The 72089-nt window shown below is 42.6% G+C and overlaps 2 protein-coding genes and 1 long non-coding RNA gene across 6 annotated transcripts in view; 1 reads left to right on the forward strand and 2 right to left on the reverse strand.

Moving 5' to 3' along the window:
- Positions 1–1654: 1654 nt before the first annotated feature.
- LOC132473932 (uncharacterized) lies at positions 1655–3590 on the reverse strand. Its single transcript, XR_009529502.1, has 3 exons — positions 3111–3590; positions 2498–2581; positions 1655–1799 (listed from the first exon to the last, which is right to left on the reverse strand). It is a non-coding gene; the product is annotated as an uncharacterized LOC132473932 (long non-coding RNA).
- A 1046-nt stretch (positions 3591–4636) lies between these two features.
- On the forward strand, positions 4637–28888 carry sacs (sacsin molecular chaperone). 3 transcript variants are annotated; one of them, XM_060074292.1, is made up of 12 exons: positions 4637–4742; positions 4862–4976; positions 6129–6241; positions 7190–7340; positions 10961–11051; positions 11141–11226; positions 11588–11699; positions 11792–11938; positions 12175–13657; positions 14006–14097; positions 14669–14695; positions 15977–28888. In XM_060074292.1, exons 3-12 carry the CDS (start codon positions 6219–6221, stop codon positions 27517–27519), a joined length of 13755 nt encoding a protein of 4584 aa, XP_059930275.1. In that variant the 5' UTR covers positions 4637–4742; positions 4862–4976; positions 6129–6218; the 3' UTR covers positions 27520–28888. The 3 variants fall into 3 exon arrangements, with proteins under 3 accessions (XP_059930275.1, XP_059930277.1, XP_059930276.1); XM_060074294.1 differs by lacking the exon at positions 14669–14695; XM_060074293.1 differs by lacking the exons at positions 4637–4742; positions 4862–4976 and having other exon boundaries at positions 5630–6241.
- A 13603-nt stretch (positions 28889–42491) lies between these two features.
- The window catches only part of lsamp (limbic system associated membrane protein), a 394190-nt gene continuing 364592 nt past the window's right edge, over positions 42492–72089 (reverse strand). For both annotated transcript variants that reach the window (XM_060074330.1, XM_060074329.1), the window contains 4 exons: positions 57373–57504; positions 55891–56011; positions 48947–49095; positions 42492–46892 (listed from right to left, as the gene is read on the reverse strand). In XM_060074330.1, coding sequence (XP_059930313.1) covers positions 46798–46892; positions 48947–49095; positions 55891–56011; positions 57373–57504 — 497 coding nt within the window. In that variant the 3' untranslated portion in view covers positions 42492–46797. The remainder of the gene's footprint in view (positions 46893–48946; positions 49096–55890; positions 56012–57372; positions 57505–72089) is intronic.

Here is a 72089-nt window from a genome sequence, read left to right on the forward strand (position 1 = left end):
ATGTGAAAGCTGATAATCAAAAATGGTTGAGCATTGTTTGTGTGCTTGCGTGTGTATTTTAATTAACACAAAATCCTCAGAAAAATGGAAGTCAAAAATGTATGTTTGTCCGGCCGCCTTGAAGAGGGAGACAGACGGCTAACTTCCAGTACAAACTGGGCCCCATTCCACCCGGATCTCTATGGTAGCGGCCACACACACACACACACACACACACACACACACACACACACACACACACACACACACACACACACACACACACACACACACACACACACACACACACACACACACACCTATACACACACACACACACACACACACACACACACACACACACACACACACACACACACACACACACACACACACACCTATACACACACACACACACACACACACACACACACACACACACACACACACACACACACACACACACACACACACACACACACACACACACACACAGTAAACCACTCACTGCCCTGTTGCCTACGAGGCCCTCTCGGAATAGAACCACCGCTCTGAGATCCAAGATCTCTCGTCCACATTCACGCTCACAGCCGACGGAGAGTTCTCTTCACCCGCCGAGCGTTTGAACTCCCCGGCGGGGGGGGGGGGGGGGGTCTCGGGTTCCTCGCGCGGCTCACCATCTCGATACCTTCAGAGAACAAATCCGGCAGCAGCCAATGATTTACTAGGACCCCTGGGCGTCGGGCAGCATACAGCATGCCTGCTGAGCTGGCAGGGACCCGTGAAGGGGTACTGGAGCGTGTTACCCACAGCAGCAGAGAACCTGTCTGTGTGTACCCGGATTAAAGGAGAGCAGCCTTTAAACACATGTTTGCAACAGATGTACCACTTGATAAAAGGCCCTCTTTCAAAACCATACTTACCTTTATGTGTGTGTGTGTGTGTGTGTGTGTGTGCATTTGGTGTGCGTGTGTGTGTGTGTGTTTGTGTGTGTGTGTGTGGCGGTTAAATAAATTACAACTCCAGAGAAAAGACTAGTATGCGTCCCGCATGCTGGGCCTACTGATCTGTGTGTGTTGCGCACTCGCGAACGCACACACACACACACTTCTCACACAGTGAGAAAAAAGAAAGAAAAAAACGGTGTGACTCCTCAGCGTTCTGTGATCAGCAAGCTTAGGCATGGCTTGCTTCAGACGGAGCAGACAATACGGTTGGAAGGGGTGCATGAGGGCGGGGGGGGGGTCGGAAAAACAATGGCTTCCATTCAGCTCCACAAGGTCAGAAGTGTGGGTGTGACTGATTAAAGACGGATCGGTGTTTGACAAAAGCTAATAATGTTTTGGCTGCTCCCACAGTGAAAGAGAGGAAGTAATAAATAATAATGTACACTGTGTGTGCTTTTCACAAAGCTCCTCTTTCTTCTCCCCAACGGGACATTTGCTTTTCTCAGCAAAGGAAAGAGGGAGTGATTTATCCAAAGGAAGTGGCGCACGTTACCATCGTACTTGAGGATTGCAGGTCACTCCTTCTCTTCCATGACAGGAAGACCAACAACCTCTTGGTACATCATACAAAACTTTCAAACGATTATTTTCCACACCATACCTGCTTCTGGAACTCCCCCTCCCCCTCCCCCCCCCTCTCCCGCCTCCTGGCCTAAAGTGTGAGATGCAATGCGCTATCAATCAATCTGGAAGTCCCACCTTTGATAGCTCCTGTCCTGCATCGCACTGCTGGCAGGCTTTGCAGGTTCCAAACAGGTCCCTGTACTCCTGCTCCCTGCAGCCTCTGCTCTCCTCCGATACTCCCACGGGAACCTGCGAGAGGGAGGGAGGGAGGGGGAGAGGGGGAGAGAGGGAGGGAGGGAGGGAGGGAGGGAGGGAGGGAGGGGGGGAGGGGGGGGAGAGGGGGAGAGAGGGAGGGAGGGGGAGAGGGGAAGGGAGGGAGGGAGGGAGGGAGGGAGGGAGGGAGGGAGGGAGGGAGAGAGGGAGGGAGGGGGGGAGGGGGGGAGGGGGGGAGGGAGGGGAGGGAGGGAGGGAGGGAGAGAGGGGGAGAGAGGGAGGGAGGGAGGGGGGGAGGGAGGGGGGGGAGGGAGGGGGAGAGGGGGAGAGAGGGAGGGAGGGGGAGAGGGGAAGGGAGGGAGGGAGGGAGGGGAAAAGGGAAGGGTGAGAGTAGTTCTGGCGAAGGGCTGTTAAGGATTCCTGCGTTTCATCGCCACTTTCATCAGTACCAGATAATACATGCTGGCCCGGGCCGGGCCGAGTAATGATCCCTCAACAATAGTTTCAGTGTGTCTCAGCAGCCCCGGCCTCTGACTCGTCTTGGATACAAAGTTTGATAATGTGGCTGTCACTTCATAAGGGATATGGCACCCCCAATATTATACCCCATGTTAAAAAAAGTAATTTATGATGTCAAATAAAAGTATCTTAAACGCTTTCTACTGATTTGCAATGAATTAATAACTGTGGCAAAAACCGGCAAAAAAAGAGATAAGGATAATATATGCACTCACCAGGAGTAAGAATATGATTTGAACTGTCAATATAAATAAGGAGATGTGTCGTAGCATCCGGGCCATTGTAATGATGTACAGCAGCTATAAAACAATAAAAAAATACAGAAATGAATATAAAAAAAGAATGTCATCGATATGTAGGCCTAATACACAAATACAACTGAGTAAACAAAAAGTTGATCAAAAGTAAAAAATAAACAATGAGTAAATAATGAGTGGAAATATAAAAATATAAAGTGATGTATTGACTTAAGTATTGGAAATTTTTATAAAGTTCTTGACGGAAATAAAATGATTTCTCCTGACAGATTATATGTAAGAGGTCCGTTTACAGTTAAACATCTTTAAAATGTTATTGAATGCTTCAGAAATCAACGAACATGAAAAAAGAAGGCTACTTCAAATCCATCGGATCCCTAACTATTCACATTTTCCTATTTATTCTATCACAATGATGTTTTCATCTCAGCATGCGGTGCACAATCAAATCAAATCGAGACATTCGTGACCCAGAACAGACTGAAGCAGACAACTATCGGTTCAAGCTGACAGAATTAAACAATGACACTGAGGAATAGTTAATAAGCAAACCTAAAGTGTTGCCTCTTACCTGTTAGAATGCTGACCACCAAGTTTGTTAAAACAAAGTTCAAAGGCTCTTCTACACCAGCGAGAGCCCTTGTAGTATTCTCTGCACCCGTCTCAGCAACATTTCACAGTCCGGCGTACTGTATGTCCCATTCCAAAATAACCACCAGATTGGGGGGGGGGGAAAACAGCGCAGAGATCAAAGGCAGGGAAGGGTTATGATCTCAAATATGTAATCTGACCGATGATCAGCGAGCAAGACACATCAAAGCTGCGCCAATTCAACAGGCACTAACGTTGCGAACTAAATATTGTGATCATAACTTTGGGCACGCAACAAAAACGCGATGCAAAAATCAAACACATATAAAGTCTTCATATTATATATAGTCTCTCTCTCTCTCTTCCTGTGCGCCGCTCGCTCGGTTCGCTGAAAGCTGCTGTACGGCAGCGGGACTCGGGACGCGGTTTTGAAGTTGAGCACAGCCCCTCGCGATCCCTTTCATCTCATTGAGCTGCACATGCAATGACGTCACTCCACTGTTCTGGGATTGGTTGGGATCACAATCTTCTTTCTTAGTGAAACAGAGAATGTAACGGGTTCGGATCCTTCACCCCTGATATTAAAGAGGTACATCCCCTTCGGTATAATAAGATAATATAAGGACATACGGAGTACTGATTCCTATTTATTTATTTTTATATAAATATTTGATTGTGATATTTATTAAGTGTGCGTGTTTCTGTATGTCTACGTGCGGCGTGTACGAGTATGTTTGAGTGTTGAGCGCAGCGTATACCTCTACCAGGCGAAAATAGTACAGGAGTTCAAGCCAATTAGTGAACATGTCTGGGCATGCAGGAGAAATCAATTCCAGGGGAAAGGCTGTGTGTGATAATGATTTCGCAAATGTTTTGTCATTTTTCTATAAAGGAATGGATTCGATCATCAAATGATGCTTTGTCTTATTTCAGCAAGTCAATCTGCGGTCTTGTGATACAATTATACATTTGCACTTTCATTTATTTTTATTTTTTAAGTAGGCCTAACACAGTCTATGTGAACAAATGGCAGACCGCTCGTTCACGGACCTTAGTTGAATGTAGACCTACCTACTAGTCCACATTCCCATAAAAAAATACACCTTCTGTGATTAACCATATTAATCAAGTTGTCTTGGAGGTAGTCTGCGTGTAATCGCTTTAAAAACAACATATATTTGAATGGCTTTGTCTCCATCTAGTGGTGAAACGGTGTCAGTTGTTCAGGCTTTTTATTTGCGTTTACCATGTTTTTTTTTTTTAATGTTGTGACATTAAACCAGACGTCCTCTGTTACAGGCCTTTAGGTCTGTACGGTACCTTTGGTTGAACTGTCTACAATCCTGAGTAAAATAGGTATTTGGAATACAGTTTGTGCGCATCGTTTAAAGGCCAAGGCACCCGTAAAGCAACACCTTATCCTCCACTGGTCTCTGAATATTACAATATGAGCTGCAGCAGATCCCACACTGCCGCTGTGTTCTCTATCCCGCATCCGCCGTTACTACTGTTGCTTTAAGAGCCGTGAACCTCAACCTGCTGAAACTGCAGCAGACACACACACCGAGTTGGAGAGCGTTAAGGGACCAACCGTGGACAATTCATTTGTGGGGTGCGTTTCATGAATAGATAATCAAGTATGATTCATAATGATGATGATGATGATAATAATGGTGATGATGATATCGACTGTGTTTACGGTCATGTGAGGACAGTGCTTTCTGCTGACAGGGTGCAATTGAAGCTACGCACTTGGTGGTGGGTGTGAGAGGGTCTCTCCGGGATGAGGACAGAACAGAGATGCCGCACTGTGCGTGAGCGAGGATGCTGACGGCGGTCCCCCCCTGTAAGTAGACTTCTCTGATCACTGCGGCATCTTTGTCTGTGGCGAATTTGCACGCCCTGCGATGCTTTGACTTTGTTATATTGTGTATGACCCTTGATATCGTGTCTCATCATCAGCAATGTTGATGCGAAGCTCAGTGTATTGCAGTCTGCCGATTTGTCCTCAGCTGACGGTCTTATGAAAAGTAATTGGTTTAGTAAGCGTTAGAGGACTTGTGACTTGATTGTGCTGTTGTATGATGTGCATTGCTAAAAGTCCTTGACTTTAACATGATGATGTCATTCTACTTGGTAGTGTAAAGTTGGCCTATCTGGATCAGATGAGTGCGCACACATAGGCTCATGTTACATAGGCCCATATAGAGAACACAATGAAACATACAATAACATGGCAATGGAAACCTATTGAACGGCATGGCTTAATATTCAACATACACTTTTTTTGTGACAATTACATTTGATAACAAAGAAAACCATCCCTCAGTAAAGTTCACACAATTCATCTTTCTTCAATACAGGTTAAAAGGGCTAGAGCTGCAGATAACTGCTGGAAAAAAAACCTGCATTAGCCTTTTGAGTATACGGCTAAAATATTAGTTTTGCTGCGATATTTCTAGAAATGTTGTAGATTTTGAAGGACGAAGCTGATTTGCGCAATGGGTTGCCTATGAGACTTCTCAACATGCGTCCAATCGTATTATGGGTTCTAGGACTACAAGTCCCAGAGTTCATAGCCTCGCATCGTCCACCCAACCAGTGAGCGAGGAGCCCCTCTCTCTATCTCGCAGTGTAGTTCATAGTGACATAGACCGTTGCCTTATCGAATTAATACAATAAGCCAATAAAGTCACTCTTTCTCTCAAAAACGTGAACGACCACAATAATAGCGAGGCTAATCTAATACGCTCAACGTGTAGGAGGACCGTGGTGGTGTGCCGGGTCGGCTATCTGCTGGATACAAGGGATAACACTCTTAAAGAGGCTGAACAAAACAAGAGGAATGAAGCCAAGTAGCGTATTAACGCAGTAGTTATGGATCGACCGGTGCTGCGCAGTAGACACTCCAACGCTTGTTGTTTACCCTTTTCATCCATTCCCAAGACAGCACCAGCAGTGTTTGAATGAAACGTGACGACTCTTTGATTCGCCACAGTGGTTCTCTGGGTGGAGTTGGCCTGCGCTCGGTGCAGGACAGAAGCGGTCCAATGACGCGGTACCCGGGGACATAGAGAAGAGTTAAGACATGGCCTGCTGTCCGGACCCCTGGTGAGTTAGGACTTGTGATCCACGGTGACTCAACGGAAGCATCATAAGCAAAGTAAACGCTTGGTCGGTCTAACCGTGAACGGTAAACAGTTCTCCATCCATCCGGACACCTGCTGTATGCGGGTAATGCTATTGCAATGTTGATGCTAGTAGGCTAGGTCGTGGAAAAAAAAGTTTAATAAGGCTATATTTCTATAGCATGTCTATAATATGTCTATAGCATGCCAGCACAACAGTTTTCCGTTTTGCGAACTGTATGTAGGCCACTATGTCACTATGTAGGCCTATATGGTTCTTCGTAGATCCACACCTACCATGCCAGTGGTGGAGCCTTCTGGGGCGGTGGACTGCCTAAAGTTATTACTCTTCAACTCTAATGGTCTTGACAAAGTATCTGAGACATAAAGGGTGTTCCTGGAAGTAGAAGCAGATACAGCCATTGAAAGAGATGGATACTATGGCAATCAATTGTTGTGTTGGAGGTAGATGCTTAATTAAAAAACTAAAATATATAGCCCAATACATAAACATGTATTGGGCTATATACATGGTTATATAGCCTATATAGGCAACTAATGTGCCTAAGGTGCGTTCTTAAAACTGCATCCAAAACTAACCCAAAATATATAATGTAAGCAATACTGGTGATGTACTTCTTTTGACTGTTCATTTATAAAAATCAAGGTAAGTGGTATCAGCAATATTCATTCATTACTATGTGATCTAGCTTTTTTTCTTATATTTGATCTAGTGTATCATTTTGCAGACATTTTCATCCAAAGCGACCTGCTGTGAATTGAGATACAAGTCTTTAAGCTTGCTAGGTATTTGCTCAATAATCCCTCCAGATATGTCATGGACATAGGGGATAGAACCCAGTAGCTTTAGATCCCATTTACCTCAAAATTCTTAAGGGAGGTTTTTTTGCGCGTGTGTGTGTGTTCCCAGGTGGCCCAGGGTGACAGTGCGTCATGAGTACATGGGATGCAGGTCCTACTGCCTGTCCCACTCCACATCTGTGGGAGATGTGAAGCAACGCCTTTATGAGGAGACCGACCTGCCTGTCACAGAGCAGCGGCTTGTTCACAATGGAAGAGCGGTAAGAAGTAGGACTTGGGTGTACTAAAGTGTCATTTAACCCCCCTATCAGCTTGAAGTAAAACTACATTTAAAAAAGGTGTTTTGGGCCGGGAGATCTTACGACGCAAGGCAACCCTGTGATACTTTAGTTTTTTTAGCTAGAGCTGTCATTGTGTATGAGCGTTATAATGAGCGATATAAGATACGGTGTGGCCTATAAATGTGCCACACCGTTATAGGTGTTATAGGATACTCCTAAGTGTGTGAGAAGCTTAACCCTCTCGGACACGGACATCAAAATCCACAGCTGCCCGGACGGAGCTCCACACGTTTACACACACCTTGCGACCGGTGTCCCTAGTACATTGTAAAGTCGAAGTGTCTTTTCAGAGACTCTTTGCACAAAAAAGGACACAGCTTAAGTTCAGAGCAGAGGACAACATTAACAAACTTGTCGTCAGATACAAGTTTGTTACTAAAATCTTTAATACATTTTTTTATTTATTGTTGGTCTTTTGTTTTGGTATTTTACTAACAAAATTGTATCTATTACTTTGTTGAAGATCATATAAGACATATTACCCCGTCCAAAACACACACAAAAAAGATTTTGGCTCTGCCCCTTCAAATAAAAACATAACCGTCTCCCCTTGCAATGCATTTCATTGAAATGTATAAAGCATCATTGTAATACCTGTCTTTGGGACAAATCAGATTCCAACTTCTTGGGGGAAAAAATCATTCCTACTGAGTTTATTAGCGTCTATTTTTAGACAGTTTAAGTTCCTAGTTTCCATAGTTTTTGTCTTCTACTATTATCCTCCATAATGTGCTCTTTGGTTCATCGTTTGGTCACATGTATGTATTGGGATAGCTTAACTTGGCTAAACTCTATACTGCACTGACGTCATGCCATAGCTCCATTTCTCCACCGCAATTTCTAGGTTTTAGAATTCAATAGTGTAGACTGAAGGAATTGTATCCCAAGCTAAATGCCGCATTATGGGTTGTTGTTTTCATTTTGTGGCAAGATATTTAAATGGATCTCATGACACGGATTGTTGAATATCTTTAGTGTCCCATTCCACTCCCTTCGTTACGGTTAATTCAATATTGAAGGAAATGTTGGGAACAAGACACCATGTTTGACTCTTTATCGGTCTGTGGGTATATGCTGTCTATGTCTACTTAACTATCGATCGAAAAAAGATTTCCACTGTATGTTTTACTGTCTAGCTGTTCAGGAAAGCAAACAATGTCTGTTTATTGTCACAATTTAATCTGCTGACCAAGGCAAAAAACAGACCTTAATTATGTATTAAGAACTTATAATGAGGAACTTCCAAAGAGGAATAATGCTACATGAACGATACTTGTTGAAAAATGACATGTTTGGTTTTCTATTTTGGGCTATAATGGCAACACAAGTATTATACAATTAAATCCAGCCTTTGCTTCATCTGCTTGACTGTGCTTAAACTTGTTCTCAAGTCTTTTCTCCGTCAGAGCTATAGAGTGGATCTGTGGTTGCCGAGGCTGTCTATTTTGTGGTTGTTTATGTTATGGCCCTGATAGGACATGGACTGATCTCCGTGTCTCTGGGCTAGGCTGAAGGAGAGGAACAGGTGGCCCCTGCGGGCCGTAAGCCCTTCGTAACTCATGTTTGTAAAATTAGCAGCACACCACGCCTACACATTGCTTCTGAATGATCCTCTAAGCTCACAGGAACATAGCAGCAGACCTAGACCCCGGGGGGAAAAATACCCACTACAACAGCCAGCCTTGTGATTCACCCGCTTAAAAAAGACCAGGACACAAGGACAGCCCAGCACTGTGCTGTCCTTTTTTCGAAATACAGGGAGAGAATCATGTTTTAGATGAACCACAAACCACCGCATTGATGTCTGTGTTGCAGTGAATCCCATAGAAATGTTATTTAAGAATGGAAGTGCACTTCAAATGCAGGGTGGCAGCGTGCCACCCTCTGTACTTAGCCCCGCAACGTGATGCTTTAGTGGACTCTGGACTGCAGTAACGAGCTGATCTGTTCCCCTTGTGTTTCAAACACATTCCTCACTGTACAGAACAACATCTGAGTCGCAGCATGCTCTTAAGATATCTTAAATGCTTAATATCTTAATGGGGAAAAGGTCATATTGATTTATCACTGACAGATTGCATAACGCAAATCTTTTACAAATTACAAATGCTCACCTCACAATCAGTATACATTTGATCGCAGACGTAACCCAAAACACAAAAGATGTAAAGTGTCAAACATGTGTATAACATATGGGATCTGCATATGTCAATCAGTTCTGCAGATAGGCGAATGCATATCAAGTTCCACTGATAGTTAAACTAATGTTCAATCGAATCAAATTAAAATTATAAAATCTGTTTTGCCCAAATTATTGAATGCCATGTGGGCATCCATTTGAAAAGCATGACAATCATTATGATGATGAGAGGAACTTTTGTGCATGGGCCATTCTGCCAGCCAGCATGTTCACTTGGCAGAAGTGCTGAGCGCAGAGGGTGACAGTGCAGATGAGAGGCTTTAATTTCTGAGAGCCAAAAACAACAACAGCAGCAGCAGCAAGGGCTGGTGCTGGTGCAGTCTAATGATGCTACTGTATCGACCCTATAAGAGAAACTTAACGTTATGTATCATTGTGTCTTCATTTTATGTTAGTTCGGTTTGCTTGGATTGGTGTGTGTGTGTGTTTGTGCGAATTATGATGTGTTATATTTATTATTAGGGTCAATCCACTTTGGCAGCATATAAACAGTGATCTTATAGGTCAGTAAGAGGCCGGTACAGCTTCTGCTTGCACCATGAATCAACCAGATGTAGCCTCCTTTGGCGTTGCATCCATCGCCACCTCTTTGTTCTCCTCAGACTCAATTAACGTTTGGAGTCCAGTTAGATAAGTTGGTCCTAATGGACCAGATTTGTAGGGGAGGAGCCATTGGCCACTACCAAATTGATGAGGGGTTGGAAGAGGCTATTTGACTAACTTCCTCAAAGCTTACATCCAGAAAGTGTCCAGAAAAATGTAGAAGGCATTGTTTTTGTCTCTATGTTCCTCCTGTTCAGAGTCCATTAGAGCCTGATACAGTGGATCGTCCACTGAGAGCATGGGCTCCCTTATATTCTGATCCTCCAGAGTTGGTGCTGCATTATCCACGAAACTAGATATGTCAGTGGAGTACTTAGAGTCAAACAGAAAGCTTTAACATAGGTGGAGAGATATGTAGATATTTCATAACTTCAGCAAAAAAAGCTTATCTTCTGAAATGTAATGTGTTGGATACTTCAATATGCCAATCTGCTAAAAATGTCATGCAATATTTCTGTTGCAAATATAGGACAAATTTTAATTTCAGCAAAAAACAAAAAGGCAAGCCTTCTCCAAGTCAGGTGACTGAAAGGTGAGGGCTCCCCCTCCTTAAAAATAAATCAGGAAATAGATATAGGACGTTATGTTAGCAAACTCTATTCATAAAACATCCAATCCCTAAGTATGTAATTGTATATATGATGTGATAAAAGATGCCATCTGTAAACAGGTTTACCCCTCTCCCTCTCCCTTTCCCTCTCCTTCTCCTCTTTTTTGGTCTCATCTCTTGTTATAGTTGGATGATGGTATCCAGATTGGGACCCTTCTGCTACCTGGGAGTCCAGAAGTTTCCGTCACGCTAGAAGGAATGGGTCTGAAGGGAGGAGGTCCGTACCACACTCGGAACGTCGTCCTGCTCAGAAAGATGACTTGCTGCAGAGCGATGCCTAACCTGCTAAGCTTGCTCTCTCTACAGGGAGGTTTGGCCAGACAACACCCCCACTGGTGGAATTCTTGAAAGACATCCTGAGAAGGTATCCAGAAGGTGGACAGATTCTTAAAGTGAGTATGAAGCACTAAATCATGTTTGAGTCAATCGTTTTGGAAATTATGTAGATTAACCAATTATTATATTGTTGTTCTTTTTCTAAACACTAAGTCAATTGAAGCCTTAAACAACAAGCACATGGTGTTCAACTCTGACCAGCTGTTTTGGTTGGAATTAATTTTCCTAGAGCAAAGGTCTATTTGTTCACATCTTGCATACAATGGTTTGTTTACACGTATAATTATAACAATATCCTTACCTACCAGATTACCAGAGCCTACCACAGAAGACACATCATCAGTTCACCAAATGCATTGCTACCATTTCAGCATGGTATGAACTGCCTGGTGTGAAGCTGTTCTTTGAATTCCTTAGGAATTGATTCAGAATGCAGAGGATGCTGGAGCAACAGAGGTCAAGTTCATGTTTGATGAGACAGAGTATGGAGTGGAATCACTGTGGTCACCTGATATGGCTCAATATCAAGGTATGCTATCAGTGTCATATAATCACAAATGCATTTAAAAAATATGTATTTTCAGAATGTGGCTTGTACTTACACTTTTATATTAATTGCAGGCCCAGCTTTGTATGTGTACAACGATGCAGTGTTTACGGGAGAAGATTGGAACGGAATTCAGGAGATTGCCAGAAGCAGGAAGAGAGAAGATCCATTGAAAGTAGGCCGATTTGGCATTGGCTTCAACTCCGTCTACCATATTACAGGTGAGAGTTGTACAGTCATGTAAATGTATGATCCAATGTTCATTCATATGCCTTCTTCTCAGTTAGTTTCCAATATCAACCTGTAGCAACTGAAGATTAACCAATGTCATACCTGGCATTGGTTATGATTAGATTATGCCATATTAATTAATACAGACAATAATTCAGATGGAAAACGACGGAAGGTCATGGTATGGTACTATGGTATTGTTTTATATCTTCTCTCAATCTTTCAGATGTTCCCAGTATCTTCAGTAGTGAACAGATCGGCATGTTGGACCCACACCAGACCCTGTTCGGAGTGCATGAGTCAGGCCAGTGCTGGAATCTAAAGACAGACATTAAAGAGGTGACCGAACTCGCTGACCAGTTTGCACCTTACTTTGGAATATTCGGGAGCTCTGAGAAAGCCATCAAGGACGGCAGCTTTCCCGGAACACTCTTCCGCTTCCCACTTCGCATGAAACCCTCGCAGCTCAGCAGTAACATCTACAACAAAGAGAAGATCCTTGAGCTCTTTGATTCCTTCAAAGCCGACGCAGACACCGTGCTGCTCTTCCTCAAGAGTGTCCAGAAGGTGTCTCTACACATCCGCGAGTCAGACGGCACGGAGCGAATGCTATTTCAGGTCACCGCCATGGAGAATGCGGATGATAAGTCAGAGAAGCCAAACTCCTTGAAGACGCTGGGCCAGGCCATAGACTGCTACAGCAATGGGGTGCCCAGCTCCACCATCACGTGTGCCACGTACCAACTGAACATTGAAACGCAGGACGAGATGGTCAAGGAGACCCAGAGGACCACCTGGCTGGTCTGTAACGGGGTCGGGGGACGAGGGATGTCCACGGAGCTGGACTCTCTGGCAGAAGACCTGAAGTTCATCCCTGCCGTCGGCATCGCGCTGCCTCTGACCGTAATCAAGGAAGAGGAAGGGGCCTCCTCCGGTTTCGAAGGGCGAGCCTTCTGCTTCCTCCCTCTGCCCCCCGGGGAGGAGAGCGTGACCGGCCTGCCGGTGCACGTCAGCGGCTTCTTCGGCCTCACGGACAACCGTCGGAGCATCAAGTGGCGCGAGGTGGACCAGTGGAGGGACCCGGCAGCCCTGTGGAACGAGCTGCTCATCGTGAACATCATTCCCAGGGCTTACTTCACGCTCATCATGGAAGTCATTAGAAGGGTACAGATAAAGAAAGACCAAGACTTTCCCCTCTCCCCTAAAGAGACGTACCTAGCCTGGCCGGATCCCCACCGAGTCAAGGCCCGCTGGAAGCCCATCCTCCAGCCTTTGCTCCAGGAGCTGCTGCAGCAGCAGGTCATCTACTCCCTGAGTCAGAGCTGGATACGGGCAGACGAGGCTGTCTTCTCGGAGCTGGACTCAGGAAACAACGTCTCGGACACGGTGATCAGCTACCTTCAGAGCACGGGAATGCAGGTGGCCGCGGTGCCCGCTGCCATCGATGCAGTGTTGGCTACACATGTGTCTCGTCCCAGCGAGGTGAGGAAGGTGAGCCCTCACTTGGTGAGGCAGGTGATCCGGAAGTCCAAACACAAAGGCCCAGCCCAGGAGAAGCTACTGCTTCTGGAGTTTGTGCTGAGTGACAGTTGCTACGGGGACCTCATTGGGCTGGAGCTACTCCCACTACAAGATGAGACGTTTGTGATGTTTTCCTCCTCCATCAGTGAAAAGGATGCAATTTATGTTGCATCTGATGACTACCCCAGGTACACAAGTTATTACATGTTGTCAATGAATAATGTCAAATTAATTGAATAAAAAATTATCTACATTTAGGGATACATTCTTGGTTAATATATTCTGTACCAGACTGAATTTATGTAATTTAAACAAAAGAAAATATATCGCCTCAAATAGGAAATTAAATGGTCAAGAAAAACAAACAGATCCTTTCTGTTCTTGATATCATCTGATAGGGCTAAAACTGTATTTTGAGAATAGCATTGTTTAAGAAATGTTATTGTTTGTATGTTAGGTACATAACATATAATATATTTGGTTATGTAATTTATATCTTAAAATTATTGCATATGTTTTTTGTTCTTTATTTTCAGAGCTCTGTTTCCAGGACTGGACAACCGATTTATCTTGGCGAGCATTAGTCCCTCAGTAATGGACAGTCTGAAGAACGCAGCCAAAAGTAGAGGTAATGTTAAATATATCGCATCTCTATCATAATAACATAGGTCTCCTCGATAATGTGGATCCAAAGGGACTTCAGACCAAACAAAAAAACTAAAAAATCCTCTAAAACCCTTCATTTTTAAAACCACACTCCACTTGACTCTCCTGCAGTGAGCCAAAACAAGTTAAATCTCTCTGTAAAAGTAAATAAGGCACACGGTAGATCAGCTGGCAAATCATGGGCCCATTCAGGCCCTCACTCATCTGTAATAATGCCAAAGAGGCTATACTGCCAGAGCCAAAGGGACAAAATATGCGGAAATTAAACATCTATCTGGAGGTTTTGAGCTGCACCTAGTGTGTATGAGTGGAAACCTACGCCTTTTTTTTATTCCATCGACTTACTTAATAATATAAAGATGGAACATTAATAATATACTCTGTTAGTTAAAGTATACTCGACATATTCACTGATAGCATACGTAAATCATTACCAATTCTTCATTCAGATAATTAAATTTGGTTAATTTATAGTTATATTATCTTTATTAATAAAGTGCCTAAATACTAAAATAATGTTATTTGAATTACAGTGTCACAATATCTTTGGGGGTGTACTGGTAGGTATTCCAAGGTGTAAAGTGTCTAAAGAAAAAACAATGCAGTGGTTTAAAAATGGACACAATGGCAATCACATAATGAACAAAACAAACTGATTGGAGAAGCAAAGAAAATCTATTCTTAATTTTAACTTTTACTTACGACAGTAGTTTGACATGAAAAGAAAACTGCATTGTTTTTTTGGTCTAAATGTCCTGTTTTCATGTTTGTTTTCATACGTAAAAGAAAACCTTGGATTTTTAAACCTGGACCCTATTTTCTGATCTTTTTGGGTTGAAGCGACAAATGAGGACCAATTTTTTTGGAAATTGGTGAAGTATTGAGCGAGAATACTGCAAAAGTAATCTGAGAAAATGGGCAGCAATATCGTCCTATGGGCAGTAGTGCCTGTCAATGTTCATCCTCTAAAATCGATTGTTTTTGCCACTGACAGACTCAGATTATTTTCTATCATTATGGAAAGGATCCTGACAAAGAAATACACGTATTCCTTAACCTTGATCTTGATCATGGTTTGTTTGTTATTGTGTCCCACCGTGTCTCACAAATTGAGTTGCTGCACTACGGAAAGCATGGTTTAGTTTTTTGTAAAAGATTTGTGTGAAGGAGAGTTTAAATTGTATTGACAATAGGGAAATACCCTGCAACAACAAGGTTTCAGAGTGAGACCACTTGAGCGAGATTTGTTTGGACACATAAGAAACAGACTGGGTTCAAGCAAAAGTTCAAGAAAAATATAATTTCTCTATAGGGATCCTCACATAATGATATAATATAATCTTTCAGTGACAAAAACAAGCACTTTTAAAAGACGTAGAGATTTCGAGGCATATCGTTTTCGAGTAAAATGCCTGCAGGGTTGTCGCTCAGACCAATCTCAAAAGAAATGTGTCCCTTGGACCCAAAATGATCGGAAAATAGGCTCCAGGTTGAAGAGTCTTAAGTTTTCATTTGATGTTCTTTAATAGCATTAGCATTAAAACAAAAATTACACTAACTTTTCAATAAATCTTTGAGTCAAATCAGTGTTGTTCTCAATGTCAAAGCATCCAAGCTAACACCAGGTTTTCTCTAACATCCAGGCAACCTTCTAACATAGGTCTTCACCAAATAGATGGAGTGTTAACAGCCCCAGTGTGACAATATTAACAACAAGCCTAACAGCATTCGTATAAGACGTGTATAATAACTGTTTTGTGTGTGCTATAATAATAGAGTTAAGAATCTGGCTGAGAGAGATTGTATTATTTAAAAAAAACTTTTGTTTTATTTTTTAACAGGAAGGGCCTGCACTCAGGTAGCAGTGCTGACTCCTGAAAGATCGGCTCGACTCCTTAAGGAGATCCTGTCAAGAACATGGCCGACCAGAGACTTTGCGGTTAACTGGGAACCAGCTAACCCAGAGAAGAAGCATCCTTCGTTTTCTTGGCTAAAACTGGTTTGGAAGCATCTGTACATTCATTTTTCCGATGACCTAAGCATGTTTGAAGACATGCCTTTGATTCCAAATGTGCCACTGGAGGAAAGCAATGATAATGTGGAGCTCCTGCGACTGAAAATCCCATCCCCCATTATCCTCACAGATGAGGAGGGGGCCCTGCATTCTGAAAGCCTTCTTGAAATCATGAAAAAGCTTGGGGCAGTTGTGGTAAAAAAGATGGACCCATGCTTGCAACACCCCCTCCTAAAGAATTACATCCATCCATCAAAACCCAGTTACCTGCTTCAAATTATGGATAGATCTTCAATGAAGCGAGTGGCAAACCAAGTTTCTTCCTTCTCAGTCAAGGAAAAGGTTGCGCTTAGAGAATTTCTGGCAGGGCTTGCTGACATCACTGAGAAGGAAAGGTGCATGCTTATTGAACTGAGCATTTTTGAGAAGGTTGGGCCCTGCTCAGATAAAGGCACCCCGACATTTACATCACTGAGAGGAGCCAGGGCTTTACACCACACCGCCAAGTACCCACCAGATGTGAAGCTATCACTAAATGTTGTGAGCTGCAATGACGAGGCATCCATGCGCCTTGTCAAGATGGCCAAAATAGAGCAAGTGAAAACAAGTGATTTCTTCAGACTTGTTATTCAAGATATCGAGAAGGGAGTCTACTCTAAGGATGAAATTACTAAAATCATGCTCTGGGCACTTAAACATCTTTCCTTTCTTAAAAATGAAAACTCCTCTGTGATTGGATGGCTCTCAAATCTAAAATTCATGCATTCTTCTCTGGGAAAACCTATCTCGGCCACAGACCTCTTTGATCCTGAATTAGAGATTCTACAGAATCTGTTCTACATGGAGGAAAAAAGCAGGTTTCCCACAAGTACCTTCACAACCTCACCTGATATCCTCCATTCACTCCGACAGCTGGGACTGAAAAATGAAGTGCAGCTTACTGAAAAAGATGTTGTCCAAGTGGCAAAGAAGATAGAGGAGCTACAGGGAGGCAAAGAACCTGAGTGGGACTCTGTTGTGAAAAAAGCCCAAACCCTTCTGCAAATACTTAATAGACAAACTAAGTTAGTTAAGTCTACAGAAGCACAGACTACATTGCTGAAGCTAAAATGGGTTCCGGTCTGCAAAGAAAGACCACTGAATTACCCCAAATCTCTTGCTTGGATGGGAGACACAAGTCATATTGGACGTCTATCTGAAATGTGTGACATATCACATGCAGTTCTTGTGGGATCTTCAGTAGCACATGTTGAGCGCACATCTGCAGGTATGAAGAAAGCACTGAAGCTATGCATAGAACCTCAGGTCGACCAAGTCCTACAACATCTACAAGCTGTGAATGACTGGCATCAATCGCAAGCGTTCACAACAGAGGATTGGTATCAGTTCCAACAGATCCTGTTTGAGATCTACGGCTTCATGCAAGCTCACCTTGAGGATGCGAGAGAAGCAATGAAATCATTGCCTTTTGATTGGGTGTGGACAGGAAAAACCTTCTCATCACCTGGCCATACAGTCCTAAAGCCAATCCCTGACCTGGATTTGCAGCCTTACCTGTACTCGTTACCAAAGACCATAAGGAAGTTTCACAAACTCTTCAAGTTCTGTGGCTCAGTTGAAGAGGTTGTGCCAAGCAATGTGTTTGAGGTCATCCGCACGGTCCAACAAAGGTGCCAAGAAGAGATGACCAAAGGAGAAAGCAAACATGATCTTTTGCTTTTAATAAACATTTTGAGGTGGCTGTACAGCAATCAGATACCGGTCAGCATCGACATGCATGTGCCAATTCTTTGTTACAAGGACCCAAGTAAACTGGCCATGAAGCCCATTCATGAATGCACCTACTGTGACATCAAAGTGGATGATTTGAATGACTTACTTGAAGATGCATCAGAGCCTATTATATTAGTGCATGATGACATTCCCATGAAGACGGCAGAGTGGTTAAAAGTACCATGTCTGAGCACAAGGTTGATCAATCCAGAGAACCTTGGCTTTGAGCAATCAGGTCAGCGTGAACCCCTTACGGTGCGAATAAAAAACATACTTGAGGAATACCCATCTGTCGCAGACATTTTCAAAGAGCTTCTCCAGAATGCTGATGACGCAAATGCAACAGAATGCAGTTTCCTGATTGACATGCGAAAGAACACTGACATCCGAGAGAACCTGTTGGACCCAGGTATGATCGCTTGCCACGGGCCCTCCTTGTGGTCCTTCAACAATTCTGTGTTCTCTGATACGGATTTCCTCAACATAACGAGGTTGGGTGGCTCAATGAAAAGATGTGAAGCAGATAAAGTGGGCAAATTTGGGTTGGGTTTCAATTCAGTGTATCACATTACTGATATCCCCATCATCATGAGCAGAGAATTCATGATCATGTTTGATCCAAATATCAACCACATCAGCAAGCACATTACAGATAAGTCAAATCCTGGGATCAAAATCAATTGGAGTAAACAACAGAAAAGGTTGAGAAAATTCCCAAACCAATTCAAACCATTCATCAATGTATTCAACTGTCAACTTCCACTGGCCCAGGAATCTCCATACAAATACGAAGGGACACTCTTTAGGCTCCCATTCAGGACAGAGCAGGAAGCTTCAGGAAGTGAAATCAGCACCATGTACTACAACACCACAGACATCTATTCACTTGTTGATGAGTTCAGCATATGCGGCCACCGTCTCATTTTGTTCACTCAGCATGTTGGAACAATGGTATTGAAATACCTGAAATACGAAGAGCCAAACCCTGCTTTGGCCCAAGATGTGGTCTGCATCAACAAAAGTGTGTGGTCATGCAAAGCCTCATATGGACCTCTGAGCATCTTGAAATCTGCTGCAAAAGTGATGAAGAAGGTAGCAGCCACCAACAGGGTCCCTGCCGATGTTCCCAAATCCGGGTGCATCATACGCATCATGGTGGAGGAGTTTCACAATGTCTTCAAGCGCATTGTAGATCTCCAGTCCCCGCTCTTCAGAGGCTCTGAGGAAGATCCAAACCAGTACTTTGAGATGGCTGCCAAAGGAATCCAAACCAGAAGACTCACAGATGAAATGCCCCAAAAGGCAGTGGACGTCACCAATTGGCTCATTTGTTCATGCATGGATTCAACTGAAGCACTGAAGTTTTCCCTGGGAGAGAGTGGGAAAAGACTCGGACTCGTTCCTTGCGGAGGGGTGGCTGTGCTACTTTCCGAGGAGGAGAATCGGAAATGGAAAGTCAAGATTCACGCAAACCCTGTGGGGGAGGTGTTTTGCTACCTACCCCTGAGGATCAAGACCGGCCTACCAGTCCACATCAATGGTTGCTTTGCTGTGACTTCGAACCGCAAAGAGATCTGGAAGACAGACACTAAAGGCCATTGGAATGCTGTGTTCATGAGACATGTGATTGTCCAGGCATACTTAGCATCACTCAGTATGCTACGGTCGATGGCAGAAAGCGGAGAACTGCTTGACTACAATTACTATGCAACGTGGCCTGATCCAAGTCTTGTGCATGATGACTTCACCCTAATCAGTCAGGGGGTCTACCAGGAAATCGCCAAAGGAGGTGAGAGTGATCTTGCAAGGATGTTTTCCGATGGAAAAAACTGGGTGTCAATTCAATACGTCAGGTTCCTTGATGACACATTACTTTGCAGACCAGAAATTGGACCAGCTGCATTCAAGATCTTCTTCAAATACCTCAAAATGAGTGGCTCCCAAAACCTCTGTGCGGTTGAATTGCCCGATTGGGTGAAGGAGGGTTTTGATGATGCAGGGTGCAAAGGAAAGTTGATGGAAAACACCCTCACAGAGAAGCAGTTCTTCCCTGAGGTATTTTTTCCGAATATCCAAGACATTGAAAAGGAGCTCAGAGATCCACTAATGCAATATGTACTGAATGAAAAACTGGATGAGTTTGCAGCCATTCTCAAAGTCACTCCATGCATTCCGTGCTCTGATGTCTCCGAACAGTTAGTTTTGCCTTCGAGGCTCATCCACCCAGAGGGAAGGGTTGCTAAACTTTACAATAAAAGTGATGGAAGGTTTCCTGGAGGAACTTCAAATGACTACCTGAACCCAGTGTGTTTAGTTAAGCTAGTGCAACTGGGCATGGTGAAGGATGATCTCTCATGGGAAGACTTGGTTGAACGTGCAGAGTCTGTGACTGATCTGAACGAAAATGACCATGTTGCTGCATGCTTCCGAAGCAGTATACTCCTGAGTCTCATAGATGAGAAGATGAAGTTGAAAGACCCAAGAGCAGCTGAACTTTCAGAAAAGCTTCAGGGCATAACATTCCTTCCATTCCTTTCAAGACCTGCAGGGTTTTCACTACCATGGCATGGGAATAACTTCTCCTCAACAACTATGTTCTGTGCTAGAGATCTCTTCACTACTGAACATCAGGACACAGTATGTCTCATGAAGCCAATCCTTAATGAAAGCTCGCCATCTTTCAAAGGATGTGGCCCAATCTCCTTGGCTGTGAAAGACTTTCTTGGATTGATCAGAAAGCCCACCGTGGCCCTAGTTGTCAGTCAACTGAAAGAACTATCAAAGTCATTTGATGGTGTCACTCTGTATCAGGAAAACATAACCAATGCCTGTTACAAGTACCTACACGAGGAGATGCTACAGGAGGAAAATTCAAAGGAGCAAATAGTGGAGGCTCTCAAAACATTCAACTCCATTCTGGTAGAGAACACATATGTTAATCCTTCCAAAGTTGCCTTCTCTCTGAATTTTGATGCAGCTCCATATCTGTATCAGCTTCCAAACAAGTACAGGAACAGCTGTCGTGAACTCTTTGAAAATGTTGGCGTTCATTCAAACTTCACAGTTGAGGACTTCTCTGCCGTCCTTGAACTAGTAAGGCAAGAATGTGGACGAAGGGCACTCAGTGAGGAGAACTTTCAGCTCTCTCGCAGAATCATTAGTGAAGGAATTTGGAGTTGGATCCGTGACAAAAGCCAAGAATTCTGCCAAACTAATTACAGCCAGATTCTTCTACCTGACTCTAATCTGACGCTACAGACATCCAAATCCCTGTGCTATAACGACTGTCCATGGATTAAAGTCAGGGACACCACTGTGAAGTACTGTCATGGAGATATTCCGAGAGAAGTCGCTGTGAAATTAGGAGCAGTTCCCAAACGTCACAAGGCGTTGGAGAGGTATGCCTCTAATGTTTGTTTCACTGCACTTGGGAGTGAGTTTGGACAGAAAGAGAAGCTTACAACCAGGATTAAAAGTATACTCAATGCTTATCCATCAGAGAAGGAAATGCTCAAAGAACTTTTGCAAAATGCAGATGATGCAAAAGCAACTGAGATTTACTTCATCTTTGATCCAAGAACCCACCCAACAGATAGAATCTTTGACGACAAGTGGGTGCCAATGCAAGGCCCATCACTCTGTGTATTCAACAATCAACCTTTCACAGAGGATGATGTCAGAGGTATACAGAACCTTGGAAGAGGAACAAAAGAGGCCAATCCAGGTAAAACTGGACAGTATGGAATAGGATTCAATTCTGTCTATCATATCACAGACTGCCCCTCCTTCATCTCAAACAATGATATTCTCTGTATCTTTGATCCACATGCACAATTTGCACCTGGAGCAACATCTGCAAGTCCTGGAAGAATGTTCAGGGATTTGGACTCTGACTTCAGATCTCAATTTTCAGACGTCCTTGGTCTTTACCTTGGAGACCATTTTAAGTTGGAACGCAGCACAATGTTCCGCTTCCCCATACGCTCAAAAGAGATGGCAAAGTCATCTGAGATCAGCTCTGTTCCTGCGTCTGACAGAATGGTGCAAAACCTTTTGGACAAACTGAAAAGCGACGGTGCCGAGCTTCTGATGTTTCTGAACCACATGGAGAAAATATCGATCTGTGAAATCCAAAATTCAACGGGTGACCTCAAAGTTTTATACTCAGTTGCAGCTAAAATAACAGACGGCGATCGCCTAAAACGCAAACAGTTTCATGCCTCTGTCGTTGACAGTGTGACAAAAAAGAAGCCCCTTCCTGCTATTCCAGTGCAACAGATCACCTACACAATGGATATAGAGGACACCGAAGGGAATTTGACCACATGGATGATCTGCAATCGCTCTGGGTTCCCAAACATGGAAAAGGTCTCAAAAAGTGTCATCTCAGCCCACAAAAATGAAGACGTAACACTATTTCCTCGTGGAGGTGTAGCTGCATGTGTGAGCCACAACTACAAAAAACCCCACAGAGCTTTCTGCTTTCTACCGCTCTCACTAGAGACTGGATTACCGTTTCACGTCAATGGCCATTTTGCGTTAGACTCTGCGAGAAGAAACCTATGGAGAGATGACAATGGAGTAGGAGTAAGAAGTGACTGGAACTACAACCTGATGACATCCCTGATTGCACCTGCCTTTGTGGAACTGTTGGTCCAGCTAAAGCGCAGATACTTCCCAGGTCCTGACCCCACCATGACTGTCATTCAAGCAACACCAATTCATGTTGTAAAAGAAACATTGCGCAAATTCATGTACTTCTTTCCTGTCAACAGAGTAGACATACAGCCAGATTGGTATTGTTTGGTCAAAGCACTCTACAACTGCATTCATGCTGACCTGAAACGTCTGCTTCCTGTGGTCAGAACCCCACATATGGACAATTCTGATATGCACTCAGTGATTTACATCTCATGGGTAAACATGTCCATTGCAAACAAAGGCAGGGCCTATTTTGACAACTTGCTCCAAGATGAGCTTCACCACATGAAAACTACAGAGTACAACATCTCTACAAGGAAATCTGTTGCTGAAAATGTGTATCGACTGAAGACATTACTCCTAGATATTGGCTTTCACCTGGTCCACAGTTGTGATGAGACTTCAGATCTTTACCTTTGTTTGGAAGATGCAGGAATTCCAGTGAGTTATGTGACTCCAGAGGATGTCCGGAACTTTCTCCACACATTCTCATCGCCAGACTCATCGTGCCAAATTGGGAAACTCCCATGTCGACTCCAGCAGTCCAACTACAAGCTTTTCCACAGTTTAAAACTTCTTGTGGACTACTGCTTCAAAGAGATTGAGGTGGACGGAATCCAAATCCAGGGATTGCCTCTTTTGTTAACTATGGACAACATGCTTCAGGTGTTTGACTCCAAGAGACCAAAGTTCTTGACAGGACATCATGAGCTGATTTCATCAAGGAAAGAAATGTTCATGAACACATTGTACATCAAGTATAGTGACCTCTTGTTGAAAGCTGGTGTGGCAAAGCCCTTTGATATCAGTAGTTTGTGTGACCTACTCTGCTCTGTACTTCCAAGAGAGTATCGCACACGGATCCCTGTGAAGTGGAGAGATGGATTTGCAAGTGAATCGTGGCTAAAAAGTGCATGGCACTTCATTAGCGAAAACATTGCTGTTAAGGAGGAACAGGCTGATAGCAAACCTAGTTTCGACAATGTTCTTGAAATACTAAAAGACTGGGCACTGTTGCCTGGCATCAAATTCATGGCAAGAGACAAACTTGTCATTCCAGAGCACGATGTGCTATTGCCCCTGAGTTTGATAAATGTCGCCATCTTTCCACATGGCCAAAATGACAAAGCCTTTCATACATTAATGAAAGGAGGCTGCATTCAGCTTGCAGTGAACAAAATCTGTGTCAAAGAGAACCCAATGATGCCTTTTCTGGCAAAGCACACAGCAAGCATTGATAACCCACCAAGCATTCTAAAAGCTGTAGAATACATGATTCAGACGTCAGCATTCAAACCGGCCAGCCTGAATGACAAGGACTTTGAGGCTCTTCTGTTGTATTTTAATTGCAACCTGGCTAACCTCACACCGGAGGATGTACAAAGCCTTAAACTCCTTCCATGTTTCAAATCAGTCAGTGGGAGACACATAAGCATCGCAAACTATGGGTCTTGCTATGTTTTAGGAAAAAACATACCAACCGCAGACATGGATAAATGGGCTCACACAACAGCATGCGCCTTTCTTGCAGACAATCCACAATTGAAGGAGCTGTACAGTTTCCTTGGATGTATCCCAATTGATGATTTGGAGGTGTACCTCAAACATCTCCTGCCGAAGTTTGAAAGTCTTACATATGAGGCAAAAATCGAACACATTGTTTATTTGAAGGAGAGACTCATGTCAATGGAGGAATCATGTGGAATCAAAGATCAGCTTTATGACAAGCTAGAGGGACTTGCTTTCATCTATGACTACACAAACAGACTCAAGACCACCAAAACATTTTATGACAAGACGATCCACGTGTTTGAAGTAATGCTCCCTACCAAGTCGTTCATCCCTAACGACTTCTTCAGGAAGGTTGAGCAAATAACAAAGCCCAAAAATGTGACAACATTTGTCACATCATGGATCACATTTCTCAGAAACATAGGACTCAAGCATGTTGTTTCTCAGCAACAAGTTCTCCAGTTTGCAAAAGAAGTCAGCATCAAAGCACAAACAGAAAATTGGACCAAAGAGAATGTGCAAGTCATTGTCGATGCTCTCCTGAATCACATTTTCAATGACAGGACAGATCTGTTTGCTGGTTCTTTCCTCAAAGAGCTGTCGATGATTCAGTTTTTGTGTTCTGAAAGAGCTCCTGCAGAACTTATTTTTCTTCATTCACAATACCAAGACATGAGTGGCATGCTTCCTCTGATTCGATTCAGTGGATCTCAATTGAACCCCAAATTCAAACAAACGGATGTTATCCATTTGCTCTGGACATCTTGTCCAATTCTACCAGAAAAGGCCACACCATCAAGCATAAAGGACCAGGATGGCAGCACACTCACTGGACAAGAACAACTTGACCAAGTACTTACCATGTTAAATGTGAACTTGGATCCACCATTGGACAAGGTCATATGCAACTGCAAGAACATCTGCAACATTTCCAATCCAGATGATGACATGGTGAAAACAAGGAACAAAGTTTTACGGTCCACCTATGAATTTCTAAGCGGTGACAAGCGAGACTTCCGATACCAGCTTCGTGGGGTGTCGTTTGTTATGGTTGAAGATGGTTGGAAACTACTGAAACCTGAGGAGGTTGTCATCAATCTGGACAATGAATCTGACTTCAAGCCCTACTTATACAAACTACCATTAGAGCTTGGCACCTTTCATCAGCTGTTCAAGCTTCTGGGCACAGAAGATATTGTATCAACCAAACAGTATGTTGAAGTATTGTGCCGCATTCATAGAAATTCTGAGGGCAAGCAGCTTGATCCCAATGAGATGAGAACTGTGAAAAGGGCTGTCTCTGGACTGTTCAAAACTCTCCAAAATGATCCAGTGGAAATTCGCAAGGATCTGGACAGTCTCAAAGACATTACTTTTTATCTGCCAAGCCATGACGGCAGACTAGCAAAATCAAATAGTTTAGTATTTGATGATGCTCCACACTACAAGAGCAGAATCCAGGGTAATGTTGGTGTTCAAATGCTCGTAGATATGAGCCAGTGCTATCTAGGCAAAGATCATTCTTTCCATACAAAGCTGATCATGCTACTCCCGCAGAAGTTGAGGCCTAGACTTCTAAGCAGCATCCTCGAAGAGCAATTAGACGAAGATTCTCCTAAAATGTGCCAGTTTGGAGCCCTCTGTTCTCTCCAAGGTCGCCTACAGCTATTACTGTCCTCAGAGCAGTTCATTACGGGACTCATTAGAATCATGAAACATGAAAACGACAATACATTCCTTGTGAATGAGGAAAAAGCCATACGCCTCTGTAAAGCACTTTGCGAGGGACTGAAGGTCTCGTGTTTTGAGAAACTCCAAACAACATTACGAGTCAAAGGATGCAGCCCCATTCCACACAGCCGCAGTGAAACGCTCGCATTTCTGAAGAGATACGGGACATCTGTCATCCACCTCTATATCCAACACTCAGACAGTAAGGACATCAATTTTCTCTTGGCATTGGCCATGACACTGAAATCAGCCACAGACAATTTGATATCCGACACGTCTTATCTGATCGCAATGCTAGGTTGCAACGACATTTATAGAATCACAGAGAAGTTGGATAATCTTGGTGTAAAGTATGATTCAACAGAACCCTCCAAACTGGAGCTGCCCCTCCCTGGAACACCCATACCAGCTGAGATACATCACATACTCCTGATGGACCCCATGAATGTGTTTTATCCAGGGGAGTATGTAGGATACTTGGTAGACTCCGAGGGGGGAGACATCTATGGGTCCTACCAGCCAACATACACGTATGCCATCATTGTTCAAGAAGTGGAAAAGGGTGAAGATGATAGCTCAAAATGTTTCCAGATTGACATTGGCTATAGCGAGTACAAAGTTGTGAGTTCCCTCGACTTGTACAAATTCTCCAGACATGATGACAGTTCTCAGGTAAAAGACAGTGGTGCTCCGTCAACTCCAACAAGCCCAAGTCGTTCAGCGAGTCCCCGAATGACACCACCTCTGTTTCCTGGAAAGGAAAATCAGAGACCCAGTGCGCAAAAGCATTCCCCTAAAAAGATCAAGATTCACACGTTGCCTGAAATTCTGAAAGAAGTGACCTTAGTTGTGGAGCAAGCTTGGAAGCTTCCGGAGACGGAAAGGAAGAAAATGATAAGACGATTGTATCTCAAATGGCATCCAGACAAAAACGCAGAGAATCTTGACATCGCCACAGAGGTGTTCAAGCACTTACAGAGCGAGATCACCAGGATGGAAAAGCAATCTTTAAGTGATCAGCAAAACACAGAAAGGACCTCCAGGAGGCCCTTCTCTACCTCGTCTACACGCTTCCAGTCAGAAAAGTTCTCGTTCCAAAGATTCTACACCTCATGGAACCAGGAGGCAGGCAGCCATAAGTCAGAGAGGCAACAATTCAGAGATCATTATCCCACCAGCTTCGCAGGTTCATCGCATTCAAATCGCTTCTTTGTGCCCCCAACATTCAAGTCCGTCGGAAACCCTGTAGAAGCCCGCAGGTGGCTGAGGCAAGCAAGGGCAAACTTTTCCGCAGCCAGGAATGACCTTCATAAGAACGCCAATGAGTGGGTGTGCTTCAAATGCTACCTGGCTACAAAACTAGCACTGATAGCAGCTGACTATGCGGTTAGAGGAAAGTCAGACAAAGATGTGAAACCAACCTCTCTGGCACAGAAGGTGGAAGAGTACAACCCCAACTTAACTGGTCTTACCAACGATGTTCAAATCCTTGAGGGATATGGTGTAGACAGTCTCAGAACCCGCTATCCCGACCTGCTGCCCTTCCCACAGATTCCCAACGACAGATTCACCTCGGAGGTAGCAATGAGAGTGATGGAGTGCACTGCACGGATTATCATTAAACTTGAAACTTTTGTCCAGCAAAAAATATAAAGTGGGCGCTATACCGCTGTTAAAATACAGGGATGGAAAGTTATGGAGGCATTATGCATTTAACCTCTCGTAAAGGGTAGATCAGAGATTGTGTACAATACAGAGTACCTTCTTTATTTTGAGGCAAATTCAAGTATCCCAGCTGGCAGCTTAAGATACATATGCAGTGGCTGAACGGCGATAAGGTTGGGGCCTATGCACAATGTATAAATGTATGGCTGCTGAAATCACATGAAGAAGCCGTCTCATGTTATGTGTTGCTGTAGTCTGTGAATTTATAAACCTGCAATCTGCAAATGCTGTACATATACCTGTGCTGAGCAATATATTTGTTTACCAAAGTCCCAATGTCGGATATCTTTGATCTCAGTTTGAGGGCATTTTGCTGCTTTTTTTGTACTTTAGTTTTTATAAAAGTATATTTTCCTCCCAGATGACCCTTGACTCTATTTACGGTTGTAAAAAGAAAATGCGACAAAGCTATTGCTTCTCTATAAAGATCAAGAATTGCCACTATAAGGGTTAGGATCGTGTAAATGTCAAAACACTTGTTTGTATATTTACCTTTTAATTATTTAATATTTTGATGGTTGATTTCCTATCATCACTGTAAACATTGTAAATGTTTTCTGTAACATAGCCTACTGCTTGTTAATTGACAAAGCACTTTTACTAGCCCTGTTTAGCATTTGTATCACCCTGGCAACCAGCGAGAATTCAACTGCAAAAAGTTGCCTTTTCATCAAATCCTAATTGTTTGTTATGTTAGAGGATCATATATTGAGCTGTATTTATAATACATGTATCATTTCATCCATGGTCGAAGAACTGTTCTCCCCCAAGGATGCCATTGTGTTATTATGTTTTCCCCCATAGTTTAGAGAAGTCAGAGAGAAGTCAGATTTTGTATTAGCGACCCCCAGTAAATACCAATTGTGTGGCCAGAAAAAAAACATAGAATAGCTGTACAACAGCTGAATATTACAATACATGCACGTAAGATTGAAATTTCCACTGGTGCAATGACTTTTGGGTACATTCATTGGTTTAGTTTTGCCAACACATAATCATTTTCTCGGATATTTCTGTTGTCGGGCCTTTAATGACTTCAATCCTCATGAAATTGTAAAATTAATTTTTTACTGTTTTACTATTGATGTTTTTCAAGGCTGCAAAAACCTGTGGCAACTCAAATCATTTCTGAAAATGCTGTGCTTGTGGTCTCAATAAATACAACTACTCTGATGTGAATGAACTCTCAAGGAAGTATCCTTGAAGACCCGTTAAAACTAAAATAAGCAATGGAAAACATTGTATGTCATTTGCTGATTTACACTGTGCCATAATTAATAAATCCTCCTTCATTCAACTGTCTCAGTGATCTCTCAGGGTGAGGGAAACCGAGAAAAGTTACCTTTTACACAAGACTAAAAAAGAGTTGCAAAGTGGGGGGAGCTTATGGTTCTTGAAACAAAACCTTGATTAATTTATCCCTAAGAATATTTTATTTTCCAGAGAATTAATTAATGACATAACATACAATCTGCAATGGAATAATGAGGCCATTATTGTAACTACCTATGTATTAACACGCTAATGACCAACTTCTATCTCTGGATTTAAATGTAAGGGCTAGTTCCACATGGTGGCGTCGTGTTACACTTAAGTGAACTCTTCCTCAGATATGCAGTTGATATGTAGTTTAAAGTGTAATTTCTGGGAAAATTTAACCCAGGGTCTTTTTCGGCATGAATCCAACAAAATATGCCCTTCAGACACTTTTTTTTGTTAATAATCGAGAATAGAGCTTGCCCAAAGTTGCCTGGAGCAATGTAAAAGCCCAAATGGCTTCCATGTTATTGGCTAGGGGCACAGCAAACGCTTCCAAATCTGCATTTTGATCCACTTATCCACAAGACCCTGAGTTCAATTCTCGCCGGAATTACACTTTACATGCAATTATGAGGTCACATGTCTTCAGCTGTGTATTAACTTGTTTACGTAAACGATATAGGCCAATGTACCAAAGGTTCCCTCTTTCATGAATGATTTTGTTATGTTACACGAGTTGTTAGACAGATATGCAACACAACCAAGCTATGTAACGATATTCAACTGTTACATGTGTTACATGCACATTCAAAGGTTTCTCATGTCATGTCATGTTAACTTTTATTATTACACAAGTGTAACAATATTTCCATATTACACTACAAGTTGTGACACTAGTTACAGGTTCCATAACGTAATAACATAAAACATGATGTAATGTTTAGTAACATTGATTACCACTCAAGAATGCCTTGGATTTGTTTGAAAATGGATTAAAGTGAGAACAATAGCATCGTCATGAAGAGGATAACATGGTAGTCTGACACATAGGCTACCTAGCGCGTTAGGAATAACTCTTGGTCTCTTCTGACATCTTGTGGGAAAAGGTTGAACTGCAGCATCACCAAGGAAGTCAAACGCTATCGTAAGACTTGAGATAGTTGTGACTCAACGGCAGTGTGGTGTATTTGTGGGTATTTCCTCTCTGTAAGAACACCTGTCCAGGCCCGGTTCCAGAACAGAATGCCTTGGGGTGCATCTGAGATTACAGGGGGTGCACCAGTACTATACTAAAACCAGCTACCCAGCTTCAGTTTAGACTTCGCTTTTTTACACACAGGCCTTTCCTACCATAGACAAGCACTTCTGCGTAGTTCTACTGACATGTTGGGACAACAAACAATTACTGTGCTTAAAAGGTGGTATCATATCATGCCTTGTGATGTGAAGAACATTTCAGCTGCAACATTAGCTTATTGATATCTTAGATAGCTTTGAATATGAGATAGGTTTTTGATATGTGTGATGTGTGAGGTGTTTAAAAGAACAGAATTCTACACAAAAAAAAAAACATGTGACTGCAATTCAAAAATAACGTTTATTTTTTATAAATTGTGGCAGGATATTTGACGCAACAAATAATTGTACATTGCCACTTAAAAATAAAACAGATTTTAGACAAGGAAAGAAAACTTTCAGACTTTGAACAAAAAGTAATCAGTATAATACTCTTAAAGTTAACACGATTGTAAATAAATACAATAAAAAGAAATATGGGTTCTTATGAACATAATACATTTAATACATGTATTGGATATCCAACGGATATCCAACGGATACATAACTGTTGCTGCCGAAGAAGTTCAACGTCACTACCGTGCGCACCATAGGGGTGCGTGCCTTTTGCACACGACGCCGGCATGACACACGATGCGGCCAATCACAGCAGCGCTGATATAGAGCGACAACATTGCGACCTCGAGTGTGATATTGCTTTATACAACAGTTATACTCAGGGACGCGGGAAGTCAGTCCGAGGGGGGGGGGGTGCTGAGAGAGAATCTATATAAGGACGTCATAATAAATTCTGCGCAACATCCATTGTTTACAGAGACGAGATGAAGGGTGAGGTCACATTCAGGGATCCGCTCTGATAAACACTACTGGTGTGCAAAAAGAGTTCTGCCAACTAGCCACTGTTATTCACAAACGTTAGCAAGTAAACAATGTGGAAATTAGAGTAAACTCGGCTGATACTGTGCTGAATTTCACACACTAACAACATGCCGACAAGCTGTTGCGGTCCGGGATTATACACAGCGTTATAACAAGGATTCAGGAGGTTATTTCTAAAGGTTTACAAAGGAAAGGGACAATAATAGAAAGCCTTCATTTTCCTCCAGAGTTACGAGTTGTCTGATATGAGAAAAGTGACGGTTTCTCCGTCAAGTGAACCGCCCGTCTTTGCTCTTTTTTTGCCAACCAGTTTACGTGTGGGATTCCAGAATCAAAACGATAACATTCAACGTGTCTATTAATATGGCAGCAACATTTTACACCAGTTTTAGTGTTCACTACAACAGATGTTGAACACCAACATGCTTATGTAAAATCAGCATAGTACCGATAATATGATAAATATCATAAAAAGGGTGGATGTCAATAATTTAATGAAAAATCATGTTGTATGATAAAGTTACACAAAAAAAAAAAAAGTATTGATTTGTTCAGAAAACTTTCTCACTTGCAGTAACAGCCAGGGGCCGCTGCAGCACCCTAAGCACCCCCACTTCCCGCGTCCCTGGGTAACACTGTTGTTTTTTATTGGTCGTCAATAAACGACCAATGGGTAACACTATTATTAAAAGATAACTTGACAATATTATTAGATAAATACGCAGGTAGTAATGAATTGTATCATATTGTAAACTAATGTATATTAATATACAATTATTTTTTGATGATTATTATATAAGGAAGCTAATCATTATAGACAAATAAATTAGGAAGAAGGGGTGAGATTAAATAAGTTTTCTTCTTCTCACCCCTTTTCGAACAGGTAAAGCAAGTGTAAGACAGTTTCTTCTTTTGTGGTTTTCATTTTGTGTAAACATTACTTCATTGTAACTGTCCACACTTACTTGTTTGAAATAAAAACTTTTTCAATTCAATTCAATTCAAGTCATGAAAAAAAACATAAGGGGTAACACTGTAGTTTTTTATTGGTCGTCATGAAAAAAAACATATGGGGTAACACTGTTGTTTTTTATTGGTCGTCATGAAAAAAAACATAAGGGGTAACACTGTTGTTTTTTATTGGTCGTCATGAAAAATACAAAAGGGAAATAAAGTGATAAATATCACTGTCGATATTTATCAAATAAAACATAGGGGGCAAAACTGTTGTTTTTCTTAGGTCGTCATGAAAAAAAACACAAGGGGTAACACTGTCGTTTTAATCAAATGAAACATGAGGGGTAACACTGTTGTTTTTATCAAATGAAACATAAGGGGTAACACTGTCGTTTTTTTTATCGGTTGTCGTGAAAAAAACATAAGGGGTAACACTGTCGATATTTATCAATTAAAACATAGGGGGTAACACTGTCGGGTTTTATCAAATGAAACATGAGGGGTGACACTGTCATTTTTCTTTGGTCGTCATGAAAAAAACATAAGGGGTAACACTGTCGATATTTATCAATTAAAACATAGGGGGTAACACTGTCGTTTTTATCAAATGAAACATGAGGGGTGACACTGTCATTTTTCTTTGGTCGTCATGAAAAAAAACATAAGGGGTAACACTGTTGTTTTTTATTGTTCGTCATGAAAAAAAACATAAGGGGTAACAATGTTGTTTTTTATTTGTCGTCATGAAAAACAACATAAGGGGTAACACTGTTGTTTTTTATTGGTCGTCATGAAAAAAAACATAAGGGGTAACACTGTTGTTTTTTATTGGTCGTCATGAAAAAAAACATAAGGGGTAACACTGGGGTTTTTTATTGGTCGTCATGAAAAAAAACATAAGGGGTAACACTGTTATTTTTGATTGGTCGTCATGAAAAAAACCATAAGGGGTAACACTGTTGTTTTTTATTGGTCGTCATGAAAAAAAACATAAGGGGTAACACTGTTGTTTTTTATTGGTCGTCATGAAAAAAAACATAAGGGGTAACACTGTTGTTTTTTATTGGTCGTCATGAAAAAAAACATAAGGGGTAACACTGTTGTTTTTTATTGGTCGTCATGAAAAAAAACATAAGGGGTAACACTGTTGTTTTTTATTGGTCGTCATGAAAAAAAACATAAGGGGTAACAATGTTGTTTTTTATTGGTCGTCATGAAAAAAAACATAAGGGGTAACACTGTTGTTTTTTATTGGTCGTCATGAAAAAAAACATAAGGGGTAACACTGGGGTTTTTTATTGGTCGTCATGAAAAAAAACATAAGGGGTAACACTGTTGTTTTTTATTGGTCGTCATGAAAAAAAACATAAGGGGTAACACTTGTTTTTTATTGGTCGTCGTGAAAAAAAACATAAGGGGTAACACTGTTGTTTTTTATTGGTCGTCATGAAAAAAAACATAAGGGAAATAATAGAAATACACACATACATGTTAATGTCATGTATATCCTCTTTATTTATGATTGATCGTAGTGTTTTGTCATCGCCTCAGTGGTGCAGTGGTGTGCACTCTGCCTAACCCCCTGGAGACCGGGGTTCAAGTCCCGTTTGTTGACCTCTGTTGGAAGACTCTATTCTCTATTTCATGCGAATTATAAAGTCAAGTATAACCTTTATGATGTCCTTAACCGGTGTCTTGATGGTGCATTGTTAAGTTCGGAGGTTATCACTCTAAACAGCTCATGTTCAGATCCCTGCAAAAAAGTCGACAGGGGTACCGCTGTTGGTTTTTATTGGTCAACATGGAAAGAACATGAGAGGTAACTGTCGTTTTTTATCGGCCTTCTTGAAATAAACATAAGGGGTAACACTGTCGATATTTATCAAATAAAACGTAGGGGGTAACACTGCTGTTTTTCTTTGGTCGTCATGAAAAAAAACATGACGACAGTTCGTCACTGTCTATTGGTCGTCATGAAAAAAAACATAAGGGGTAAGACTGCTGTTTTTTATTGGTCGTCATGAAAGAAAACATAAGGGGTAACAATGTTGTTTTTTATTTGTCGTCATGAAAAACAACATAAGGGGTAACACTGTTGTTTTTTATTGGTCGTCATGAAAAAAAACATAAGGGGTAACACTGTTGTTTTTTATTGTTCGTCATGAAAAAAAACATAAGGGGTAACAATGTTGTTTTTTATTTGTCGTCATGAAAAACAACATAAGGGGTAACACTGTTGTTTTTTATTGGTCGTCATGAAAAAAAACATAAGGGGTAACACTGTTGTTTTTTATTGGTCGTCATGAAAAAAAACATAAGGGGTAACACTGTTGTTTTTTATTGGTCGTCATGAAAAAAAACATAAGGGGTAACACTGTTGTTTTTTATTGGTCGTCATGAAAAAAAACATAAGGGGTAACACTGGGGTTTTTTATTGGTCGTCATGAAAAAAAACATAATGGGTAACTCTGTTGTTTTTTATTGGTCGTCATGAAAAAAAACATAAGGGGTAACACTGTCGGTTTTTATTTGTCGTCATGAAAAACAACATAAGGGGTAACACTGTTGTTTTTTATTGGTCGTCATGAAAAAAAACATAAGGGGTAACACTGGGGTTTTTTATTGGTCGTCATGAAAAAAAACATAATGGGTAACTCTGTTGTTTTTTATTGGTCGTCATGAAAAAAAACATAAGGGGTAACACTGGGGTTTTTTATTGGTCGTCATGAAAAAAAACATAAGGGGTAACACTGTTGTTTTTTATTGGTCGTCATGAAAAAAAACATAAGGGGTAACACTGTTGTTTTTTATTGGTCGTCATGAAAAAAAACATGAGGGAAATAATAGAAATACACACATACATTTTAATGTCATGTATATCCTCTTTATTTATGATCGATCTAAGTGTTTTGTCATCGCCTCAGTGGTGCAATGGAGTGCACTCTGCCTAACCCCCTGGAGACCGGGGTTCAAGTCCGGTTGATGACCTCTGTTGGAAGACTCTAATCTCTATTTCATGCGAATTATAAAGTCAAGTATAACCTTTATGATGTCTTTAACCGGTGTCTTGATGGTGCATTGTTAAGTTCGGAGGTTATCACTCTAAACAGCTCATGTTCAGATCCCTGCAAAAAAGTCGACAGGGGTGCCGCTGTTGTTTTATATTGGTCAACATGGAAAAAACATGAGAGGTAACTGTCGTTTTTTATCGGCCTTCTTGAAATAAACATAAGGGGTAACACTGTCGATATTTATCAAATAAAACATTGGAGGTAACACTGTTGTTTTTCTTTGGTCGTCATGAAAAAAAACATAAGGGGTAACACTGTTGTTTTTTATTGGTCGTCATGAAAAAAAACATAAAGGGTAACAATGTTGTTTTTTATTTGTCGTCATGAAAAACAACATAAGGGGTAACACTGGGGTTTTTTATTGGTCGTCATGAAAAAAAACATAAGGGGTAACATTGTTGTTTTTTATTGGTCGTCATGAAAAAAAACATAAGGGGTAACACTGTCGGTTTTTATTTGTCGTCATGAAAAACAACATAAGGGGTAACACTGGGGTTTTTTATTGGTCGTCATGAAAAAAAACATAAGGGGTAACACTGTTGTTTTTTATTGGTCAACATGGAAAAAACATGAGAGGTAACTGTCGTTTTTTATCGGCCTTCTTGAAATAAACATAAGGGGTAACACTGTCGATATTTATCAAATAAAACATTGGAGGTAACACTGTTGTTTTTCTTTGGTCGTCATGAAAAAAAACATAAGGGGTAACACTGTTGTTTTTTATTGGTCGTCATGAAAAAAAACATAAGGGGTAACAATGTTGTTTTTTATTTGTCGTCATGAAAAACAACATAAGGGGTAACACTGGGGTTTTTTATTGGTCGTCATGAAAAAAAACATAAGGGGTAACATTGTTGTTTTTTATTGGTCGTCATGAAAAAAAACATAAGGGGTAACACTGTTGTTTTTTATTGGTCGTCATGAAAAAAAACATAAGGGGTAACACTGTTGTTTTTTATTGGTCGTCATGAAAAAAACCATAAGGGGTAACAATGTTGTTTTTTATTGGTCGTCATGAAAAACAACATAAGGGGTAACACTGTTGTTTTTTATTGGTCGTCATGAAAAAAAACTTAAGGGGTAACACTGTTGTTTTTTATTGGTCGTCATGAAAAAAAACATAAGGGGTAACACTGTTGTTTTTTATTGGTCGTCATGAAAAAAAACATAAGGGGTAACACTGGGGTTTTTTATTGGTCGTCACGAAAAAAAACATAAGGGGTAACACTGTTGTTTTTTACTGGTCGTCATGAAAAAAAACATAAGGGGTAACACTGTTGTTTTTTATTGGTCGTCATGAAAAAAAACATAAGGGAAATAATAGAAATACACACATACATTTTAATGTCATGTATATCCTCTTTATTTATGATTGATCGTAGTGTTTTGTCATTGCCTCAGTGGTGCAGTGGAGTGCACTCTGCCTAACCCCCTGGAAACCGGGGTTCAAGTCCGGTTGTTGACCTCTGTTGGAAGACTCAAATCTCTATTTCATGTGAATTATAAAGTCAAGTATAACCTTTATGATGTCTTTAACCGGTGTCCTGATGGTGCATTGTTAAGTTCGGAGGTTATCACTCTAAACAGCTCATGTTCAGATCCCTGCAAAAACCTCAACAGGGGTACCACTGTTGTTTTTTATTGGTCAACATGGAAAAAACATGAGAGGTAACTGTCGTTTTTTATCGGCCTTCTTGAAATAAACATAAGGGGTAACACTGTTGTTTTTCTTTGGTCGTCATGAAAAAAAACATAAGGGGTAACACTGGGGTTTTTTATTGGTCGTCATGAAAAAAAACATAAGGGGTAACACTGTTGTTTTTTATTGGTCGTCATGAAAAAAAACATAAGGGGTAACACTGTTGTTTTTTATTGGTCGTAATGAAAAAAAACTTAAGGGGTAACACTGTTGTTTTTTATTGGTCGTCATGAAAAAAAACATGAGGGAAATAATAGAAATACACACATACATTTTAATGTCATGTATATCCTCTTTATTTATGATTGATCGAAGTGTTTTGTCATCGCCTCAGTGGTGCAATGGAGTGCACTCTACCTAACCCCCTGGAGACCGGGGTTCAAGTCCGGTTGATGACCTCTGTTGGAAGACTCTAATCACTATTTCATGCGAATTATAAAGTCAAGTGTAACCATTATGATGTCTTTAACCGGTGTCTTGATGGTGCATTGTTAAGTTCGGAGGTTATCTCTCTAAACAGCTCATGTTCAGATCCCTGCAAAAAAGTCGACAGGGGTGCCGCTGTTGTTTTATATTGGTCAACATGGAAAAAACATGAGAGGTAACTGTCGTTTTTTATCTGCCTTCTTGAAATAAACATAAGGGGTAACACTGTCGATATTTATCAAATAAAACATTGGAGGTAACACTGTTGTTTTTTATTGGTCTTCATGAAAAAAAACATAAGGGGTAACAATGTTGTTTTTTATTTGTCGTCATGAAAAACAACATAAGGGGTAACACTGTTGTTTTTTATTGGTCGTCATGAAAAAAAACATAAGGGGTAACACTGGGGTTTTTTATTGGTCGTCATGAAAAAAAACATAAGGGGTAACATTGTTGTTTTTTATTGGTCGTCATGAAAAAAAACATAAGGGGTAACACTGTCGGTTTTTATTTGTCGTCATGAAAAACAACATAAGGGGTAACACTGGGGTTTTTTATTGGTCGTCATGAAAAAAAACATAAGGGGTAACACTGTTGTTTTTTATTGGTCGTCATGAAAAAAAACATAAGGGGTAACACTGTTGTTTTTTATTGGTCGTCATGAAAAAAAACATAAGGGGTAACACTGTTGTTTTTTATTGGTCGTCATGAAAAAAACCATAAGGGGTAACAATGTTGTTTTTTATTGGTCGTCATGAAAAACAACATAAGGGGTAACACTGTTGTTTTTTATTGGTCATCATGAAAAAAAACATAAGGGGTAACACTGTTGTTTTTTATTGGTCGTCATGAAAAAAAACTTAAGGGGTAACACTGTTGTTTTTTATTGGTCGTCATGAAAAAAAACATAAGGGGTAACACTGTTGTTTTTTATTGGTCGTCATGAAAAAAAACATAAGGGGTAACACTGTTGTTTTTTATTGGTCGTCATGAAAAAAAACATAAGGGGTAACACTGTTGTTTTTTATTGGTCATCGTGAAAAAAAACATAAGGGCAAATAATAGAAATACACACATACATTTTAATGTCATGTATATCCTCTTTATTTATGATTGATCATAGTGTTTTGTCATAGCCTCAGTGGTGCAGTGGAGTGCACTCTGCCTAACCCCCTGGGGACCGGGGTTCAAGTCCGGTTGTTGACCTCTGTTGGAAGACTCAAATCTCTATTTCATGCGAATTATAAAGTCAAGTATAACCTTTATGATGTCTTTAACCGGTGTCCTGATGGTGCATTGTTAAGTTCGGAGGTTATCACTCTAAACAGCTCATGTTCAGATCCCTGCAAAAACCTCAACAGGGGTACCACTGTTGTTTTTTATTGGTCAACATGGAAAAAACATGAGAGGTAACTGTCGTTTTTTATCGGCCTTCTTGAAATAAACATAAGGGGTAACACTGTTGTTTTTTATTGGTCATCGTGAAAAAAAACATAAGGGCAAATAATAGAAATACACACATACATTTTAATGTCATGTATATCCTCTTTATTTATGATTGATCATAGTGTTTTGTCATCGCCTCAGTGGTGCAGTGGAGTGCACTCTGCCTAACCCCCTGGGGACCGGGGTTCAAGTCCGGTTGTTGACCTCTGTTGGAAGACTCAAATCTCTATTTCATGCGAATTATAAAGTCAAGTATAACCTTTATGATGTCTTTAACCGGTGTCTTGATGGTGCATTGTTAGGTTCGGAGGTTATCACTCTAAACAGCTCATGTTCAGATCCCTGCAAAAAAGTCGACAGGGGTACCGCTTTTGTCTTTTATTGGTCAACATGGAAAAACATGAGGGGTAACTGTCGTTTTTTATCGGCCTTCTTGAAATAAACATAAGGGGTAACACTGTCGATATTTACCAAATAAAACGTAGGGGGTAACACTGTTGTTTTTCTTTGGTCGTCATGAAAAAAAACATAAGGGGTAACACTGTCGTTTTTATTGGTCGTCATGAAAAAAAACATAAGGGGTAAGACTGCTGTTTTTTATTGGTCGTCATGAAAAAAAACATAAGGGGTAACACTGGGGTTTTTTATTGGTCCTCATGAAAAAAAACATAAGGGAAATAATAGAAATACACACATACATTTTAATGTCATGTATATCCTCTTTATTTATGATTGATCGTTGAGTTTTGTCATCACCTCAGTGGTGCAGTGGAGTGCACTCTGCTAACCCACTGGAGACCACGGCTCAATTTCCGTGGAAAACACAATATCTCTCATTTTAAACATAATTTTGTATCCCCGCAAAAACGTTGACTGGGGTACCACTGTTGTTTTTTATTGGTCAACATGGAAAAAACATGAGGGGTAACTGTCGTTTTTTATCGGCCGTCATGAAATAAACATAAGGGGTAACACTGTCGATATTTATCAAATAAAACATAGGGGGTAACACTGTTGTTTTTCTTTGGTCGTCATGAAAAAAAACATAAGGGATATCTATATGGTGTTTGAAATTGTAAATAATTATACTTGAAGAAAATACTTTTGTTTTGAGAATTCTCAAAACAAAAGTATTTTCTTCAAGTATAATTATTTACAATTTCAAACACAAATTGGTCGTCATGAACACCTTATTGGTCGTCATGAAAAAAGACATAAGGGGTAACACTGTTGTTTTTTATTGGTCGTCATGAAAAAAAACATAAGGGAAATAATAGAAATACATACATACATTTTAATGTCATGTATATCCTCTTTATTGATGATTGATTGGAGTGTATTGTTATCGCCTCAGTGGTGCAGTGGATTGCACTCTGCCTAACCCCCTGGAGACCGGGATTCAAGTCCGGTTGATGACCTCTGTTGGAAGGCTCTAATCTCTATTTCATGCGAATTATAAAGTCAAGTATAACCTTTATGATGTCTTTAACCGGTGTCTTGATGGTGCATTGTTAATTTCGGAGGTTATCACTCTAAACAGCTTATGTTCAGATCCCTGCAAAAACGTCGACAGGGGTACCACTGTTGTTTTTTATTGGTCAACATGGAAAAAACATGAGAGGTAACTGTCGTTTTTTATCGGCCTTCTTGAAATAAACATAAGGGGTAACACTGTCGATATTGATCAAATAAAACATAGGGGGTAACACTGTTGTTTTTCTTTGGTCGTCATGAAAAAAAACATAAGGGGTAACACTGTCGTTTTTATTGGTCGTCATGAAAAAAAACATAAGGGGTAAGACTGCTGTTTTTTATTGGTCGTCATGAAAGAAAACATAAGGGGTAACACTGTTGTTTTATAATTGGTCGTCATGAAAAAAAACATAAGGGGTAACACTGTTGTCTTTGTCAAATATTTTATAAGGGGTAACACTGTCGTTTTTTATTGGTCGTCATGAAAAAAAACATAAGGGAAATAATAGAAATACACACATACATTTTAATGTCATGTATATCCTCTTTGTTGACGATTGATTATTGTGTATTGTCATCGCCTCAGTGGTGCAGTGTGGTTTACTCTGCCTGCCCCCCTGGCGACCGGGGTTCAAGTCTGGTTGATGGCATCTGTTGGAAGACTCATAACACTATTTCAAGCGAATTTTAAAGTCAAGAATAACCTTTGTGATGACGTTATCCGTTTTCTTGATGGTGCATTGTTAAGTTCAGAGGTTAACAATCTAAACAGCTCACGTTCGGATCCCCGCAAAAAAAATGAAATAAATATAAGGGGTAACACTGTTGATATTTATCAAATAAAACATAGGGGCTGACACTGTTGTTTTTCTTTGGTCTTCATGAAAAAAAACACAAGGGGTAACACTGTCGATATTTATCAATTAAAACATAGGGGGTAACACTGTCGTTTTTATGAAATGAAACATGAGGGGTGACACTGTTGTTTTTTGTTGGTCGTCATGAATAAAAACATAAGGTGTAACACTTGTTTTTTATTAGTCGTCATGAATAAAAACATAAGGGGTAACACTGTTGTTTTTTATTGGTCGTCATGAAAAAACACAAGGGATTACACTGCTGTCTTTGTCAAATAGAATATAAGGGGTAACACTGTTGTTTTTCATCAGTCATCATGGGAAAAAAAACATAAGGGGGTAACACTGTGGTTATTATCAAATGAAACTTAAAAAAACCTGTCGTTTTTTATCTGTTGTCATGAAAAACCCATAAGGGGTAACACTGTCGAAATGTATCGAATAAAACATAGGGGGTAACACCAGGGACGTGGGAAATCAGCCCAAGGGAGGGGGGTGCTGAGAGAGAGTCTATATAATGACGTCATAATAAATGCTGCGCAACATCCATTGTTTACAGAGACGAGATGACGGGTGACGTCACATTCAGGGCTCCGCTCTGAAAAACACTCTACTGGTGTGTAAAAAGAGTTCTGCCAACTAGCCACTGCTATTCACAATCGTCAGCAAGTAAACAATGTGAAAATTAGAGTCAACTCGGCTGATACTGTGCTGAATTTCACACACTAACAACATGCCGACAAGCTGTTGCGGTCCGGGATTATACACAGCGTTATAACAAGGATTCAGGAGGTTATTTCTAAAGGTTTAAAAGGAAAGTGACAATAAAAGAAAGCCTTCATTTTCATCCAGAGATACGAGTTGTCTGATATTCATCTATCAACAGTTCTGCGTTGTGCGTCATAGCCTACGTCAGCCTACTCAGACAATGTTCTAAATAAAATGAAATGATAATATGATCAATATTATGAAAAGGGTGGATGTCAATAATTTAATGAAAAATCATGTTGTATGATAAAAAAAAAAAAGGGTTATTTGTTCAGAAGACCTTCTAACTTGCAGTTACAGCCAGAGGCCGCCAGGGGGGGGGGGTTGCTGCAGCACCCTAAGCACCCCCACTTCCCGCGTCCCTGGTTATACTAGTAAAATGTACTGTTAATAATAATAATTGACAATAGATTGTGATTTGTTTGTTTATTTAATCATATAAACGAATGAAATTGCTTCCGGCAACAACTGAGCGGTCAGACGGGATGTTGGATGCTCATATCTCAACGGTATTTAATGGAAATTGTCACAAGTTTCATTACAATTTGTTTTGTGAGCAAGTATTTTATTTTTTCTATCATATTTATATAAAAAATGTTGTTGTTTTTTTTGTTTTTTTTCAATTGAGGGTGCAAACATTTTTTTGGGCGGTACAATGCATGCTTATGCACCCCCGTAGAACCGGGCCTGCACCTGTCGTTAGAAGAACGTTAGAAGATCTATTGAAAATCACTGTCAAATCTTAACACGAACAAAATCCTCCCCAAATACAATGTAACCATAAGATTTTATTTGACTGTTACATGGCTTATAAACACAACAGCCTACCGTTAAGGATCCGTGTGCCCCAAGCTGGCCCCCAAAAAATGTTTTCCCTCAACATCTTAATTCACATTCAAATACAGAACATTGAATTCAAACAACTTTATTTCAAGTTATTAACATTTTCTCATTTACCTTTATTACATATATATTTTTTAGAAACGGACTGCAATAATTTCAAGCATTAAGAAAGTAAATTAAAATAGAAAAGGGTGGGAAATTTAGGTACCATGATTGAAAGCTCCTTTCGGTGATTGATTTCCAGGGTTACAATCATAAGGAATCAGATTATTTCCAAACCATGTGCTGTATTTGGAGATGGATTTACTGACTTAAACATATTATATAAACGTCTGTTAATCACGCATGGGGGGGCAAAAAAATGTATAAAGAAAAGTAAATATTACATGAAATATAACAATGTTATTCCTTGTACACAGGCAAACCGGTTTGCCGACTTAATGTTCATTTTAAAGATCCCATGGCTCATAGAACTTGTGACATGATGAAATAGATCAATAATTAAGGGCGAACAGACAGACACACAGAAACACACACACACTCTCACACACACACACACACACACACACACACACACACACACACACACACACACACACACACACACACACACACACACACACACACACACACACACACACACACATGCATACGCACAAGCACACAATAGGGTCAGATTGTAACAGGGTTATTGTACCTATTTGAAGCTTGATTTGAACTGCTTGGAAGTAGTACATTGAATGGTGGCAAGGACAGTCAACGGTATCAATGCAGTTATTTTTCTGAATTGATTAGTGCTGTGCACATATAGGTTGTCTGCTGGTCTCAATACTAGAAAATATGGCAACTCTGAACTTAACATCACAGCTGCTAATTTGTATGTATATATGCAAGTTCCAAACATGTTTTGGTTCCACCTAATGTGAGACTTTGGATTGTGTTATAATTTACTTTTAAAGAAATCAACTATTTTGGTGTAAACAAAACTATCAAATCACATAACCAAATTCCCATCTCCACCAATCATGCTTAGGTCGGTGGTGGGGAGTCTGTACAATAGCCAGTCCAATTTTGCCCTGAGCATTCATATTAGACACACTGTGAGATGGGGAGAGGAACTGGTAAGACATGCTAGGACTGTTAGTGCTGGCTACTGTTCAGCCTCCCAACAGTGTTGCTAGGAAAACTCAACAGAGCTGAAGTTACACAGCCTTCTCCACTTTGACATGTATGTGTAAGGGTAGACTTAACCAGCAGCCCCTTTACTGCCATTATGGGGTCTATACTGCAGATCTTTGTTTTTCTGTAAACACATTTGGATGTTTGTGAAAGAATAACAGTAAAAATATCTAATACATCTCTACAGAAGCACCTGCTTGCAAGTATGGATGACAAATTGCCATGAAAGAAATTGCAAGATTTTTGTTTAGATCATGATCGATAACACATAATTTAATTGTTATTTCACATTACAAATCCGGTTGACCTTGAGGTCTGTTAATTTGTAAAAGCACGACACAAAAAAAAAAAAAAAAGCCTTTAATCTCTGTGGAAGCTAATACTTGATCAGAGGCAGGGTCATCACTGATCCCCTCATCCTAAGAGGCATTCTCTAGGAACAAATTCAGGCTGAATTATCAATGTTGGGACGAAGACAACATACCTAGAAGTGTGTGTTTTCACAGGGGAATCTACAGTTTGTTCTTTTTAAACTTCAACTTGAGACGTGTACAGGAGGACTACGCTATGCACGCCAAGCTCTTTGCCAGGGGATACAACAATTGCAGCGAAGTGTGGTGATGGACAAATTCTGATCTATTTCCGGAGGCAATAGACTTCAAATCTGTGGGAGTCTAAGGGTATCTTTAATTGTCAACGTTTTTGTATTTAAAATATATGGGCACTCTGAACATTTGTTTTACTTTTTGAGTCACAAGGTAAGACAAGGTTAAAATAGTTCTGGGGATACATTGTTTAAAGCGAAAAAATAAGAAACTTTGTTTGTTGTTTTTCTGTTGTATCCTGTGTCAAGGAAGTTGACTAATATATTCATATATATTCAATTAATTTCTCAAACGTCATCCAGAGTGACAGAAAATATGCCTTAACCCTTCATTGAAACAGGCCAAAAGTAATCCATACGTCAACCATTGTCTTAAATGAATAATGGACACCTTAAATATGATACCATTGATCATCAGGCCTTTGAATTTAAGTATACACATACCATTTATAGACACACACATATTATTAACATGAAATAAAAAGGAAACAGAACATAAAGTCAATATATTATGAACTTTCCGGTATCATTTCATTATGAAAACAAACATAGCTTTTTAAGATGAGATTACGTTAAAAGCAAAGTCATTCATTGGTGTCATACATTTCAATGCAAGTTCCAGCAGAAAAGACGGTTCTTTCATGGATGCATCGTTATAAAATAATCCAAAAAGCCAAAACGCCATATTTGTAGTACATGGTTTACCATGTGTAGATAGAGCTAGATACTATTGAGTCCACATCAGACACACGTCGAGCGGGTAGGGGGTTTGGGGGGGGAAGGGGGGGGGGGGGCATGGGGGGGGAGGGGGCATGGGGGGGGCATGGGGGGGGAGGGGGCATGGGGGGGGGCCGTCGCTGGACAAGGTGATGCACACTGTAACGATCTGAGGTGCCTTCCTCTGATCGCAGCAACAAAACATAGGGGGCCTGACTGTAGAGAAATACACAATTCAACTATGTACACAAAACCATGTATCACCGCATCCTTTTTTTCCTGCCTCCTCCCTAATATCCTGTTGCCAAGGAAACGCACCACCTCGTGCCTCTTGGAGGAGTTTTTCCTCCGCCATCGGGAGTCGGTTCAAATATTATTTTTTTTTCCTTTTCTTTTTTTACAACACACGATTTGAACTCCTAAAAAGATTGTACATCATACCATAATGGTGCCCCTTCCTTTACCACAAATCTATTCTAAAACTGTGGGATTTCTTGGATTTTTCCTGATCTAACACCAAGATTAGAGTCCAGAAATGAAGGCCATTGAGTCATGAGAGCACGAGCTGTAGCTAAATGAGTGTGTGCGAATGGAAAGGAAGTAACAATCAGAAGCTGCTTAATAAACATCAATTAGTTTAGTGAGCACTCAAGCACACTCAATGTTACCTTTTGATTAGTGTTCCCATGTGCATGAGTCTGTGTATGTATGTGGGTGTAAATGTGTGAGTATGTGTGCTTGCGTTTGCGTCTGTGTGTGTGTGTGTGTGTTAACTTCAAACCTATACACTTGATAGATATTTGGCAGATACTGTGGTTTTGTCGCGGATGAGTTTGGGTGACGGCAGCTGCGACCTCACGGTAGGGCATGTGTGGAAGGATGGGAGAGGGGGGGGGGGAGGGGGGGGGAGCGGGAAGCTGGTTGAAGCTGCAGGCCCCAGCAGGGACGCGGTGATCGCTTTGAGCTCCTGCCCGTTGGCCACCCGGGGAGTGGATCCACAAACAAACACTAAAAAGAGTAGAGAGCACGAAACCTTACAAATTCGCTCCCCCCCCCCCCCCCCCCCCCATCCCTTACTAGATCTAAATTAGAGAGCAACCGTGACAGTCCTTTTTAAAAAGAGCACTGCAAGTGATGACCTTCATGTCATTAACTTCACTTATTTTCTGCACTAAAACGCATGGTCCGTCCTCCCACCAACATCATTGTTATTAGTAGTATTAATAATCCCCCAGCCTACCCTTTTATGTTTCTTAATATCTAAGCAGTGCATTGTTGTAGTACATGAAGGTTTTATGGAACAAGATAATGCAAACAGTCTGGGATAGGGGGAGGCTATAAGGTGTGTGTATGTGTGTGTGCGTGTGTGTGTGTGTGTGTGTGTGTGTGTGTGTCCGTGTGTTTGTGTGTGTGTGTGTGTGTGTGTGTGTGTGTGTGTGTGTGTGTGTGTGTCCGTGTGTGTGTGTGTGTGTGTGTGTGTGTGTGTGTGTGTGTGTGTGTGTGTGTGTGTGTGTGTGTGTGTGTGTGTGTGTGTGTGTGTGTGTGTGTGTGTGAGGGGGCGGGAGGAGGAGTCTACGTGGTGGTACTCGGGGAGCAGTAAAGACTTGATGGGGGGGCGGTGTGGTGAGACGGATGAAGGCCATGAGCAGGAGGAGGAGGAGGAGGAGGAGGAGGAGGAGGAGGAGGAGGAGGAGGAGGAGGAGGAGGAGGAGGAGTAGAAGCAGGGCGGTATTAACACTTGAAGAAAAGGCAGGTGATGCAGGCCAGCATAAGCCACAGTGATTGAGATACAGAGGCAGAGCCGTTGTCTTGCCCCATCCCAGGTCCTGCAGAACAATAGAGAGTGAAAGGATAGGGTCATGTTGAGCAACTTCAAGTGTTGTGATTCATTGTATAAAGAATTAAAGATATTTTGGTCATGGTATAAGCATACAGGCCTGAACTCATTGTAAGAGCTTAACAACTGTAATGTTTCCTTTAGTTTTACAGATAAGCAACTGCAATTCATAATAGGTATAATAAATGAGGGAGGGACGACATCTAGTGGCCATAGGCAAGTACAGACTCATAAGAAGATTATATATTTTTGATATAAAAGAGGACGGATAGCTGGGGTCTATGGGTTTGACAACACAATTACTGTGCAAGCAGAACCGAGAAAGAATCATGCATTTCAGGTTCAGGAACTAAATGTCTCTCAGGTATTTGAAGTGAACAGTTTGGATTTGCTGACCAGCACAGCACTGACATATAATCAATGCATGAAATAAGCTGGCTCAGTGCATGAGGATGATCAGTGTGTGTGCACACTAGTGTGCATTATACATTTGTATCCAGACAAGGCAACACTAACTGTTGTGGGCCCTATTTGTAGTTATAGTTAAGTTTGCGTGTGTTTAAACAGACAAACGCGCGCCAAGCATCACTCGCATTAATTTATTCTTTCAAACATTCACTCCTGGTAAAACCATCGTTTCCTCACGAATGGGCTTGTACACCATGTCTGTGTCAAGAGAAAATATGTGTTTGCTCTACTCTGTTTGCAGATGCATTGATTTAAAAGTACAACTTATTACTGCTGTATCAGCTGTTCTTTCCCAAATAATTTAACCAACGTTATCATTTACCATAAAACACAATTTTGTTTTGGAAGGCTGGGATATACTTGGCTCGAGTTTTTTATTGTTATTATTATTATCTTAATGCATGGCATAGCCTACTACAGTGTTCATTCATGCAGCCCCTATGAAAAACAAAATCCACAATCCACATGCTATTTCTATGCAGTTTCACATGTGAACAATCTTTGACATCATAATATTTAAATTAGGCTAATTGTAGTCATTTTTGCGCTGTGTATAGCCTACGTGTGGGTAAGCTTATGTTACAGTTCCGACCTGCCTAGTCACGTCAAAATAGCAACACCAATTGCGCTATCATTTAAACCAGGATTTTTTTGTCAGTGGCGCAATTGCAAAACGATCTTTAAGATAGCACCATGTATCATTTGCGCCGGAACACGCCTCTGCTTTTCGCAGACACGCCTCTCAGGGCGCAAGTGTAGTGGCGCGAGTTTCCTAAGGGGGGAAATCAGCTTTGCACCGGGTGCAAACTAGCAACGATACATGCGTCGGTGTAGAAAGTCAATTGCGCTGGGTGCAAGATAGGACCCATAGTGTGCAATTCGAGTGTTTAGGCTACTTTAAGGTTGAATCACTATAGATCAAGAGTGAGGGTGTCTACAGAGTGTGTAGGCTACTGTAAGGTTTAATCACTATAAAGGGAGAGAGAGTGAGTCTACAGAGTGTGTAGGCTACTGCAAGGTTTATCACTATAGTCTAAAGTGATTAAACCTTAGAGTACCCTACACACTCTGTAGACTCACTCTCTCCCTCTATAGTACAAAGGGAGAGAGTGAGTCTATAGTGTGTAGGCTACTGTATCTCACTATAGAGGGAGAGTTTGCTATGACTGTGAAGGCTCCTGTATATACTCTATATAGTGCGTGTGCATATAGATTTGTGTTTTTAGTGTATTGTACACGCTCTATAGAGGGATAGTGTGCATAGAGTGTATAGTATACTGTAATGTCCTCGCTCTATAGAGCCTATGAGTGTGTATATAGAGTGTAGTGTACTGTAATGTATACTCTCTACAGAGACTAAGATTGGGCATATAGGGTGTAGTGTACTGTAATGTGATCTCACTGTAGATGGACAGTGTGCATATAGAGTGAGTCTGCTACTGTAACATATACCCAGCATGGGGGGGATGTGTGTGTGTGGACTACTGTGCACTGTGCATGTGTGTGTGTGTGTGTGTGTGCTCTGTGCATGTGTGTGCTCTATGCATGCAGGTGCGTTTGTGTGTGTGTGCGCACTATAAAGGTAGAGGCTGGCGTTCTGGAAGCCCAGCCGGTTGGAGGCCACGCAGGTGTAGTTCCCGTAGTCCTCCTCGGTAACGTTGGTGATCATGAGGATGGTGTTGGTGCCCAGGGTCTGTATGTTGATGGCCTGAGAGTTGGATAGCCTGGGGAGGAGGAGGAGGAGGAGGAGGAGGAGGAGGAGGAGGAGGAGGAAGAACACACACCGGGTTATGGACCCGGGGCAATGATAGATAAAACACGCCCATCAGCCGTGTCAGAGACAGAGCCGAGGGCTAATGGTCGTATCAGTGTTCATCTTCTCAGCACAGTTTCATGAGGCTCGCCGTCTCGCAGAGAAAGGGTCAGTGGAGATCGGTTGTTGTGGTTGCGTTTAAGGGAAAATAACTATTACCCGGTCATTAAAATCCCATTAACTCACACCACTTTAAGTGTTCCAGGGGAATCCATCCGGCCTGGAGGGCTAAGAAAAGTGACGTTATGCGCAAACATACTTTGATCACCGCCAATTAGCTCTTTGCTGTCTGTTCGTCTGTCTGTCTGTCTGTCTCTCTGTCTATTTATCTATATAACTATGCCCACAACCTCCCAAACAAACTGCAGCTATGCTTTTCAGCACAGCAATTTTGTATTGTGGCTTTAAGTAACGTGGTGAGCTAATGCATCGTGCCATTGTTTATCACTTAACACAAACTCCATAGCTGAGCACTTTGGCTGCTGCAAACGACCCCTGTGACCCCTCAGTGAGAATGGCTTCTGCCAGGACCCCCAGCAGATGTTGATTTGGCTTCACAGCCTTGAATGTCCCTGACCGTTCCAACCCCTTGCCTTAACTACCCAGTTGCCAACCTACATGTATTGATTAATGTACATACACAAGCACAGGCAGCTCCCATACACTTGTCGACAAGTAGTTTTTGCTTTACACTACTTTGCAAATACTGCACCGATTCCATTGAGAATAAATCAGCTTAAGTTCCAATTCCTTAGCTACTGGCTACTTCTTCTGAGAGGGAAGAATGTTAACCAATATATAAGATATCGTCTATACCATTCAAACTCTGTATTTCTCCTTTGTTTTCATCCAAAGAATCCATCCTTTATTTGTATTGAAAGTTAATAGCTGTTCAAAAGGTCACACCAGTGCAAGCAAAGGCCTAGAGATAGCTTATTACTTTTATATCATATAATTATATTCCGTAATGAGTTTTCCTTTTGTGCCAACAGACATTTGGTGAGAGCAGGGGTTAGGCTATTTCCTAGTTAAGTTTTATGAAGGAGCCATTTTAACCGAATGCTGTCGTCCTTCTGGAGGAATCCATTCACATTAGAAGCGCCCTACTCTCTTTACCGTTGGTTTTGATGGAAACTTCAACTGAGCGTAGCTTAAATCACATGCATCACAGGACTTTGAATCAAAGGAAGGAAAATTTAAAGGCTGACGTTTTTGGAAAGTAGCAAGATATTATTTCTGTTTGCATAATGATGAAGATGATGATGTGGCTGCTGCTGCTGCTGATGATGATGCTGATGACGACGTCACAAAACACACAAAATGCACAATGCTGTTTTCTTCACTATTATCTGTTGCAGACCGCTGCTCACATCCTAAATGAAGATGTGTGGGCTGCTCACCATCCCTTCATTACCAGGTCGGGGGTGGGGGGGGGAGGGGTTGGAAAACCATCCCACTCTGTAAAGATCAATGATTTCAACATGCGTCCAGACAGTTTTTTCGACCAGGAGATAAATCAATACCGCGCTGCTGACGCGGCAGGTTGTATGGCTGTGATGAACTGTGGCCGGCCCGGGTCTCGACGCTATCCCGGCCCCCAGCCTCATCTCCCCCGCCAAAGAACACATAATGGATGTGCTTGTTCTGGGCTGATTGAGACCTACGCGTCTTGAATGGAGCGCGCAAAGTTATTCAGCATCCGTCGCCTTAATCCCACTTAAAGCAGGCTAATGTGGTCATCCCAACAGGAGGCAGGCAGTGGCTCCCGTTCATGCTGACAGGCAGAACAGTGGATTTCCATTAAAAACAAAGGCGGAAGGAACGCACGTCACGGAGGAGTGCGAACCAGACGACGTGGGAGCGGGAAGTTGATAAAGTGCTGAAGTCCTTCCCACTCATACATAATAGACAACACACACACACACACACACACACACACACACACACACACACACACACACACACACACACACACACACACACACACACACACACACACACACACACACACACACACACACACACACACCTCCAAGCCTTCAGTCAAAAGACAATTTTCTAGTATGGCAACATACTAGACAATCTTGAATAGTGTGTGTGGTTGTGTGCGTGTGTGCGTGTGTTGTGTTGTTGGGGGAGATCAGTCGATTTATGTGCTTGTGTGTGTGTGTGTGTGTGTGTGTGGCGTGGGGGGAGATCAGTCGATTTATGTGTGTGTGTGGTGGGGGAGGGTGATTTGAGTGTGTGTGTGTGTGTGTGAGTGTGTGTGTGTGTTGGGGGGAAGGTTAGCATATTGTGCCAGGAGTGGCCCCTCTCCATATTAACTGTAATGTCTTCAAGGATAAGGACAGTGCAAACACACACCCATTCTCCTGGGTGTGTGTTTATTAGGAGCGGCTGTATGTTTAGGCGTTGCTTTCTGCTCATCGAGCAAGGCCAGAGCACGAGAAAGAGTGGGACACTTAAGGGCCCGAGGAGCAATAGGCTATTTATAATATAAATTATAATGTAGGATGGCCTGGTGGCTGCAGACGAAGATTAAGCAAGCAACAAGGAGCAGGTCACAACGGCTACCATCCCGACTCTGCCTTTCAATGGAAAGTCTGGAATCAAAGCTCTGCATAAGCAAGCCGCTGGAGCGCTTAAAGGCCATTGTTAAGTTTACAAGACACAAACTTGGTCCAATTTCCCTCAGAGCTCAGGGTACTCACGGTTTATTTTTGATTTTCAAATCTCTAAGTGTTCATTTTAACCGGCGCTGAAGTTCATCCTCGTCTACGCCTATCCGTGCCAGCTTCTCCAAGCACAAAAGGCCAAAATACATCATCAAAAAGTTGGCAGGAATACAGCCACCTCTTCCCTCCGTCTACCTGCAATAAATCGAGCAGTGAAAAAAGAAAAGGGCTAATAATAATAAATCTGCATGCTATTATCCAATGTCTCAGATAGAGGGCAGCAATGCTCTGTAGTGTGTGTCCGTGTGTTGGTCTGTGTGTGTGCGTCTGTGTGTGTGTGTGTGTGTGTGAGAGAGACACGCTTTGCGTTTGTCTCCGCGTCGACTCGCCGCACAGAAGGGTAACCTTGGACCCCCGACTGAAATTATTTGACCCTTTTATTCTATCGGAGGTCAGGCGGCGGCAGTGGGAACGCCGGGCGCTGCCGGAGACCACCGCTGTGGAGCAGAGAGCGGCGGGGGGTGAAATCACACACACACACACACACACACACACACACACACACACACACACACACACACACACACACACACACACACACACACACACACACACACACACACACACACACACACACACACACACACACACACACACACACACACACAGAGTTGATTCGGTAGCGTGTGGGCGTGTGGTTTCGGGGCCATCTAAAGTAGGTTATCAGCGGCGGGGAGTGACAGGCCGGTTATGCTTGGAGGCTGATGATAAATGAAATCAAGCAGGGAGTCCTGCTGAGACGTGTAACCTGGGAATGATTGAAGGGAACTGGGCGGCTGTGACAGCAATCATGCACCGGCTGACAAAACAACAAACACATCTGTCTGTCACGCTGGCTGACAACTCACTGCGTGTGTCCCCCCCCCCACCCCCGTGTCCGACGTACAGATGGGCGGGAACGCTCGCACAGCAGGGGGCGGATACTAATTTGCCAAACAGGGAATTGTCAATTGTTCCCTTTCTTTTATTTTTCTTTGGTCTTTTGGCTTTCGTTTAAACGAACAATCTCAAACGACGATGCCGCCTTTGACGCAAGTCTGGCGAAAGGACTATAGACGATGACGTTGTAGTCAGACGGATCGATGGGGTGGTATGTAATGAAGATAAGTTGATCAAGAAAAAAAAGACGGGAATAGATACAACGTGCTCATCGACTTAACCCTGCTCTCTTTTATGCAGAACTGTGGATATTTATCTCTCGTATGAAATGCTTTAAATGATGATGGGAGGATCAAGTCAGTGGAGGATTGCGAAAAAAAAAGAGGAAAAAAGCTAATTAGCAAAGATGAAGAGGGCACAAAACCTTGCAGTATAAATCGCAGTGGATTTCTCTCACTAGGACCGGAGAAAAAACAAGTGAAAACGCTCCACCAAGGTTATATCTTGTGCAGTTTGGCACTGGCTTTTCTGAAACACAGAAATCAACAGCTGATCTATGAGCCCACGGTCAGTTAGCGCCAGCAGCGCCCAGAGCCCTGTACGGCGGACCAAGCGGAGAACAGAGGTGTTTCATCATCCTGCACTCCAGAACAACAGATGTAAAGGGGCATCTCTGAATGGACCGGGAGTGAGCAGCACAGTGATGTGGCCACACAGGCCCGACACTGAGAAAGAGCTAGAGAGAGTGTCCGCGATGAATCACATTGGACCGCAGGCTAATTGGGTTCAAAGGCACAGTGGTAATCGGGTGGGAGTCATTTGGAGGCGCTGGATGCTACAACTGTCGCTGTTGCCCAGTGTGTCCCCATCCCTGTAAAGGCATCGTCTGCTGGTCGAGGACACGTGCTCGGGTGAAGAGGACGTGCTCAAGTGGTTATTAGCATGTTCTGATGGATGTGGAGGCAAATCTGAGCCATACTCCCGAACCTCCATCACCCCTCCCTGCCTGGTGGTGCAAGCTGATGTTTGACTGTTGTGGGGGGCCGGTGGTCCACAGTTGAGGACTCTTTGGGCAGGATCTTCTTCATTTTGGTGGCCGCCTGCCTAATGCCCCCAAGTTGGCACCTCGCTCAAGGGGTTTAACATGTTCCTGTTCGGGATAACCCCCCCCCCCCCCCAGTATCCCGGGGTGAGTGGCGGGGGGGGCCTCTTGTTGGCCCGGGCAGATCTGAAGCTTTGCAGCAACTTCTCTTTTGTCAGAGGGCTGTTTTCTAGTTTCCTGGGGGCACTGCCACTTTCTTAACGTCTCCTTTGTGACTGACTCTTGACCACTCGGAGGGCCGGGGTGGAACACAGAGTTCTTGGCAGGGGCTGAGCGTCTCTAGGGAGGCGTTGGAGGTTCTAGTTTTCTTCCTAGCATGGTGGTTCTCTCGTGGTGCATTGGGCTGTTTCCTATTTATCAAAGGGAGGCTGGGCTCAAACAAAAAGCAGATTGAGCGAGGCCACCTGCAAGTGCTGCTGTTCGGTGTGCGACATCGAGGTTAGGCTGATTAGCAGGTTCAGGATTCTGGCCCGGAAACAGCTCTCGCACTTCAACGACTGAGTAAAAAAAGCCCACAATAGGCTTTGGCTTATTAAAAAGGATGCTGTGGGAGAGGGACTAAAACTAACTGGCCAAGCAAGGATAAGTGATAATATTATGGTGCATTAACACCATCGCCCAAGGACAAAGCGTGATAATATTTCCCGCAGAGACAGAGAAAAAGAGGGGGCCATGAACAGGCGTTGAGCCAAAACTCTCCAGGGGACAAAACAACTGAGATATATGAGGCTGGGGAAAAATACGCAACAACAGATAATGCAAAATACTTCAACCACCATAAATCTCTCATTTCAAGAGCTGCTTTGATAGGCCCATTACTTCAGAGGCCGACACTTTTGATAAGGCCTGTGCCTCTTCTCTAATGTCCCTCCTTTGCAATTTTTTTTAGTTTTGCAGCCGTGATTTAATCTGAAATGGAATTACTACTTGTGTAACTCTACAGGTGCCACTCCATTTCAATGCTCCTATTCCCCAAATAGAGTCGCCGCGGTCGCTACAAGAGAAGCCATTTCTCGGGTTATTAAACGACAAGAGTTGAAAGTAAGAAATTGGTGGGGTGCCATCGCCTTTTGATGTAACTCGGTTTCTGCCGTCTGGTAGGAGGCCAACATAATCCAAACATCGTTTGGATTGTATAGTTTCACACGAGCACACATGAGTGAACTAATAGTTTAATCAAATCACAGAGACAGCGCCATCTATGGTGAAAGATGTTGCTGCAAAAAAACAACAATTTCTGTAATGGCTCTTGTCTTGCAAACTCAACAATTGGTTGTAAGGAAATGATCAGCAGGTCAGAGTTAAAAAAAAAGTATTTAATCGTACATATTTGACTAATAAGCAAATTAATTTGCTAACTGATGAAAGAGGGACAAAAAACTATAAAAGAGGAAAGATGTGGTGTGAGGGGTTATGATAATTAATTAATGGTTATTAATTATGTTCCGGCTACACTGGCCTCTCTTGTAAACTAATGTGGGATAAACTGTGTGAAGAATGAGTAAGCAGGTGATTTAGTAATTAACGCTATCTTCTGATGACATCGCCAAAGTGTTGCTGGGAGTTCAGATTGAATGTGATAAATATATACGCAAATATAAGTGTGATTTTGGGTGTGTTTGTATATGTTTGTATATGTGCTGCATATTTATCAAGGGAGGCTCAGGGATTTTTATTGCAAAGGGCTATTTATTGTACTATATCTGTCCTGGAGAGAAACTGTTTCAACATGATGTGTGCTGCTCTCCTTTCTCAGTCTCGAAGAGCGTGGGTCAGAGCCTGCAGCAGCGCAAGTGATGCAGTGTGTGTGTGTGTGTGTGTGTGTGTGTGTGTGTGTGTGTGTGTGTGTGTGTGTGTGTGTGTGTGTGTGTGTGTGTGTGTGTGTGTGTGTGTGTGTGTGTGTGTGTGCGCATGCGCGCGTGTGCGTGTGTGCACGGTGGGCGTTCATGGATCTGGGTTCGTTAGCGGTGACTTGGACATGGGGTCTCACCTCTTGTCGTCTCTATACCACTCAAACTCCGGCGTGGGCACCGCTGTGGCGTCGCACTGCAGCATCCCCATGCGGCCCACTTGGGTCTCCGAGCTCTGGGATTTCTTTATGGCCGGAGGGTCTGAGGACACACACACACACACAGATAATAAAACACGTGTGCACACGCAAGCACACACACACACACACACACACACACACACACACACACACACACACACACACACACACACACACACACACACACACACACACACACACACACACACACACACACACACACACACACACACACACACACACACACACACACACACACACACACACACACACACACACACACACACACACACACACACCAGCATTCCTATCGAGTTTTGAGTTCCCTAATGAAGCTTATGCATTTATTCGGTCCTGGACTCCAACAGCCACAGTGCTTTCACACCCTCCTCCCATGCATGTTTCCCTCCTCGGATCGCCCTGCAGCGAGCCGTAGCCCAGAGAACGCTACTGCTGACAAATGAAGACTTTGTTCCGGAACGCTTGCTTGCAGATCGCCTGTAATCTGCAGCTTCCAGTGACAGCGTGGTCCGTGAGGCTGCAGGTCAGGCGGCCCTCCGCACGAGACGAAACAACACCCCCCCTTGAGTTGCGTTAACAGGGACGCATTTTTGTGGGTTGACTCAACCCTCATGCACCAGATTGTGAAGATGGCCCTGGTGTTGCGTTGCGCACAGGGAGAATGCCTATAGGCCAACATCTGGTGGCTGGTAATCAAGAACCACTCTGACAATTTCAATCAGGGGGATAGAGGAGGGTGAGGAGTTAAGGTATTCATCATGACAATGTGGTCCCTGAGTGCCCTTCACAGACACAGACATGCCGTCGGATCTCTAACGGGTTATATTTATCGCACCTTTTTCCTTCTATAGGCTCAAGGACGCATTAGAGGACTTTTTTAGAGGGTGAGATTGTTACCTTTAGTCGCTACTAGGCCTGGAAGTGGCCTCGCCAATCAAAGCGCTATGAGTGTCTGATCTACCCAAAAGTGCACTGGCGGGAAATCACTATTGCACGTGAAGTTATATTACGTTCAGGAGGAGCCGCCATAGCTACAATATACGGTGTCCGAGGATCAATTGAGCTCCTCTGAAAGAACATAACATAAAAACAATAAATCCTACTGAAAGCCTCAAATCAATTGACCTTTTGAGTTAAATTACCTTTAAATTACCTTTCAACCAAACACCATCAATGGGAGCGCAACACACGCATGGCACTGCAGGCTAAATAAGCATGCTCATGTTGCACCGAAGTGCATTGTGGGAAATGCTACGCCATGGAATGTGTACAGTAAACAACAGAAATATCTATTCTGTAATGAAATGAGGAGGAGGACGTCCTCCAGCCACACTTACAGTTGACGACAGAGTTATCTATTCTAGAATGATCCGAGGATGAATGCCATCCAGCCACACTTACAGTTGACGACCACGTTGACGTATTTGACGTCGGGCGTGGCCACGTCGTTGCTGGCCTTGCACTCGTAGCGTCCGGCCTGGTTTCGCATGATCCCCGATATGTCCAGGTACTCCTCTCCATCCAGCGGCTCAGCTGCCCCGCGGACACGCCAAGGAACACACCGAGGAACAAGGGAAGGAACACAGGAAGGAACACAAAGGATGCAGATTATAGAACCGTGCCTTTCCCACCCCCGCTTACACGTTTGACTTCAGTCTGGTAATGGCTCCCGTTGTTTTATTAACAAGATGAACAGTAGCAGCGGAGCGATTGGACTGGACTGGAACCAGGGGACACTGAACTTGGGAGACTGACGGATAAAAGGGCTGGCTAATTGTATATTATGCACCCATTAGCAATTCACAGAGCAGTCTCATTGTCTCATTTGATTTGGAAGGACCGTTTATTAACGTTTATGGCGTCCTGGTGATCTATGGATATGTCACTGAGAAGAAAAGGCCAGCCCCGCCCACAGCATTCACGGCGGGATATTAATCACGACTGAAACAAAGGTAAAAGCAGCAGCACAAGGATAGGTTGGTTATTTTCATGTGAACGATTCACTTTTTCTGCTGAAAGCTGAATGTTGAAATTAACATTCAACAAAAGTCTCTCTTTTTGTTGAATGTCAACAAATATGCATTGCAAATTATCTTTGCTATGGCTATTGCTGAGGTTGAAATCAAGTCTGTGAAATTAAGTTAAGTCTTAGAAAGAATATACGCATTTTATGTATTCAGGATTTCTATGGTTTGGCCTTTACAACAGAGTGTTTACACGTACTTCAAATGCTTGTGCGTGAATTGATAAAGAGTAATAAAACATGACAACGTGTTTCGATAAAGCCAACTTTGAAGCTATTTTCTCTGGATACACAATAACCCTCCGTGAATGACAGCAGGTGCATCAGAGGGCACCTGCATAATATATATATATATATAAAAAGAAAACATACTGTATAGATACTTTACATATATACTTTACACACATATATGTAAATAAAGAAAACACAATGTATAGATGCTTTACATATGTATTTATATATATATATATATACTTTACATATATATATAAACAAACTGAGTATACACTGTATATATACAAATGTAAAGTATATACATACTGTATATACTTGACACATATACTTTACACATACCGGTATATACTTTACATGTATACTTTACACACACACACACACACACACACACACACACACACACACACACACACACACACACACACACACACACACACACACACACACACACACACACACACACACACACACACACACACACACACACACACACACACACACACACACACACACACACACACACACACACACACACACACACATCTGCCTTAATTTCTTTACTCCCATACTCAAGCAATGCAGTGCAGCGCGGGGCCCAGGGGAGCCAGGGGTAAATAGCAGTAGAGCTTCTCACTCCAGTAAATGTCAGTGATCTCACTTGTGTTCCAACTGAGGGGCCTTAAGCTCGGGCTGAGGCACAGGGCCACGGGAAATGAACCAACAACTTCAGGGGCTTGGGACTGTGAGAGGTTAGTTGAAAAACTTGCTGTTCTGCTTTGGTTGTCAGGCCACCGCAACCGCACACGCACACACATAGCCCAGCCATGTCCCATGAAGTATCTCTGTAAGACAACTGCAAAATATCACAACAAACCAACTTCAGCATGTCTGTATTATCGTAGCACTGTGTCCTAGTCTCTAGGGTTGCTAGCCTACGCAATAATAAGGCCCCGGCACAGAGTTAATGCTGCAATACCTTTCTTAATTAACCATCCAAGCCATCCAGCAGGCTAACCCTTATATGGAGTGTGTTTATGTTTGCATGTTGCATATGTTTGCATATTTAGCGCATTTGAGTTTCTTTGTTATTCTACCTCAGGATATGAATCCTATGCAGTGTAAGAATGAAAAAAACAACAGTCTCTAGTGACACATCCTGGCCAGAATGTTCAGTGCTATCTTTAACATTGCCTAGGGCACTTTGAAAATCTGCAGGTATGGTATCCTAAATCTTCCTGAATTCCTACTTTTTGTGCCAAACTTTTATAACAAGTCTTGTGACTTGTTACAAAGTTTTCCTATCAGAGATTCTGCACGCCTCATCCAATCGTCATCCAATCCAAAATTGTGATTCAGGTGAACGTCCACCGTGGACTCCCTGTCTCCCTTAGAACATCGTAAAGCTCTGTGGTGTCGTTTGGTGATGACAGAACGGTCTATGAGATCACAATCAAAGGCAGAAGCAGACCCATTTCCGGCAGACTCGTGCCAACTGCCTGCATGACCCAACCAGAGAGGGCTCTGATTGAGAATCAGTTGCCATGGAAATCTCTATTGAAGAATTCTCATCTTGCTCCATTGGGTTTTTGGCACAGGACAGAGTTTGGAGAACAAAAAAGGAGGGACACACAAGTGAGAGAGAGATATGAAGGAGGAGATTAAAAAGAAAGGACGAAGGGACAAAGAAGGCAGATGGGCGGAGGCAGACGATAAAAAAAAAGGAGGAGAAGACAAAAAGAGGACGGAGAGAACGAGAGGAAGAGAGGCTCGACGAGGAGTTACGGAGGCAGAAGCGATCACGATCAAACACACACATACAAAAGCACGTGCACAGACGGATGTGAGCCACACTCTCACACACTTATACACGGGGCAACTCAGTCATGAAGGGGATGTGATTTGTCGCTTGAGGTACCAATAATTTTCGAATGCACAGGGTTGTTATTTTATTATTTATTATAATAACTTTGTTGTGATTCGGTGTGAGGTCTTCAATGGGTGCAAATTGCCTCGCGTGTGATCTCCGAAAAGGACGTTTTGGAGACCTCCTTCATCTGCTCCCAGAGAGGTTATAAGCAGGTGCATGCATTTGTAGCCACGACACAATTGTTGGCGGCGTGTCTCCGGCAATTATAGCTCGTCAATCTTTATAACATGTGTGAAAGCGACAAGAGGTCTTCATATATCAGAGAACCCCCACACACAGTCACACACACACACACACACACACACACACACACACTGCAATTACAAGTTATTGCATTCTATCATCCTACCATTGCAGTGGAGAGAGAATTAAGAAGGAGGAGAAACTGTGTACAAAACGGAGTAAAAATTGAAGCAATGAGAAAGAGGTACATGAAAATGAGAAAGAGAGTAGATGAAAATAACCAATTGAAACAGGCGCCGATGATGTGGGAATTCTTTTGTTTGTCTGTGTGTCGGTGGGCGTCCTCATGTGCACTTCTGACTTACTCAGAATTAGATTTTTGTATTGTTGGACACAAAAGCACAGGAATGCGCACAAACACACGCACACACAGGCATGCACACACACACACACACACACACACACACACACACACACACACACACACACACACACACACACACACACACACACACACACACACACACACACACACACACACACACACACACACACACACACACACACACACACACACACACACACACACACACACACACACAAACCATTCTTCTTTGTATTCTGTATTGAAACTTTCCTTTTTGCTTTTTGTGGGGGAAGGTCCAGATACGAGTCAGTGGCCTCAAGCTACGCTGAAGAACACAATTACAATATTGAGCAAAACGTCGGTTTTATTACCTGCTAGACTAATGTAATTAGCATGGAGCAGCAGCAGGCAACAAGATAGAATAAAATGGAGTTGTAAATAAATTAATCACACTTATTGGAGAACCGGCCACAATGCTGGAATTAGGCTTAAGGAAGCTAAGCAATATAACAAAGTGCCATTCTTAAGGATTGCATGGTCCATAATATTTAAAAATAGATATGTCTTGAAGTTGCTCACCTAACAAGCAGAAGCCATCAATGCTGAACCTAGCTGTCATCGAGTCATTTAGGGATCAGGCTGGCCGGTTCTCATTGTATTTAAAATTCAATAAGTAAGGGATAATGTCAAGTGTGCCAGACATTGTCACAAAATAAACCCTGAAGGGGTTTATTACAAGGCTAGTTACTCAAGAAATATATATTATCATACAAAGTAGACAAAAAAAAAGATTGTATTGATTTTAAAAATACTTTATTGCTTACTTGTTAGATTGTAAGTAGTGACCATCAATGGTCAGTTTTCCATAGCAGCAGCCTGTTATTCAGACATAATAGAACGCTGCTATGATGTGGTAGACCAATAAGAATCGAGGATTCATCAAAGCCCTGTTATAAAAGCAGTTAATCCACACATAATTGTGTGATGATAAAGTGCAAGCATGATTACTTCTCCGTTTCCTCAGTGTACAATAACAGCCGTTTTTCAAAACATCTAATTATTTTCAAATATTTCAATAATTATATATGCTCCTCAGTTAATAAAAAATAAAAATGACAATATACCATTCTGGGACTTGGCTTTGGCTAGGGAGGAGGCTAGGGGGACGAGCGGTCACATGGCATTCAAACTGTCACACACTTCCTCCTCTGGTCTGCGCACATGCTCATCGCCTCGCTGCACACAGCCGTGCACCCCCGCCTACTAGTAGGCACATCACATCCATGTCATCAGTCACCATTAGACCTACTTGTAGGCACATCACATCCATGTCATCAGTCACCATTAGACCTACTAGTAGGCACATCACATCCATGTCATCAGTCACCATTAGACCTACTAGTAGGCACATCACATCCATGTCATCAGTCACCATTAGACCCGGGACACTCGTGTCATCTGAGAACCCTGGCCGGATGCTACTGCTGCTGCTGTGGTTGTTGTTGTTGTTGTTGTTGTTGTTGTAATTGCTATGGTGTTGTGACTGCTGCTGCTCCACTGGTTTCATGTGGAGTTTAAGTATGATCCCCTCGGGGATCTCCTATTCACTAAAGGAGCACCAGGCTGTTGGTCTCAACCTCAGACCGGGCACATCGGGTCATGCTGACCCCGGTGGCAGTGGTGTGGGATTGGTCGACTCGTCAATGAGTAGCGCAGTTAGATAAGGGGGTGGGGTGAGGTCTATTTTCATCCTCTACCAGACTGTGATGAAGAGGAGGAGGAAGTTTGAGTTGGCTTTGTGGCTCTCGAGATGTTTAATGTGTCCAAGATGTACATTTCCATATATTTCTTGGATTCTTTCACCACCTGAAGTAGACACATCATGAGCTAAACATTTCTTTGAAAAACTCTTCCGAACTCAAACTTTTGCCAGTTGCCTCGCATGATTCTGGCTGTCTGCCACCCTAGGTTTCTTTTCCTTTTTTAATTTTTTCAGGAGCCGCCCGATGCAGGTCCACCCTGCACAAGACAATGGATTTTAATTGCTATATTTCTCACACACCGACGGTCTACTTTTGAATCCTCGGTTGCCTTTTGGAGACGTACCAGGCGGTTTTGAGTGAGGGATTTAACGGTGCGAGGGGGCGGAAGGCAGCCCATTCTGCTCACACGCCTGCTCTGTGGAGATTTGCATTGTACGGGTAATTTTGTGTCAACAAGTTTTCTGTGTCAAGCATACCACTCAGCAAGACGGAAGGGCCGCAATGGGAGGAGGTAAATATAAGCACCGACTTAGCACCCCCACCAAAATAAATAAATAAAGAAAGGCAAGCAGGCAGTCAGACAGCCAGCCAACTTCCTTTGGCAACTGGGTAATTCTCATTTGAATATCCTCATGCATCTTTCATCGGCGTCACTTTACCACACTGCGTAACATTGCATGTTTTGGAAAATGCTAATTTATGTTAAACCGTTGATTTGGGGAAGATTCAGAGTTGCGTAGCATGAATGATCCTGCAACAATTATTTTGTTTGGTCTTTTTCGATTTTTGTTGCCAAGTCTGACTGCATGATATGTTTGCGTGCGTGTGTGCTTGTGTGTGTAGGTGCGCATCCTTTCCATTCGTCTAGCTTTTGCTGTGGGCACAAATGTGTGGCTAGGAGTACAGGCAGGATTTTTATGTGGTTTTATGTGGGTTTCAACAGTCAGTGAGGGCATTGAGATTCAAAGGCCCATGAGAATAACGGGTCTAAGTTTCTCTTTAGAAAAGGTGAGACTTGAACAAAGGGCCAGTACAATATCAACAAATGTAAGCAACACCTCTGGTCAAAGTTACTTTTCCAGTGCAGAAAATGAGTTTCATTATACATAAATGGCATGAGATCACTCACTATGTGAGTCATTGTCATACTTATGGCTCATGTTGACCGCAGTTTGCCAGACTTCATCCACCACACACCACTCTTAACAGATGATGTGCCCAGAACTCTATATTCTGGTGACTCACAAATTTGTGCTCTGAGTATAAAATGACGAGCCAAGATGATTAGAATACAAACCCACCCTTCAAAATATTGATCTACGATTGTCAATTGCCAATCTGATACAGGGAAACATGAGACTTTACAAACAAGAAGAAACTACTTAACCCTCTAATAATAGCAGCAAGAACATTTTGGGATTTTGAATGAGCAAGTGGCAAAAGCGGCAGTGTGATATTGATGAATAACTCCTATTTTGTTCAGTAATGCTCCAGTGGCTTGATCACAAAGGAAGAACTTTCACAGCCAGACACAAACCATTAGCCGCCACTGCTGTCGCTTGCCGTGCAGAAAAAAAACAGGTGCTGGGAGCTAAAACAAAATGGCTGTTTATTTGCCGCTTCTTGAGCCGAAGCAAAGATACGCACAACCAAGTGGCACAGCTGGCTGTTTTGCAAGCGCTGTCAATCCTCTTGCCTCTCCTTGTACTTGTTTCCATGGTTGGCGGATGCGTCGTTTAGCTAGTTTACATTGCGGGTATCAGGCCTTCTGTCATAGCAAGATTGCTCATTCCAGTCAATACTTATTTTTTTAACACAGGGGAAAGGGGCTTTATGTTGAAAAAGCAGAAGAAGGTTGAGCGGGCAATGGACTGTGTGAATGTGAGTGTATGTGTGTGTGTGCGTGTGTGTGCAACTCATATTAAAGTTGTGATGATGTCAAAAATATTTACAGTGCTTAAAGGGCAGCTTTGTTGAACAAAAATGTATACACTGTTTACAGAGGTCGCATGATTGCATATTTACAAGGAACAGCATAGGGAGACAGTGTATTAGAGTGTTACAAAACCAGGCAAAAAGGGGACCACAATGAACATCTCTTAATACAACAATAGTTGTATTGATGATGATAACCTTGAGGCGCTTCAGACAAACCGTTTCAGGATTCAGAAAGGAAACAATCCCATCAACCGAACTGTAGCAAAAGCTATAAAATGCCAACCCTGACCACAAATAATATTGGCCACTGGGCTGAGGCTAAATCCTTTACCACAGTGGATTCAATCTGGTATTTGTCCAGGTTGTGGAACAGACTCACAGTGTACTCATGTGCTCCCATCGCAAAGAGACATGGAAGTCTGCCAATGATTTGAGAACGTGAAGGAGGTTTCTGTCTCAAAGGCATGCTGTAGGTGGCCTGTTGAGCCGGCTATCCTTGCTCAAATTATGGTATGTACATTTCCGTGTTTGAAGTAACACTCATTCCTCGTTCAGGGGGGTTCTCTGTAGCACTCAGATCAACCCCATCTCCCCGCTGGGGAGCAGGGCTGTAGCCAATGGGATGGCAAGTTTTGCCTTTAGCTCTCACCAAGCTGCCACTTGACATCGGGGGGTGAGAAGAAAACTCTAAATCTGTGATGATGCAAACAGTGTGAGGTCTTATATCAACAAGACAGGAAGATGGATGATTTTGCTTTCTTGAATCCGGAAGGATCAAATAACATCCCTCCTTCATTTTGCCCCATCCAAATATTCTCTGTGGCTTCAAGGTGTTATGGAAGAAATATCCTCTGAGCATGTCATTTGATGTTCTGTATGCATCTTATTGGATCGTGTGCTGTGCTGCTTTCACATGTTCCTAACTATCATTTGAAGTACCTTCTTCTGAAATCAAGCAAACAAACCGTTTGATAAACGGGCATAGTATCATATATAAGTCAAATGAGCACAACTGACCAGAGATCTCTTGCGTTCACGTTTTCAAGCAGACATTTAATGTGCTCTGGCATATTTTAAAAACATTTAAAGATCGTAAGACTAATATCACAAGGGTGAGGAAAATTTCATATGTAGCCAGGTAGTAAAATAGTTTGCATTGAACAGTTTTAAGAAAATAACCTCTCTCTTGTTCAAACATCTTTATGAATACCCCATTAGAATGGCATCTTGAATGCAAGTGTAATACGGGATTATGAGGAGTGTCCTTCATTTGTGGACAGAGGTCCCTTTGTCCACAGCTTTTGAGCCCTGATGCGCTCCAGCCACAGGTGCAGGGTGGGTAATGCAGTAACGTTGTGTACTTAAAATAAAAAAGAAAGTGCCTATTGGCTGTAAAAGAAATGCTGAGGCTCTGGAGACTGGCAACTTCAAACAAAAAGGTTGCCTCTGCGTTTGCCAGCCCAGCAGTGAGTGGATGTAATGACGTCAGGCGAACACGGTGCCAAGCTGTGCACAGGGTGCTCTGTGTAGTGGCTGTGAGCGCACGGATCCAGGGCCAGCTGCTGATGGCTCTGCACGCAAACAAACAATTCAATGGTGACAGGAAACAGATCCGGGGCCAGTCAAGAGGCGGAGGAACAGCTGTCCTGCAATCCCCCAATGGGCCGATGATGAAGTTATTACACATAAACTCGCACGCAAGAAGCCAACACCTGCCAGCGTGCACCCAGGCGCTGATGCACGGACACAGGTGCACAAGCACACACATGCAAAGACCCACACACACACACACACACACACACACACACACACACACACACACACACACACACACACACACACACACACACACACACACACACACACACACACACACACACACACACACACACACACACAAACTCAGACACACATATGTGCAAACACACGCAAAGCAAGAATGTGGAGCTTACAAGGAGCTGTCACACGTAACTCGGAGAATCAGCAACCCTGTCAGTCACTCTCTCTTTCTGTGTCACCCAACAGGGGTGAGGCCAGTGGGCGTGATCGGCGTGCACATGAGTCTCAACGACCACTCCATTCACTATGGCATCCCTATGGACACACAGACCTGTGTCTCAGTGCGTGGGTTTGTGTGTGTGTGTGTGTGTGTGTGTGTGTGTGTGTGTGTGTGTGTGTGTGTGTGTGTGTGTGTGTGTGTGTGTGTGTGTGTGTGTGTGTGTGTGTGTGTGTGTGTGTGTGTGTGTGTGTGTGAATTGGTGTGTGTGGGTGTGGGTGTTTGACACTGAGCTCCATCTCCCCAAGACAGTGAGAGATGAGGCGCAGGACAGTAAAGTGGCTGCTGTCACACTGTGCAGCAGGGAGTGATAGGGGGGCGAGCGAGAGCGAGGGCGAAAAGGGACCCGGATACACACTGGGTCGATGGACAAGGGCGGGGGGAGAGCACGAAGGAGAGGGACGGGGACAGGGACAAGGAGCGAGAGGGAGAGAACCTGTCTGGGCCGAGACGTGATTGAGCAGCGATATCACTGCAAGGGTGGTGTAGGAGAACATAGTGTTCATCTTCGTCCCTCTAACAGCCCCCCCCCCCCCCACACACAACCATCTTACCCTCCCTCACGCGCTTATCCCATCCCTCCAACCCTGGCCTCTCTATGTTATGGCTTCCCACTCGGATTAAATCACAAGGCCTCGGTTGGTGGGCGGCTGACCAAATAACAGGGTTTGGACCAATGTCCCCGGTGCACTGTTGTCCCCGGTGCCATTAAAGCGGCTGCCCCCAGATTTATAGTCCGCAGTGAAGGTTTAAAGCGCTTCGCGTCAACGAACAGGCCGTCGGCCATTCCATGGTTCTACAATTCCCAAACAACAGTGTGTTAAATCAATTATTAAAGCCGCCATTGAAGGGGAAAAATCTCCGTCTTGTTTTACCCTTCCAAGGGGAACACAAAAGAGAAAGCATGTTAACAGCTGCAGATCATCCACATTCTACCCCCCATTAGCCCTCCGAGCGACCGCTGCCGAGCCTGTGCCCAGCGGAGGCCAGGGACATGACACCTGCAGGGGGGTTGGGGGGGTTGGGCTGGATGAACGGGCGAGCGGCGGTGCACATGGGACACCAGCTACCAGCCTGTCGGGGGGGCCTGGCCGGCCTACTTTAGCTGCAGCAGCGGCAGCAGCAGCCTCTCCAGAGGGCCCAGATGTTTGTGGTCATGGTCAGGAAGAGCGGCGGTACCCACGAGAGTCGGCCGCGGCCCGTCGGCTCGAACCTGACAAGTCCCATTACCCCGGGGGAGTCCCACGCACCCCAGAACGGATAATTGAACATTAATTAACGACATTAATTAACGGCGCTACAACAGCTAAGGATAAGAGTGATTGCACATCTAATGAAACCGAGCCATTTGCATAATAAAGCACCATTTGTCCTCCTTTCCCTTTCGTCCCTGAGGCGAGGATGACTTCTGTCTGCTGCTGCTGTTTCTCTTCCGCGTTGGTCTGGCTGATGCCTCGAGGGAGATGGGCTGGGAGGGAGAGGCTGTGTCTAAGGGGGAGAGGGGGGGGGGGGGGGGGGTATCATGCAATTTTCATACTTCGTCTAATTTCTATTTCGGTGTTTCCGGAGGCATCCAAAGAAGAGTAATCGGCTTGACCCTCGTTTCCAAATCTCTCATCCGGTCCTGACACACCTGTAGAGGGAGGCAGTGGTCCACCCCTCGCCTGCCTGCTCTGACCTCAAAGGCAGGAGAGTAACCTGCGGGTCACAGGTTTGTGCTAACTGCGCAGACAGAAATGCATGTGACAGGCCTACTGCACCTGACCCCACACACATTAACCTATCTGCACATCCTGTTGACTGCATATCCTTACAAAAACGATGCCTCTCTTTTTCTCTCTCTCTGCTGTCTCTCCCATTCTCTTGATCTCCACTTTCTATTCTCTCTCTCTCTCTCTCTCTCTCTCTCTCTCTCTCTCTCTCTCTCTCTCTCTCTCTCTCTCTCTCTCTCTCTCTCTCTCTCTCTCTCTCTCTCTCTCTCTCTCTCTCTCTCTCTCTCCCCCTCCCCCTCCCCCTCCCCCTCTCCTATTGATCTGAAGTTTGAGCGAACCTCTCGTCAGGTCAATATCCACCATGGTGCCCACGATGATGGATGCTGGATCAAAAGTTTGTTGAGTTCAAACTACAAGAATATAAATATAGGATGCCTTCCCTTTCGCCACGGACATCGTGGTATATCATTTCATTTTCAGAGTGAATAACTTGCTTGGGTTTGTTTCTTCTCTTTCTTCTGCACGCACCTATCAAATTACCATCCTCTATATGCCCCCGGTTATTGGGCAGACCCAAACAGAGCAATTAAAATCTAATTTCACTCCCGGTGGGCATCAGCGGTGGCAATAACAACGGCAAATAGAATAATAATGCTAGTGAGGAGAGCGGAGGAAGCACAGCATCTCATCTCTGGACCCCACAGGGGGAGAAAAAAGCCATAATCATTGTGGACACCTTCAGGAAGGCAGCCATTAACAACGCCGCCATAAACAAAGGTACGGCAATTTAGACAGAGTCTCAACACTCTCCAACTGTTTCCGACGCCTCATCTGTCACTCAAGTCATTAAGGGGTTTTTGTTTTGGCGTTGTTGTTGAACACTTTCGGTGTTATGGATTTTTCAAACAATAAGTAATTCATTATTTATTTTCGCTTTGACCTCTGAGGAAAAGAGGTGCCGCAGAGGAAATTTTACAACGCAACACTTTCCGGAGTCGACAGATTGTTCACGGCATGAATTCTGTCGCCTTTCAGGGGCTGGTACATCAGAGCAGCTAGTCGCTTTTTAGTGCTTGTGTTTGTCAGCTCGGTTCGTTATAGCTTGGCCTTTTATGGCTTTATTGGCCTAATTTACATGAAATTATTTATTGCTTGCTACTATCGTCCACATATATATATATATCCCCTAGGAGAGATTGACTATGACATTTAGTCACGCCAGACGATAAAAACCCAGGCAACCATATAATGCCACACTATGAGTCTGTTGAGACGATGTAATGGATGGAACGTCGATAAAAACATAGGTGACAATTGAACTTCGTGACATAGGTGACAAACCGCAGGTTGCCTTTGAGGGGAGACGGGCAGGTCTCATCATGGTAGCACCACTGTAACATTGTAACTAATCCATGATCACAGATCCCTTCAAGTTTACACTCCCTTCCAACCACCTGAGTAAGCTCCACAGCTTACCATCAAAACTGGACTCAAAAACCGCCCCCTCTGTTGTGCTGTCAATCTGGCTTAGGCCCTCCCTTCTCCCCCCTATAGGCACTGCATGTTTAAAAATACATAAATATATATATATTTGTGTAGGCATATTTATTTGTTATATAACCAAAATACCAATATGAATATATAAAATATATGTATATCATTGTTCTTATGTATAAAGATTTCTATAGTAAAGCGTCTTTGAAATATTGAATTGATTATTATAATTATAATTATTTGAAGATAACATGTAGAGGGGCGGGGATTATTGTGATATCGTTTAAGACTGTGAAGCTACATTAGCATTAGCTTTTCCTATTATAAAAATGCTCAAAGATTGTTTACAACTGCGATAAATAAACCAATAAGCATCGGCGGACCGTTTGTCTTGTTTTTATTGCAAATTTCTAGGACTGGCAGATATTTATTTTAATTGAATATAAAACCAGTCATTTTATAAAAAGGTTTGTCACACACACACACACACACACACACACACACACACACACACACACACACACACACACACACACACACACACACACACACACACACACACACACACGTGAACTGGGAAGTTTTTCTTTTCTTTCTCATTAAAACAAAGAAACTGTACTAAGTGGACAACGGCAACACAAAGGATGATCTGTTCAGCCCTGTTGCTGTGGCTTGTTGCTTCTCAGGCTTGTCTACTTTTTAATGGTCCTTTCCTGTTTGGAGTTTTTTCTAAATTGAAGTCAAGTTATGTGATGGAAAGGCAGGAGAAAGCTACGTGAAGATGAATGCTCGCCTTCAGAGGAAATATGCTTCTCTGTCTTTCGTTCAGGACGAAAATACAAATGACAGATCTCAGTAATGAAACATGAAAAACATGAAATGATGAAGTGGAGTCTTTACAGAAACTGCTGGATAGCATCTCCCCATCCATTATGCAAGTCCTTCTCTGAATATGCTTCTGTTCACTTTAACACTATTGTTATGCACAATGCTATTCTCTGAAGCAATAGCAAAGCGTATCTACTGTGTATGTTTGTGTGTGTATCTATATGATGTTTGTGTGTGTATGTGTGTATTTACTGTATGCATATTGTATGTAAACAAGAACACACACACAAACACAAACAAGGACACTACATATCTATCGCACATCTATAAATACAGATACACTAATTTATGCTAACATATTCTTTTCACAAGCAACCCAAAAAAGACACAGGGTTGTTTCTCATTGTTTTGCAGATATTCTTTACGTAGCACAGTAAATCTATCTCAATCTTATCTTATTTTTTGTTAAAAAGGCAACTCCTTGTAGAATAAAGTCCCTCACAATAAAAGTGACATTGCGACTAGTTGTACTACTACTACAAGTTATTCCTGTGCCTACCTCTCTGGTTGCGATGGGTGGCCCACTGTTGGCATTTCAAACCTCATTTGAGTTTAGCTCCGAATAACTGTTATTCAGTGTCAGAGGAGTTGTGTATTAACAACTCAAATGTGTGTTTCTGTGCATGCCTGCGTGCGTGCGTTGTGGGTGTGTGCGTGTGCATGTGTCAGCTGGTGTGCGCATGCATGTAGCAGGTTGACCTTTGCTTTGTCTGTGAGCGTCTGCGAAGAAAAGTGGAGGCTAGCTGCTGTTAACCAGCTACCAGCTAGCTAGCGCAAAAAAGAAAGAATGTCAGGTTGCTAAAGCGAGGAGCGTGTGTGTGTGTGTGTTTGTGTGTGTGCGTGTGTGTGAGGGGGGTAAGTCTGCGGGCTGCCAGACATCATTATCTCTCTCAGCAGTCCCGCATGCCGCCGCCCCAAACGCCGGGCTTCGACAATGCATTCTGGGGGATTGGACACCTGAGAAACAAGTGGGAGGAAAGAAATAACAACGGTCCAGAAGACTCACAAACTGCCTGGTGACCGCCTCCCCACAGGCACACACACACCCACTCACATGCCTGCATTTGTGCAAACACACACATGCTCAATCCCCCCCCCCTCCCCACACACACACACACACACACATAATGTGCCGGTCAGGCCAGTGGTGGGATGCTGTGCTGTATGCTCCCTGCTTATGCAGCCCAGACCCAGTAAAGCACAAAGCTTTTATAGAGGTTGGTCGGCCCACATTCAAATATGGTAAGAGAAAGATTGAGAATAGAAGGAGCTATGGGGCTATTTAGTCAAATCAGAAAACAAATTCAAGGTATTCAGTTTACACGTGTCCCCCGGGCACATGTAAACTCAATACCTTGAATTATTTTTGTGATTTGACTAAATAGCCCCATTGCTTGTGTTTGTTGTTGATTCTTGTTCTTACAAAGAAAGGACGCAGATCGCTGCGACTTGCCCTGTGAGGCGAACAAGAAAAAATAAAGAAAATAAAAGCAACAGGGACGGATTCAAAGCGGTGGACAGGATTAGGCTGTT

This window comes from Gadus macrocephalus, chromosome 16 (assembly GCF_031168955.1).
Source record: "Gadus macrocephalus chromosome 16, ASM3116895v1".
NCBI classification, from domain to species: Eukaryota; Metazoa; Chordata; class Actinopteri; order Gadiformes; family Gadidae; genus Gadus; species Gadus macrocephalus.

What these genes read in the sequence shown, in the direction of transcription:
- sacs (XM_060074292.1), top strand. Translation starts at nt 6,219, where the DNA reads ATGGCCTGCTGTCCGGACCCCTG. An exon ending in AATGGGTCTGAAGGGAGGAG is followed by an intron (nt 11,052 to 11,140) that starts GTCCGTACCACA and finishes CTCTCTCTACAG; the next exon opens with GGAGGTTTGGCCAGACAACA. An exon ending in ATATCTTTGGGGGTGTACTG is followed by an intron (nt 14,696 to 15,976) that starts GTAGGTATTCCA and finishes ATTTTTTAACAG; the next exon opens with GAAGGGCCTGCACTCAGGTA.